Raw genomic sequence first — 69,230 nt, forward strand, 5'->3', positions numbered from 1 at the left:
TCTGAGGCAGCATTCTTTGTATCGATGGCGAAAATCCTGAAGAAATTCTCCGACGTCATCAAAATGAGGATAGAAATTAGAAACGTCATTCTTCATATCGTCAAATTTCTTTTTTATTATGATTTGATTAAAAAATAGCATCCCTAAAACGCAGTGGAGTATGCCATCAGCAAAAAAATAATTTAGTGTAATAAAAACGTTGCAAACTAATGCAACTTGATGATTGACAGATTTCATCAGCATTGGAAAAAAGACAAATAGATGTACCAAATAAACCAATATGCATATAATTATGTAAGCAGCAGAGACAAAACTTATGATAAATGTTTGCCATTTATTCAACGTAGAAATTTCATTCTCTTGAAAATACCCGTAACTGATCTTCTTCTTATTTGTTATTAATATTAAATACACAAACAATACTAAATTTTGGTACACAAGAAGATAGACTGCAGTAGTCAATTCATCAGTTCCTTGAATTTTTAAGTATGTAGAACAGAAAAAGACAGACTTACTTCTAGGAAGGATCAACATCAGAAACAGAAGTATATTATGCTTGATAATGATTATCAATATTAATATTTGATGAAGTTTACGAATGAAAGATGGGCGCGACCCTCTTTGATGTATACAACTGTATAAGCTATCAATTCCAAATATCTTCATAAAATTGGTTGCAGGAGAAAGAACTTTGCATGAACAATTATTTTGTTCAAGAAATTCGAAATTTAGATTTCTATTCATCTCTGTTAACTTATTGGTGATTATTAATTAGTTAATACATTAACTGCTTTTCACTATAAATTATATGAGGTCTGTACTTTTCTATCCGATTTCAAGGTAACCGTTATTTTTATCAAATTTATCGCAAATAATTATACTTATTATAAGCTGATATTCAGTAGGAAGAATGAAAAAGAAAGATTTTCGTCCATACTTCTATGATTATGATTCTATTGCATCTATCACATCAGGTATAAACTATAGTAAGTGCTGACTTAATGTTCTCTTTCGAAGATGCTATTTTAGATAATATGAGTAAGCTATTACCAAAGTAAACAATGATAATAGGCTTAAAACATATTTCCATACTAATTAAGTGCCTTTTACAATTTCACCGAACTTTACATCGTTTTGACAAATTATATGAAGGTCCATTATAAAGAATGGCGATAAACTAATCAATGAAAGTTGTAACGTGGTTCTATTATCTGAAAATTTGATAAATGAAATCTCTTCTTATGAGAAAATGAAATGTTTACGCAGATTTCGGGTGATGGGATTCTGCAACGCAATCCATAGCGATCTTCCAATGGAAAATGCTTTATATGGAAAACCGGCCCCTACTCAGATATTAGACACATGATGAAATTCCGAAAACTCCACTAGTTTAGTCGGTTTATTGAGCGCAAACCTGAAACCAATTACCATGCAAAATATTTATAGAAATTAATGAGATTAATGTATTTGCTTTGCAGCATAAGTTAAATGTCTTTTTATTTGTACAATATCTCTTGCATTCTTATTATTTTGTTGATGTTTATTCTTCTGTGTGTTATCACTTAAGTGATTTCCATATCTCAGTACAAATAATAAACAAACTGTTAATAGAAATTTTCCTTATAGCCCATATATTATGAGTATCAATCATTATATGAGATTGCTTTTATATACAATTCCTAGAAATAAAACGAGCAATTATTTCTTGTGACATTATCACAATGCCGGGATGCGATTTTAATCATATTTTTAATTTATTAAATATAAAATATATGCTTTCCACCTCAAGTTAGTAGTCGCGTCTTGCGCCTGTACATCATACTTTTCCGTTAGCAATGAAGTCATGTCGATCATCTGTTAACTGCTTTGAGGGGAATATTTTGAATTGAAATAACGTGACTTCCGGTTTTCATCGGAAGGTCGTATATAGTTCATCGGGCCTCATGACCCCAAGGTTTCCGTATCTCGTCTCGTCTTTTATCTATCTGATTCCGTACTAGAGATTAAGGAAAGACATTCGAACGGTCGACAGTAGATTATAGGTTTACAATTTTTTTCAAGTTGAAGCCCAATTATAATTATCGACTAAAATATCATAACTAATAAGCGGTTAAAAGAAAACTGTAGTTTATAAACTAGCCAAACTCCAACTGTAACTGAAGATTTTAATACAAATAATAACAATATATTACAAATTTAATAATTGTAATAATAACAGAACTGCTGTTTCTGCTACTAAATTTTGCCAGGTGCTTTAAAACATTAGTAACATTACTATAGACAATATGACGCGCACATTGTCCATAGCAATGTTAACGTTCATAGAAATATGGACAATTTATTTATTTATTTATTTGTTTTCAAAAGAAAAAAAAGCGATGTATAATATGTTATAACTGTTGTATAACAGACAGTTGTAAGTCTGCCAATTATGTTACTCGTTGCTACTCAACAATGAACTTTGGAACTCAATCATTTTCTTGCTATTTGCAAGAAAATTTTCGATTCTGACAGAATTATTTACTAGTTATATATACCGGGATAGCCAGCCGATGCAGTTAGACATCAGCCTAATGTTTAATATCTAATATATTTAATATTTAATACGCTCTGGGGATAAGAGTTTGAATCCGAGTGGTTAAAAACACTAGTAGGGGAGAGCGGGGCTACAAGTTCCGTTTTTTAATCAACCTTATATTTTGTTAAGGAAACATAATTCTAGCATAAGTATTAAGAGATTAAAATTTAGTAATATATCTAACTTTGCTATAAATACAGTTTTTGGAGTTGATTTTTTGTAAGTTTTTTATAATTAATAATACAATACCTAAAGTCGGAAAGTAACAACTTACCCAGGTTCGGGGCTAGTTGTTAACAGGGTGGGGCAAGTTGTTACAAGGTCTATGGAAGGTGTAATATGTAAAAAAAATAATAATTTATTTAACTAAGTATGTATTTAAAGACTAATCAATAATATCTTATCAATAATTAGTTGTTTTTCTTAAATTTATTATAAATAAAACATTTCTACGTTTCAACATTTATAACTTTTACTTAAAGAAAAGAGGAGAAAGGAACATCCTTTCCAAGTTCTTGTATAACACCAGAAGTTGCAGGCAAATTTACAACTCCTGATGACCCTGGCTGATCCAAGATTTGTCTTTCGTCAGTAAAGCTTACATTTAACAAATACTCTGCTAACTTGTTTTCCTGGTCTTCAATAAAGACCAATCTTACTTTTTTGTAGCCAATCGCAGCGTTTTCTACTCCAGATTTCAACTTCTTTACAAATCTATATAACGTCATATGACAAATATCTAATTCTCTGGCAACAGTTTTTATTTTTTAACCATCTTTAATAACTGCATCTGCAGCTCTTTGCATCAACTCCTGAGATACAGAACCCCGTGTTGTTTTTCGAATATAAGTCCGCATACTGCAAAAGGAAAAAAAAACCATTATTTTTACTGCATTATTGTACAGATGAACTGGGGCAAGTTGTTCCAAGGTCACAACATGCCCCCAAAGAAGGGAACATCTAGCCCCGATAACACATGGGTTCAAAACAGCAACTACTAGATTAGGTTACGAGACATATACAGTTTTAGCGTAGTATATCAAGATACTCGATATATTTTTGAATAAAAATACCAAACAACTAATCGCTAATTATTTAAATTCGCCAGATATACCAAAAATATCAAACACGAAAATATTTACTTATGTGGATCAGCGACGTACAGGCTCTCTTTCCAATGTACCGGACGTCACAGGCCTGATTAAGATAGCTGCCGTCGGTGCGCAAAAACGTTCGATTTCATGACATATTTACTAATTATATATATATTTTTTTCTTGTGGAGCTATTTCAATCGGAACAACTTACCCCGGGAACTTTTAGCCCCGCTCTCCCCTAATTTTTCGAAAAATATGTCGGAAAATTCGGTGCCTCATTACTTGGCTGCCTGATTGTGAGTCTGGCCGAACCCACAATGGACTCGGTAAAACAGTTATGATAGTGACCTCAGGACAAAAACAGTTAAAATAAAAATAAAAAAAACAAAAGTGTAATGAATAGTTAAGGATATAATTAATTAATTCATAATTAAATAAATTATTTTTGATACTTCTATCCATTTCTCTTTATTGGCTTTAATTTTTTTAATTACAGTTTTACATATTTTGTGTAAATAAATTATGGACTAATACTTACAGTATAACTTATGAAAATTATAAACACTGAATAATTGATCTTAGATGTTCGTATTAACTTATTTTTTTAGTAACTCGATGTGGGGCTTATCACATGTGATACTTTTTACTTTTTCACTGATTCATAAAATATACAATATATTAGATACTAAGCATTAAAACCTAAATGCATTTCGGCTAATGTCCTCATCAGTTGACTTTTTACAAATTATATTTCCATTATATATTTCTTACATTGACATTTATAACATATTGGGGATTTGTATTTATTAAATGTAAAAGTTCTCAATATAAGTAAAATTAGAAAACGGGATGAAAGAAAGTGTTATAGGTTATGTTTTAATGACGACTTGTTGAGTGTGGTGTCTATGTTGTTCGCCGATAAGCGTAGTTGAAATATCAAATAAGTTGTCTGTTTCATTCAATTTCTTATAATATTTTGATTCCATTTATATAGAATTGGTATGTTTTGTTATAATTTCATAATGACGAAAGTTATTTTTCCTGTTAGAAGGATAAAAAATTAACTTATTCACGTATTGTGACGTCGTCGCAATGCTGGATTGCAATTTTTGAACTGTGTGAGGTTGCAGACAAGGTCCGTAGATCATGAAATTCTTGCATTTAAATTATAACAATAGATTATATAGAAAAGAGAGAGAGAGAAAAAGAAAAAACTCTTGATCTAGACATCGCGACGCAAAATGTAAACAACGAGTGTCGGAACACGTGTCGGAACACGTGCCCATCTATGTCAAACGGAAGAGTAGAACTCTGACACGAAAGTCCATAAATAGATAGAATTATGACATAAAGACTCATAAATAGGTGAAATTCTGACTCGAGTGCTCATAAATAGTCGATCTAAGAAGACAACTTCGAAAGGGGGAACAGTTTAACAGATAGAAAACCATCGCGCTTGAATCGTAAAAGTTCCTAGATGACAGAAATCGCAATTAACGGGCTAAATTATGAGTTCGAGTCTTGTAAATTTATCAACAGTCTCCGAACACAATGGTCTAAAAGGCGCCAGATAGACACTCCGAATCGGACCTTTCCCATGACCCGGGTCGTCCCGAGTTTCGCCTAGAAACGAAGGAAAGACCAATCGGAAAACGGGAAAGGGGACGAGGGGCCAATCGGAAATCGGAATAGCGAGCGAAAAACTATAAAAATCGGAATCTCCAAGGTCGGGCAGAGTCTCCTCCGCATCCAGCAAAGAGATCTGTGTTGTGTTGTGTCGCCGCCAACAACGTAGGACGCCTCAGCACCTCTGCGAGCAGTTGTCCAGCGATCTCATCTCGTCCGCCCCGGGGCTTCGACGGAAGGGAAATCCTCGCCACTCCGAAGGACTGTAGAGAAGTGGATTGTCAAATGCGGATGTAAGCATATATGTTATCCAATAAACGGGTTTTCTTATGTAAAACACTTGACATCATTTGCCTCCTCCGCCACACCCACATGCAAACGTCCCCTTAGGCTCATCCTGACACGGGATTAACTTATCCCCACCAGTCGGCGATTTTACAGCTGCAATTTAAAAAAAAAAAACTGTAGCTCTATAAATTTCCACTGTCATCGAATTTTGTCTTCTTTTTACTCTCTAGAACGTTGTTAGATAAATAAAATTCAATCCCAGATGTGGAAACCTTAGGGCAGGAGGCCATATTTAAGTATATACGAACTTCCGATGCAAACCGGAAGTAAGGTTTTCAATTCAAATTGTTTAGTTATTTAAGTTACAACAACGCAACACTTTGGCGATCTGCCTAGGGGGATGCCTTCCGTAGGGACTTTTTAAGGGTAGTTGGCCCCTATTCAGGCGTTACAGACGTGGAGAAAACCCGGAAACCGCCAACATGGCCCGCCTGTCCTAGCGAAGTGCGAACCCACCACCGAACTCCCAGTGTTCAGGAAACGGAACCGATTGGCCACTGGTGGGCCTTTGTCTCATAAGTGAAAACGGATGTTGGAAAAACAAACACTTTATTTCAGTTAACTAAGTTAACATTATTTCAGTTAGTTAAACTATATGTTACATATGCAAAATATTAGTTAACTAAACTAAAAAAAATAAACTAATTTAATTTAAAAATACATGCGCGGCATCCAATGCTAATGTGCTATGGATTGTTGGACATTAGCTATTTCAAGCTCTTGTTCCGTTCTATCGTGTTGACACATTGTTATTTGTAAGAGAGGTGTATGTGGATTTTAGTACTGATAAATTTTTCTACGCGCTATTAAAAATTCATTAAGGATATTTATGCAGATGGTAAGAAGCTCCAAAGTTAGAGAGTTGCTGATTTTACGTAGATACGGTCAAATTTCGGAGAAGGGTGCTACGATTAATTTTACAAGTATGCTAGTTCAGCAATATTGTTACTTAATAACCTAGAAATGAAGCAAATTAAATGTAGAATATTCTAAATTTTAAAAACAGTAATCCAAAAAATCATCTAAACGATAAATTAAGTACATTGAACCATGTTTATTATTATTTCTATTGCATTTTTTGGTTTTTCAAAAGAATAGACAAATATCTTGTATTGACATCGGCGTTGCAAGTTTCAGAAGAACATGGCTGACAGCGATTGGATAGTTACCCACTGCCAACTCTGACGCTCCCAATTGTTGTTATGATTAACGATTGTTTAATAAATAGGATAAACAAGCTAATTGTACATCAAGGAATTAACTATCAAACTTTTAAATTTAGTTATTTTTACTTGATTTGTAAAGCATAGAAGCCAGACATGTCTATAGAGTTTTGTATGAGCAAAGCGCAACTTTGATATATCTACCAAACGGCTTAAATGAACCAAAAATGACTTATATATTCGTAATAAGTGCAAAAATATGTGCAAAAAGTAATTTTCTCGATGTTTTGGCCGAGGTACATAGTCTAAATTCCAAGCTAGATCTTTACATAGTGCAAGGGCGTCGTCCTGCTTTTTTTTAAAGTATCAGGGCGCCGCTTTGGTACCCCCTGGCTTTAGCGCTGATAATTTAAAACGTAAAAACCTATTTACATTATATATTCCTTACATTAATATTTATAGAATATTGAAGGCCTTTACATTTATTATTTTGATATACAGTATTAGTATTATTTGTATTATCATACGTTTTTACCATTCCACACACCTTTGGCGATTCTGGATTTGATTTTATTTTTTATTATTATTTGTTTTAATTTTTTCCATTTTCTTTCTCAGATCCTAAAATATAATTACTTTATTTTATCCATTACTATTTTCTATGACAATTCACGGCGTAATAATATTATAATTATCATAAATTAATATGTGTATTATTTAACAATCTAATTTACAACATTTATGTTACTTGCATTTCTTTTAAGGTAGGTTTTCAGGACTGGGATGTGTCTCCTTAGAAACAGACGACCGGTAGTCTTGTAGTTAGAATTTATGCTAGAATTTAGTATGAAGTTGATGCAAAGAATAATACAAACTTCAAAACGAGCCTGATCCTAGTAAGGGCAAGTGAGATAAAAATGCTTTGATAGTTTCAATATCACTGCAATGAAGACAAGAAGAAAATTCAGGATTGTAGAAATTAATGCAATGGAGCAGTTTCCTGTGCGGAAGCGACACAGAATTGAAACTCTTAAAGGTCACCTACTTTCAGACGTAGTGATAAAACGATGGAATGTAATTAGGGTCTTTGTTGCCCAGATTAATTGTTACCTCAAAGGGTAGATGTATTGTGAGAGGTCACGACAGTAGTCCGCCAAAATGAGCCCATGTTATCACTTGAGATGGGTAGTTTTCGGTCGGAACCCGTTTCGGACTAGGAACCACCGGGATGTTCCACACCAAATATCGAGACAGTTCCGATCGGAACTACTAACTCGTTCTTCATTTTGTACTTTTATGAATACACGAACACGGAACAATAAACTCTAAAATGAAAGCTATATTAGAAATTTAGTTATTTTAGTCTATCGTTGTCATGTTTACCAAAAAGTGTGGAGGACATCAAGTCAGGGGAAAAGTCGGGTGTCTATATTTCATGGTAGTCTATATTTTCCTCAGAGTCCCAGAGACAAAGAATGAAAAATTTGGTGCAAATAGGACAAACAGTTTAGCAATTAATAAGGAGGATGAAATGAAGAGAGGGTGTTGCTCAGGTTTCGTGTGTATATTTTCCTTAGAGTCCGAGTAAACCTAGAATAATTTGGAGGTGATCGACCAAAAAGCTGTGAGCAGAGATGTACATACATTCTCTTACGTATATCCGAATATATATATTATATTATATATAATATATATATAATCTTACAAAATATATCTTATATATAAAATATCTTATATATATTTTTATATAAATTATATATAAAATATCTATATATATAATAAATATTCTTATATATTAGTTATATATATTATATATATATATATATGTATATAATTTATATATATATATAACATATTTTAAATTTTGTATATATTTTTGTATATTTTTCTGTAATTTACTTTGTTAATCTCGCCCCTTTTGGAATGAGGTTAACAACACCAATAAAGAATAAAGGAGAGTTCGAGTGAGGACCTGAAAGTGAACGGACGTGTTTTTATGGTCTCCAATTTTCTTTTGTCTTGCTAACCCTACACTCGACCCCACGACTACGACTGCAAAATAATACGACAATTTATAAGAGTCGACAGGATTACCTTATCCAGCAATGAGTAAATCTAGAGACAAATCCATCCCAGAAACAGGTAGTTCTACCTCTCCTCCTAAACTAAATCTTATTCCGTTTAACCCACGCGGAAAGCTAAGTCTAACTTCGTGGATGAGACTGTTTGAGAAGCAAGCGGCGAGACAAAGGATTGACGAACAAGAGCTCCACTTTTACATACCAGAGTATTTACAGCATGAAGCTTTCGACTATTTTTGTGAAAATTTAGTGGAGGAAACGGATTGGAACAAAATTAAACAAAAATTACTCGAGTACTTTCCACAGGAAGAAGAAGATTACTTCACCGATTTTGTAAATCGACAACACCAGCGAGATGAAGACGTCTTAACTTACTATAGGGAAAAAACCTCCTTGGCGGAAAAAGCTAAGTTAAACATGCAACAGACCATTACAGGTCTCAATGCCGGCATAAATGCGGAAATTAGAAAATATATGATAGCCGCACCGCCAGCCACCGCTGTCGAATGGCTTCAGAAGGCTACTAAGTTAATAAAAATTCAAGAAGAAGCAGATCATCCGCCGAAGACCCAGAAAGAAAATCATCCGGCAACTAAACCGAATCGAGAAAATTACACAGGATCCCAACACTTTGCCAAAAACCAGATACTGTCATGGCCGCACACAAAGAAAACGACGCCATCTTGGATTCCACCACGGGGTCAACCCCAGTACAGAAATTTGGTACATCACATGAGCAGACCGCCATCCCCTTGCCGTTTTTGCTATCAGCAGGGATTACCAGCACAGCACTGGAGAAGAGACTGTCCCCAAAGATATTCAGCTCCTATTCACAGAGACGTCCACAAGGTATCTGAAGCAAATGAGGCAGAACCAACTTCACCATCTTGACTACTACTAACTGTTTCAATGGAGAACAAGACGATGCCTGCGCTCATCGATACAGGAAGTTCCATCAGCCTTATATCCCAAAAACTATTAGATACTTTATCCAAATACTTTCAATACCAATCGGATGTGAAGATTATCACTACAGCTGCAGGATCTACCACAAGCATGGCTAATGTATCAATCCCTCTTAAGATTGGAAACCTGACAAAAAACATTACTTTACATGTAGTATCCAGGTATTTCCCTTATTTAATTTTATCTTATCCAGACATTAGAAAATTTAGTCTTGTCATAGATTCTAGTCTTAATCAGATCTCCCAAAATCAGACTATCCTAGCATTAGATCCTAATACTTTTGAAGTACGTTCAAATCACTCTAGTTCCACAAATAGTTACTATAGTAGAGACATTAATCATTTTTGTAATAGAATAAGTAAAAATAGTAATAGCTTATATAAGATAGATCAGAAGGAGACCCCTCAGGCTCCTAACCTTGTCTTCCCACCTCCTTTGGCTCAAAATGCAGCAGGAACTTGTAGGGGTAGGAATAGTTCTACTTCCTTAAAGGAATCTCTGTTAAATATTTTTAACATTAGGGATGTTGTTAACCCTAATCTGAAGGATGATCAGAAGCAGAAGCTAAAGAGCATTGTTTTAGGATTTCGGGAAGTTTTTTCTGCTGAGAAGTTTTCAGTGCCAGCCCTAAAAATAGCTTCCCCTAGAATATTACTTAAAGACGAAAGACCCATAACTTTAAAACCTTACAGAGCATCTTACCGTGATAGGGAAGAGATTGATAGACAGGTGGAACTATTGCTAAAGTCGGGATTGATTGAACCATCGTCGTCCCCTTACGCTGCCCCAGTCACATTAGCCAAGAAAAGAGATGAGGGAAAAACTAGATTATGTATGGACTATAGGAAATTAAACGAGAGGATTAAAGTTAACAATGAACCTATTCCCAGAATAGATGAGCTACTGGATAGACTTATAGGTGCGAAAATATTTTCTACGGTAGATATTCTGTCAGCCTATTGGCAGGTTCCTCTCCATTCTGAAGACAAAGAACTAACTGCCTTTGTAACGAATTCTGGTCATTTCCAGTGGAATCGTTTACCATTTGGCCTAAAGACTTCACCCCAGATTTTTCAGCTAGTTCTAAAAAATATCCTAAATAAATATAGATTTCCTTTTCTCATCAATTATTTTGATGACTTGTTAATTTTTAGTCAGAACGTGGACGAACACCTAAAACATTTAACACAAGTATTTGAATTATGTTCAAGGGAGGGTCTCTACTTAAATCTTAAAAAATGTCAGTTTGTTAGATCTGAAATTAATTATCTTGGGTTCAACATCAAACCAGAAAGTTACTCCCCCTCATTACCAAATATAGAAACAATACAAAAGTTAAAATGTCCAACCAATATCAAACAATTACAGGGCTTTTTAGGGTCCATAAACCATTACCATCGATTTATTCCAAATTATGCAAATTTAAGAGCTCCTCTAAATAAGCTCCTAAAGAAAAATCAAAACTGGGTTTGGACGACTAAATGTCAAGAATCTTTTGAGAAATTAAAAAGAGCACTTATCTCCAGACCCATCTTAAACATGTATAACCCTTTGCTTCCTACACATCTTTATACAGATGCTAGCGGAGATGGTATAGGGAGTATCTTGAAACAGGAACACCCTGTTAAAGGATTACTTCCTATTGCCTATTTCTCCAGGTCCTTACGTGAATATGAAAAAAGCTACACCATTAGTGAGAGAGAATGCCTTGCAATTGTAGCATCTATTGAAAAGTTTCACTTTTATCTTCATGATATCTATTTCACCATACACACTGATCATCAGGCTTTACAGTGGCTGAAAGGTATAAAAAACCCATCTGGAAGGTTATTTAGATGGTCTTTGAAACTAAGCATGTATCAGTATGATATTAAACATCAGAAGGGAAGCCAGAATGTAGAAGCTGATTATTTATCCAGAGCCCCCGTGAGCCATTTTGTTACCACTGAGGAAGTCCTTTCCAACCAGGATACCTCATTACTCACCTCACCCAAATTCTTCCGAGATCGTGAAGATGTAATCTGTATCAGAAAGAAGGGATTTACAAAGAAAGTCATACCTCCATCGCTTCAATACAAGGTGCTATCCAGGGCACATGCACACTATGGTCACCCAGGTATAACACAGATGCTGAAACTAATTAGTCCACGTTACTATTGGCCGAATGTCATCAACGATGTTGTAGAGTTTGTTAAACATTGTGATGCTTGTCAGAAAGCAAAGACATACAACCATAAAAGGTTTGGCTTGTTAGGTGATTTACCTTCATCAAAAGCTCCATTTGACATGTTATCTATGGACACTGTCTCTGGAATGCAAAGATACGGATCTACTAAAGGCTACCTTCATGTTGCCATCGATCACTTTTCTAGGTTTGCTTGGTGTTTTCCATCCAAATCTACTTCTATAAACGCCTACATAGATTGTCTAGGCAAAATATTACAGACAGGCAGCCCGAAACGTCTACTAACAGATAGAGCACCTTCATTTACCTCCTCTAGATTCAGAAGATATTTAGAAAAGAATGGAATCAAACAACATCTAACAAGTACTCAGCGACCTCAGCACAACGGGATAGTTGAGAGACTAAACGCCACACTTGTCTCTAGACTAAGAATAAAATATTCAGAGAATCCAAAACGATCCTGGACTCAAATGTTACGTGACGTTGTGAAAGAATACAATCAAACGCCTCATACTATAACAGGATTCCCTCCAATGTTTTTAATGTACGGAGAAATCCCCGATTCACCTGACAACTTGAATTATCCCCCTCTCAGTGAAGCACGTAAGATTGCCACTGAAAGAACCGAAATAGCTCATGAAAGAAACAGAGATAAATATAATAGTCAACACCAAACTCCAAACTTCAAAGTAGGAGACCAAATACTACTACAAACCTTTTTCCATCCCGACCAAGGAAAACTTGCTCCAAAGTATCATGGACCTTTCACCATATTAAAGATAGTATCTCCTTGTAACGTAGAAATAGACAGACCTGTCCAATCATTAAATAAATTAACTGATATTGTAAATGTAGATAAAATTATACCGTATTATAATCCAACCAACTTTAGAGTTCAAGCCGATAAATTGTATAACACCCAGCCCAACCTCCCTGAGGCTCCATGATGTCGCCTTTTCAGGAGGGGGGCATTTAACATATTTTAAATTTTGTATATATTTTTGTATATTTTTCTGTAATTTACTTTGTTAATCTCGCCCCTTTTGGAATGAGGTTAACAACACCAATAAAGAATAAAGGAGAGTTCGAGTGAGGACCTGAAAGTGAACGGACGTGTTTTTATGGTCTCCAATTTTCTTTTGTCTTGCTAACCCTACACTCGACCCCACGACTACGACTGCAAAATAATACGACATATATATATATATAAAACCTCGAAATACTGTTTATTCCAATGATTCTCAAACTTTTTTGAGCCACTGCCTATTCCATAAACTTATTCCCAACGCCCCTAACCAATTTTTCTTTTGTGTAAGAAAGGCTTGGAAATATTTTTAGAAAAATTTTTTATGAACCTCACACTTTGTGTCCTTCCGTACATTTTTCTCCATCTGTAGAAGCCATTAAACGTAATGTTCTTCTTATCAATTTTAACAGAGGAAAGTGGATGGTTGTCCGTGACCCCAACCCTCGCCTATAGCCACCTTGCTTCCAACGATCCCCTGACGCCCACTTGCTTCTTTTCATTTCCCCCAAATTTACTCACCACTTACAGGGCGGTAGAACCCACTTTGACTAGTCCAATAGTCTAAACTTCTGAGGAACCGTTTAGTCCTGTTTTTCTCAACCTTTTTTGACCTTTTGTCCTTTTGAGCTTAATATTTTTCTGTGGCCCACATAATAGTAGCTTGTGGAAAAGTTTAAAAATAAACATTAAAAATTCTGCTGCCATTTTAAATATTACAAAATGAAGTTTTAATTAACATATCTCTTAATTACTACAAACATACGTGCTTATAAATTCATTTTCAAAAATAAAACATGCAATAAATTGACATCTACTTTATTCACTCAGTTTCTGCCAACATCAGTGTTGTAAGACATGACAACTACAATCGTTAAATGTAAGCATAAATTTTCGGTATATTTTACATAAATTCAGTAGACTTGAATCGATTGAAACATAAACCCTTAAACATGGACATCTAAAATGGGGAGCAAACAAAGACTTGCCTCCACTGGAATTGAGTAAAAAATTATACAAATTATAATCATAAAAGTGATTGAGATATATAACTTTACATAATCTTACATGACTATATTTTATAATCTGCTTGCGAAAAAACCCAAAAACTTTAAGTATTAAAAGTGGTTACATACTGTATTTACTATATATAATCGTCACTTTTATAAAATACTTAAGTTTAGATCTATACTCGATTTCATGCCAGTTCCAGAGGCAAGCAAATCGTGGTGCTAAACTGAAGTTTCACAATATATACACTCTATATATTTATATGCAATAAGCCCATATTTAATGAAATTTAATTTAAAAACGAATATAAACATTAAATTTGATCAATTACATCAGATATCTTGAGTGATAGAACCCGATTTTAATATAAAAGCAAACAATGACAGAGCGTTTTATTTAAAACGGACAATTGGTCCATTGCTTGATTTGCTTGTCGACGTGTCATTTGGTTTGCTTACCCATCTGTTCCAGACAACGTGCTCATTACAACTATTGATATTACGTTCATTAGAAAATAAAAAATAAAAAATAAATCTTAATTGATTTTCTTCTTTCTCGAATAATCTTTTATATATAACTCATAGAACAATTTACAGAATAAAATCAAATATGACGAAATAATTAAAAACAAGTTATCCAACGCTTCTTTAGATATATCGCATTCGTAATTATTAATAATTAGCCAATATACCAAACAAGCCGTTAAAAATGCCCAAGCCATTTGAAATATTTGAATTGTTGTTATAAACATGGCGAACTTTTTAGGCACTTTTATATTCATAGTTTTCAAAGCGAAATAACTATACATAAGAGAATGAACAAAAACGTTTACGAAACAAAAAAAATATCCGAAAGTAATTTCTTTATAAGCTCCGTACCACATAAGAATTAGAGTAACCGCATGATGATACCAATGAAGAAACATCAAGTTCCGTTTGCGCAAAACAATGAGTATAGTATCTCCAAGTTCCACAACTTTCGATATGAGGTATAAGACAGTCCAAAACATAAATCCTTTCTGTTGGGTATACATTTCGTTATCGCAGATAATATTGTAAACAGGAATGTATTTTATGGCATAAATTAGTATAGGAATTCCTCTTACAAAGTTGCAAATACTGAAGAGTGCCATACCACAATTCCAGTAAACTGTAGCTCGTCTCAGATCGAATGCCGGTCGGTACTTCATATAATGCTGGAGATAATGAATAACAACTACGTACATAATAGAAATGTAGATAGAATAATGCCAATATTTGGCTGCATAAGATCTTAAATCTTCGACATCAATTAATGTTTCAAATTCATAGACTTGTGGATGTGGTCCAGTAGGAACAAAGCGCTTCATCTTTATAAAAACATTGTTGAAATTAAAAAATAACATTATATTATTAATTTATTATTTTTAAAAATAGATATACTGTAAGTTTTAAGAGATCAAACAAACAATAATAAATTATTTACTTACATTTCGTTGTTTTCTGCTGCAATGCAAACTAATCTACAAAGTTCTGAAGACAATAACTGTTTTGAAACATCACCAATATAGAGAAGTACATGCGAAGATAGGCGTATTTATTTCTTATCTGTAGACAGAAAACAAATTGGGATTTCTTAAAAATACTTATTTTCTCCGGTTTTCTCTGTTATTTACGTTTGTTTGTCTATTTATTATTATACACAAGTCACTAATAAATACGAAATCACCTATATAATTAGAATCAGATTCAAGTTCATAAATCTTATTGATGAAATTATAAGGGAGAATATTAAAACTATTAAAATTAACTTATGAAAAATAGTTTCTTTCGAAGACTAAGTTACGAAAACAGTGTAAATTGATAGGCAAAGTGAATGATTGGCTGTCTTCGTGTAGAAATTAATCATTATTATGAATTCAATTGATGAAAAATTTTCCTTGCATATTATAATATATTGTAATTTTCCTTGTAATAATATATTTTAATTTATTCCTGAAAACAGTAATTTATATCACTTATACTTTTGTATTTCATTATAATTACATATTCATTAATTAATTCATATAATGAGTAAAAAAAACAAGTAATATTTTACGTTCTTAAGGAAATCAGTCATTCAATGACAATAAAATAATGTAAGTAAGCCGACTTTTAGGGGGGATCAATTAATCCTTCGTCAGGGGGAATCTAAGGGATGTTCGCATGGAGGAAACAAATGATGATAAGTATCTTACAAAACAAAAACATTTATTTTAACATAAAATAAACTTACACTATGAAACAAAAAATTTTCTTTAACACAATCAGCTGTACGGAAGTCCTAAGCGTCGATGTTGTTTTATTGTTCGTCCATCGAAGGCAGTGGCGTTAATCAGTTTGTAAGGCAGATGGGGAGACTCTGTTGGTTGGCATCGGCGCACGGCTCTCAGGATGGACACGAAGACTGAAAACTGCGTCTTACGTGCGTGGACTAACCGTGTGCAGGTGCACAGTTTTCACAGTATACGAAAAATAAATCTATCCTTGAAGATCGGGGATTATATCAATCTCCGTTTTTTCCTTTTGACCATTCTGATTGGCTCCACGTCCCTTTTTTCCGCTCCCCGATTGGACCCTCGTCTGTCCCTAAGCGAAAGACAAGACCTGTTTGGGTCACAAGAAAGGTCCGCTTCGGGAGAATCTATCCGACACCATTCGTTAACTCTAGACAGAAGGTGCTTATGGAACTTTGAAACCTGTGCTCATATTTTACCTCGTTGTCTAGTCTATGACGTTTTAGAATTTTAACGACCTTACGCGATGTCCCTTTTTATCATTAGCCTTTCCTCTTTTCAAAACTTTTCTACATTCTAATTGTTTGTTTACGAGAGATGGACATTTGACGTCTCGTCAAATGTCCATCTCTACTGGTGGACATTTGTTTACATCTATCGAGTCGTGTTTGACATTAATAAATTTTATTTCGTCTCTGTCTCATATGACTTGCACAACTAATCCGACCTTTAATCGGTTTTAACAATGGAAGTTTTTCTAGTTTCGTTTTAATAAGTTTTTAATTCCAACCCGTTTTTGGAACCTCACAGTAAACACAAATAACTTCTACTCAAACTTGTTAACGAAAGTGGTCTGAAAATATATTTAATGATTTTATAAATGGTAAAATTATTGGACAAATTAACTAATAACATATCTATATCTATATATATAATCGAGACGAGTTGATGATAATATTAATGATAGTAATGATAATAATAATCAGTGCAGAGCCAAAACGGTAAGGAGTTGAAAGTTGAAATTTGGTACACAGTTAGGGTACGTCACGAGGACGCACACGAAGAAGAGATTTTTCGAAATACCTCCCCACGGGGGAGAGGGACAGGATTAAGGCTTAACACTTCCATCAGCAATGAAAGTGTTAAGTAACAATGGAAGTGTTAAGTAACAACGGAAGGGTCAAGTAACAACGGAAGGGTCAAGTAACAATGGAAGTGTCAAGTAACAATGGAAGTGTCAAGTAACAATGGAAGTGTCAAGTAACAATGGAAGTGTCAACAATGGAAGTGTCAACAATGGAAGTGTCAACAATGGAAGTGTTACGTAACAGTGGAATTATTAAGAAAAAGCGACGTGCAAGACGCAGATGCAGTTTTTTCGTTTTTGCGAGAAATCGAACATATTTTTAGACCCATCTAAAAATTCTGTAATTAGTCTGGAAACAGGGAGGACCCAATTCTTGCATTCTGTGAAAACGGGTAAGGTTGACTGTAACGTAATAATCTTAATTTTCGCTAAAACGGTTAGAAGTTGAAAGTTGAAATTTGGTACACAATTAGGGTACCAAATTTAAGTACCGAAGTGTTAAGTAACAATGATAGTGTTGAGTAGCAATAGAAGTGTCAACAATGGAAGTGTTAAGTAACAATGGAGAACAAGAGAAAGCAACGTGCAAGATTTACGGGCTCTGGAAGAAAAAAGAAAAAAGAAAAAGAGTAATATGTTAGAACACATCCGATTTTCAAATTTAAACTGATTAGTTCGGTTTTTCTCGACTTTTCTTTTTTAGAACATTCGATGAAAATCGAACGATAAAATCAAAACACGTCGTGAAAATCGAACAATATTAGAACATTCGATTTTCAAATTCGACCTTTCTTTAGAAATACTTAGTTCGTTGATGAAATTACTCTTTTTCTCTTGTGACTATAACGTAATAATCTTAATCTTCGCTATCGTTACTTTTGCCCGAGCAACGCCGAGCCTACCTGCTAGTTAAGATATAACTCTTTAAAATGCGTTAAAATTAGTTTAACATGGTACACAAATAATTACTTAGTTTTGTTTTGTTTTATTGGTATACCGCATCACAATACCTGAGCGATGTGCCGAGAGGGTAGTCTTTTTATGGGAAACTTGCCTGTTTAGGTGTTACTAACGTAAAGAAAACCCTAAAAACAAGTAATTATTTAGATTTATTGGGCTGAAATTTAATAAAATTGTAGACCTATAAATTCCCACTGTCGTCTGCTCGACTGTCTGTCTTTCCTTAATCTCTAGAACGGAGTAAGATAAACGACGAGACTAGATATGGACACCTTATTATAGTCTACTTGGGATAATGTTAGTGTTCAGAATATTTCACGCTTGAATAAAAAATTATTCAAGCATGAAAGATTCTGTATACTACATTTGAAAAACCACTGGTTTAAGTCATTTCAGTGCCCACGTTTTTCTTTTCTGTAACCATACACAAAACAGCTTTTTAAAGGTACAGTAAGACCCGCTTAAAGCGAGGGATGCGTTCCTAGAGGACAAAGCGCTAAGTGAAACAGAGTTAAACGAGGTCATTTTTAACATACAGTAAATAGGGAAGGGGGAACATATGATCAAATATAAACAAATTTTACTATAATTTTAAGTTATTTTTATATTCATTTGCATAATAATATATGTTAAATAACACATAAACATATGCACACGGAAATCTAAAGTTTATTTTTTGTGATGAAGGTCCTGGCTTTTCTGAAATTCATTCTTGCTGTTGCACCCTTTTCAAAATCTGGATCATTCGCTACAATTTGATCAACGATTTCGATTATCGTTACAAAACTTTTACTAAGAAAATCTGTAGCAAGTTCTTTGGGTTCTTCGTTTTCAAAATCACTATTTTACAGTTCTACATGAATTGCTTGTTCTGCCATTTCTTGAAGGTCGTCGTTGGTAAGACTCTCACCAGAAACCTGTAGCAACTCCTCAATATCCGTCTATATTTCTTAGTCCTGCTATTCCTTAAGTTGACAATTTGGTTAACCTAACGATACAGCGATAGGCTCTTCTCGTTAAGAATTCTTGGATACCTTCAGCCATAACTTCTTCCACACTTCGTTCGTGCATTTATCAGTTAATTCTTACAAAGCGAAGTCGATATTTCCTATGGCATGCATGATGTTATATTATTTCCAAAATTGCACAAAACAAACACAGATTTAAGGGAAGTACAGCACTACGACGAATTGCCACCTTTTGCTGATTGGTTCGTGTTCGTAAATACTGTAATTGTGTTATATATGAATCAATGAAATGCCGCGATAATTTGAATCAGTGCAAATTTTGAGCTTTTTTTTAGGCTTCGAGCAGACCGCGTTATATCGAATTAGCGTTATGCGAGGCAGCGTTAAGTGGGGTCTTACTGTAATTTAATGGTGGATATGTAAGTGTAGCCGGATGAGGGTGAAAACCGTCGTGACGGTCTCGTGGTACGTCCCGTCGTGTGGGTGTGGCAAAACTCACAGAGACAGGTTTCCCATTTTACCCGTTTAATGACATCAAAACGTTTCTTACAAAATTTGAAGAGGAAAATGTCCCGGGGAACAATATTTAAAGTCCAACAATGGATGATCCGTCGATTCTTGATTTCCGGCACTGGACGTCTCATATGGGCGGATGATCGCTCGGCGACCCCGGGGTGTGCTCCTGCGTCCCAACTAGAATTTCGTTGCTAGCTGTCTCCACGGAGATGAAGTGAAGTCCCTTTTCCTGGCCGTCACGTCGGCTCGTTGGGTCTTTTCCTAATCCTATGGAAGCACTCACGACCACAGTAGGAGAGTCACTCACTCCGTATCCAAGAACAAGAACTAAGAAGATCTTTTTTTGACTCCCGAGGGTGTTTTTTCTCTCTCGGTTCGTCCTATCATTGGTCTCTCCTTGTCACGCGGTGACAATTTGAAACTGATCGGAGGGCGCAGGAGAGGTCAGTTGCCCGGCCAAACACGATTCCTCTCTCGCTACCTCTCCCTCGACTTTGGTCCGATTTACCACATTTTCTTTCTTATTTTACACCTCCAACAAAAACAACCGTTATTGTTCCTTTGCGGTTTATGGTTCTTTCGACATTTGTAACCAGAACTCTAACGAATTCCTTTGTCCTTTGTTCCTTTATTTAGGTCGCGATTCGGACCTCGATCGGGTTCTCACAGATATTTAAAATGTTGAAAATTTGTGGTGATAAAATAAATTGTCGCATGGTCACTGTGAGTAAATTATGACTGAGACAGATGGTTTCTCCTGTATGTTGGTTATGATAGAATGAGCCCACTAGTGGACGAAGTGAATAAAACCCACTAAACACTAACAGTTGCTGGCAGATTTGCAGCAGACCAACGGGCAAGTCACGCGGAGTTTCCCGGGGTGTTCTTCACTTGTCTAACACTTAAATAGGACCAAGTTTCTCATAAAAAATTACTTCTTGGAGACACATTCCCCCTGACAGATCGCTCAAGTGTTGCACTGTCTTGTTTTATTAATCCGACTCTCATAGAATGAAAAACCGAGGTCGGATTTTTGTTGATAAGTATCTGTTATTCCTGTTAAATGTGAAATAAATTAAAAACTAGTTTCATTTACATATCCAAACTTTACAAATTTCGATAAATATTTTTCTCAAGTTTTTATATGGCAGCTTAGCGCAATGAAATCGCTCACATAAGCTCAACCGCAATATAATATAGAATCTGCTTCCTAAAGGGTTAATTGTTTAAACGTGTTCCAATCAAAACCTAGACTTAAGGAGAAACCAGCTATACACTCGGTCTACTTAGCTTCAAATCAAATTTGCTTTATCTTAGTTTGTTTATTCCTACGTTGTTCCAGTTATAATAGTAATTCCCCGATATTGTCCAATCAGGTGAAAGAACGATTTCGTAGATGAGTACGTCGCACGTTCTTAGCCACCGTAATAATGACGGAAAAAACAAAAACGACAGGTAAATTTCTCAGAAGTGAAAAATGTACATTTTTCAGAAGTGAAAAATCTCAGAAAGTGAAAAATGTACAAAAACGACAGGTACATTTCTCAGAAGTGAAAAATGTACCAAAGAAAATTATAATAAATCATTTTTCTTAGATAAGATAAAGGTTTCACTTCCCAGATGTTATAAAATAAAAAAACACTTAAAAAAATTGCTTACCAACAATTTTTATTCTTTTTTCCAGGCAAGCAGACCCTACGATAAAACAATTGAGAGGCATGCATTAGTACTTTGATATTAAAGCACATCAATTATTCTACATTTATTTTCTAATACAGTGGGTGATCAGTTAACGAATATAATCCGTTCCAAGACTTTGTTCACTAACCGAATTGTTCGTTAACAAATTATCGATTTACAATAGGTTTTCATGGGAATTTGATTAATTTGTTACTCTTGCATGTTTATTAGTCATGTTTGTTTCCGTTTGTGGAGGTTAAAGAATATGTCGAATGTCGATTGCTTTTCTCTCTTCTTCAGGATTTTTCGGAAGTATAAGCATCGTAATCGTAGAGATCCTCAAGCCTATTAACCACATTCTGGTTTGGATGTCATTTGGGTGATCGTTGTCCTGACATCCTCTCACTTCTTCTAAAATCTTTAATAGCAGATGTCGGCATTGGTCCTCTTTCGTCTTCCTCTTTAAAAAAAAAAAAAAAAAAAAAAACACATTTTGCTGCGTTTCTTGGTTTTCTTCATTCAAGAGTTTTTAGAGTTCTGTCGTCACATGAGTTTCAGGTTCCGTTATAAGCTCTTCAATGAGCTTTATTTCTCAAATGTAATTTTTATTACTTCTTTAGCTGCTTGAGACTTCTTGATATATGTTTCATAGCTAAGATTATGTTTACTGTAGACCTGTTCAAGCCATACTGCCTAACGACACCAGACATCATCTGCCCACTCTCTACCTTGGATATTATCTCTTGTTTGGTTTCTACGGTGAACACAGTTCTTGACACTCCACTCTTTTCAGACTTCATAATATTATCAGTTTCTTTTTTAAATAAAATGTTCAGAAAAGCACTTATAAAAATTCAGAGAACAGAAATCAACTAGCGCACAAAAAATTATTTAAGTGCAAGGCCCGGATGAAATACGAAATTTGGTATTAAAACGTTAACGAATACCCGTTGGGACAGTTAAACTCTCGCCTTTCGTAAATATAAACCGACGTAAAACTTAACGAGTCTTGCGACAGTCTCGCGAAGACTATAAAAATTATTTGTCTGAAAGGTAAACAAAAAGCTGAAATTACGAGGGAGAGTTTCAAAATTCGGAGGAACACTATCCGATCGGTATCGGGTTGAGCGTCGATGTCGAAGTCTTCAGAACTCCGAAAGGTTTTGAATTGTCACCTGGAGACAAGGGAAAACCAATTGGTATTCACTATTTTATGTCGCTTCTTTTTCTGTTTGTTCTGTGAAGTGTTCGTTGCCCGAACATAAAAATCTTTCGCGAAAGTATTCGTTATCCGATTTGTTCGTTGTCCGAACTGTTCGTTAACCGATCACCCACTGTATTTAAATAGTTATCCTTTTACATATAAATAACACAATTCTAAATTTTTGTTTTACATAAGAATTTTTTTTACTTTCTTGCAAATATGTTGCAGAATCGTATCATTTTAAAAACTATTGGTTTAAGAAATTGAAGCTATTAATTTATAATTATTTTATTGGCTAATTAATTTATAATTTAGCCAAGTAAGATTGTACTTATGCCGTAAGGCTTCACTTTGATGATTTATATAAACCACTTTTAAAAAGTAATCACAAAGCTTAAAATAATTGAATGAAAACAAATGAAGTAAGTAACTAAATATAATTAGAAATAAAACGTCTCTTTTTCTTCCTCGTAAAATAACCTCGGAAGTAAATCAGAATTTATATTACTTGTTTAACTAATCGTGTTTTAATTTAGCCACATTCAGTTTCAAGAATGTGCCAGCCATTTACAGTGAACTTTTTTTTGTACTTACTGTTCCTCCTCTTTTATCTTCCAAGAGCTGCTACGCTTCCAACTCTGTTGCCTTTCCTTCGATTCCTGCCGCTTCCTGCAGATGAAATTATGCTCTTTTTTGTACTACGGAGTAAAGAGTAAAGTTTAAATTTATAAACGAAATATAGTCTTGGAGCCTGGTATAATAACTAGTAACAGACTGCGAGAACGAGACTGGGACTGAGAAAAGGGATTTCGGATCTCTAATCCATTATATATCACAAGTTCTTTTTGTAGTTTACCATCATGTACAAAAAGTCACAATCCTATTGTGAAATTTTTTAAAAATACAGCAAGCAGTTGCTTAACTTTTCGGGCCGTTAAGAGAGTTTCTTTAAAAATAACTTTTATATTATTAATCACAAATAAAATCGTGTCTAAATGCTACATGTTATGAGATTTTATTTTAAAAGTTTTTATATTGATTATTATAAAATGATAGAAAGCTTAATTTTTGAAGATAGAAAAGTGTTTAATGTAAAAAGTGTTGTAAATACCAACGAGTAATTACAGTGTAACCTCACTTAACGAGCATAATTCGTAATGCGAAACACTCGTTAAGCGAAGCAATTGTTTCCATAGAAATTAATGTAAAATATGATAATGCGTTTCATGCCGGAAAATACTCACCGTATTTACTTGCGTATAAGACGAGGTTTTTATTCATTTTTCACTGCTTCAGAAACCTAGGTCGTCCTACAGGCGCAAGCGAAGGATCCTATCCGTTTTTACAATAATTTTTGTGAACCGTGTATAGTTCATGCTGCCATTATAGCAGAGTGCTATCGAGGTCAAGGTGAATGTCAGCTTTTAAAGAGATGATCCGAAAATAGCTGGTCACTTAGCAATGGTTATAAATGTAGTTATTTCATATTTGTTAAATTGGTGTTTTAATGAATATTTGTACATTCTGAATCATTAAAAGTAAACTTTTTCCTGTCACGTGCATTATAATCTTTTGGTTTTGCTACATGGGTATCGGGTGCGTGGAAACGCATTCTTCAAAAACTGATAGCAGTCATTCAGGAAATACTGCATTTTAAATTCACCCGACGGATCAGAGGATGATGCTTTGTGGAGTAAGAATGAAAAACAGGAGAATTGTATCGAAGCTTCAGAGAGTGAGTCCGAGTAGAAAAAAAATGATAGCGTCAAGAAAACATGGCTGTTTGTCTTAATATGTGCATTCGATGATAATTTATTTGTGATTAAACGAAATAAAATTAGAATTGTATTAATAAATCTAATTTTCTTTATTTTGATCTTTAAAGTCACACCTCGTCTTATATGCGAGATCGTCTTATATTCGAGTAAATACGGTATTTTATGTATAACGTTTATTCAAAGAAAATTATACAATAAACATTGTTCAGGAGCGGGAATCATCATCATCTTTTCTTCTAGCACGAAGTGAACCAATCTAAAATGCGAATTCGATTTGCAGAAAACAAAAAAATCCGCAGATAATATATGATGGAGCATGCGCACAATTCCCCTCTCCTCGTCACTCGTTATGCGAAACGTTGCTCGTTAAGCGAGTCATTTTTAAAATTTTGATTTTCTAGTTATGCGAATCACTCGTTATACAAGGTGATCGTTAAGCGAGGTTCCACTGTATTTATTCTCGCATCGTCACAATGCTGGGCTGCAACTTTTAATCATATTTTTAATTTATCTCATTTCAAATATATGCCTTCCACCTCAAATTAGTACAAGTGATTAGTAGTGTCTTTCACCTGTACATCATAGTTTTTCGTTAGCAATTGAGTCGTGCCGGTTATCTATTTAATTCTTTTCAGAGGAAAGATTTGAATTGAAATACGCGACTTTCAGTCTACACTGGAAGTTCTATATAGTTAATCGGGGCCTCTTGTTCCGAATGTTCACACCTCTGGTCTCGGCATTTATATATATAACTTCTTTCTCGAAATTAAGGAAGGACAGACGGTCAACAGTGGAAATTTATGTCTACAATTTTTTCAAATTGCAGTCCAACAAGCTGTAACGTCTCTTATACACAAGCTACAATGCCAAATTTCGATTATTAATCATTAACCCATTCTGATATATTAAATGAAATGGACGTCTATACAAACACACGCACGAAATACATATCCATAAATTTTTTCCCGTTTTTTTTTTTTTTTTTTTTTTGTTTTTTTGGGTTCAGGGGTCTCAAATCGTGGAGATTTGCAAAAACCTGGAGAATCAAATCTCACCTGATTTCAATACCTTTCCTTGTTATGTATCAGCCGAGAAAGTAAACTGTGCGGTCCTATCGCCTCTGCTGCAGTAACTGCGCATATTTAGCATTAACGTTACTAATCTTTTAAATCACCTTGTAAAATTTCTTTGCAAAAACAGCAGATCTGTTATTATTAATTTAATAAATTTATAATGTAATATCATTATTTATATTAAAATCGTCAATTATAATTGCAGTTTGGCTAGTTTATAAAATACAGTTCTCTTTTAATATTTTACTGTCTGCAGTATTTTAATCACAATACTTATAATTTTATTTCTAGGAATTATGGATAAAGCGAATATAATATAACGAATGATACTCGTTAAAAGGAAACTTTTTAATATTTTTACTGAATACTTTGTTCATTATTTCTGCTGTGAGATATTGGAAATCAATAAAGTAATAACTCACAGAAGAATAAAAATAAAAAAAAAATAATAATAATAAGAATTCAGAATTATTGTACAATTAAAAAGACATTTAACTTATGATACAAAATGAATACATACAACTTTTCAATTTATATAAATATTTTGCATGGTAATCGTTCAAGAGTTTGCGCATGACCAACCGAACGGCCACGTAGAGTTTTTCGGAATATATTCACGTGTCTAATATCAAAACAGCAACTGGCGTCCCATATAAAGTACTCTCAGGAGGTACCTTGCCAAAGGCAAGGTACCTCCTGAGAGTACTTTATATGGGTACCCATGGGTTGCGTTCCCTTATTCCATCAACCGAAACCATCACAAATATTTCATTTTTTCACAAGAGATGGCAGTTATTAAATTCCTAGCTAATATGAACACGATACAGCATTCATTAAATAGTCTTTCGCAATTCTTTGTAGACAATGTTTACATTATGTCTATAAAGTACGGTAGAAAATGAAGGGTACTTAACCAATTTTATGAAAATATGTTTTAAAGCTTCTTAGTATTGTTTACTTTGGTAATAGCTTAATCATATTAACTAAAAATCCGTCTATGTACGAAAACATTAATTTAGAATTTATCAATCAATAAACTATGGAAAACTGAAATTTATATAAAAGGTAGATTATATCTGTTGCGATAGATGGAAAAATTCAGGTAAAAGACAGGAAGAAACTTTATGTCGTTTATCTTTCGTTTTAGTTATTCTTAGTGAATATCATCTGTAATAATAATGAGATTTATTTGCTATAAATCGAAATTAAAATAGTGGAATGAAGTCGGATAGATAAGAACAGACTTCATAAAATTCATAGTAGTAAAGCAGTTAGTATATTAACTAATTGACTAATTAATAATCGTACATAAGTTAAAAGAAATGAAGAGCAATATAAATAATTGTTCATGCAAAGTTTTTTCTCCTGCTGTACATTTTACGAATATATTCGGAATTGGTAGCTTATACAGATGTAAACATCAAAGAAAGTCGTGCTCATCTTCTATTCGTAAACTTCAAATATTAATATTGACAATTATTATCATCCATGATTTACTTCTGTTTCTGATGTTGATCCTTCCTAGAAGTCAGTCTGTGTTTTTCTGTTCTGCATTCTTAAAAACTCAAGGAACTGATGAACTGACTACTGCAGTCTATCTTATTGTGTCCCAAAATTATTTTCTGTTTATATATTTAACATTAATAACAAATAAGAAGAAGATCAATTATGGGTATTTTTCAGAAAAAGAAATTTATACATTGAATAAATAGCAAACATTTATAATAAATTTTGTTTCTGTTATTTATCTAATTATTTGCATATTGATTTATTTGGTACATCTATTTGTCTTTTTTCCAATGTCGATCAAATCTGTCAATTCTCAAGTTGCATGAGTGTACCACTTTTTCATTACAGTAAACTATTTACTCGTGGATGGCGTTGTGCTCTATATTATATCTATGCTGATATTTAACCAATTCATAATTAAAAAGAAATTTGACCAAATGAAGAATGAATTGATAATCATTATCAAGCATAATATACTTCTGTTTCTGATGTTGATCCTTCCTAGAAGTAAGTCTGTCTTTTTCTGTTCTACATACTTAAAAATTCAAGGAACTGATGAATTGACTATTGCAGTCTATCTTCTTGTGTACCAAAATTTAGTATTGTTTGTGTATTTAATATTAATAACAAATAAGAAGAAGATCAGTTACGGGTATTTTCAAGAGAATGAAATTTCTACGTTGAATAAATGGCAAACATTTATCATAAGTTTTGTCTCTGCTGCTTACATAATTATATGCATATTGGTTTATTTGGTACATCTATTTGTCTTTTTTCCAATGCTGATGAAATCTGTCAATCATCAAGTTGCATTAGTTTGCAACGTTTTTATTACACTAAATTATTTTTTTGCTGATGGCATACTCCACTGCGTTTTAGGGATGCTATTTTTTAATCAAATCATAATAAAAAAGAAATTTGACGAAATGAAGAATGACGTTTCTAATTTCCATCCTCATTTTGATGACGTCGGAGAATTTCTTCAGGATTTTCGCCATCGATACAAAGAATGCTGCCTCAGATTAGACGAATTTAATGAAGTGTTTATAAATATTACTTCCTCGTGTTACTGTGTCATTATTTTGGAATTTTCCCTTATGCTATATAATTTGCTATACTTTTCTCGAGATGCAAAAAATACATTTGTAGTATTAGTTCATATTATTGTTGTTTTCATTGCTACTAGAATGGTAATAGATGTAGCAGCGGATCTATCCGTTTCGGTAAGTTATTGAAAATTAACTAATTGTATTAGATGTAAGATTCTTCTCTGTTCTGAAAAAAAAAATCAAAACGAATGCATTATATTGTTATTGGTTTTGGTTTTGAAAAATCATTAAAAGAAACTTGAATTCAATTTTTTTCTTTTTTTTTAGTTTTGAATAGTTCACGTGTCTTCAATTTTTTTCTTATTATTATTTTTTAATAAAATTGGTATAAAACAATTTAATTATATTTTTTTATATTTTATTGTATAATTCCATAAACGTTGTGAAAAATTCTGTATTTTATTAGGCATTCTGAATTTTTTGAACAACAGCCATTTTTAAACTCTTACTATTAGTCCACACTCTCCCTATATCTTGTTCATTCAAATTTTCAATCGTTAATAAAATAGTTTCTATTCATCCACTCAAGTTCAAATACATTTTTTAAAACTTGTAGTGGATGACACTTGATGTTAATATAGTTTTTTCAAATATTAATTTATTAATTAATTAAATTTAAACTGTAACGCCCCTCAGCAATATGCCGATTCGGACCGATAGAGGGCGCAAGGAAAAAAGCGAACTTGAATTACTCATTCACTTTTCGGACCAACAACGACAGGAGATGGACAAAAATTTCTCTTATATAAGATATTTATGTATATACATATTTATATTAATTGTAATTATTTAATAAAAAGTAACTAAAATAAAATTTTTCTTTGTTGACCTAAGTAGGAATTTACTTTAAAAAATTTCTTTTTATATTACTTGTTTAGGTTTACAATGGCCATTACTGAGAAGTTTGGAGGCATTTTATTATTTTCTACATTTATATTTTATAATACTTAATACTTTGTTTCCAGAAATTAATTTAATATATAACTTTAGCGAATTACTCAATTTTTATACACTTACTTGTATTTATTATAAACTTAAGTATGTATTTTACGAATTGTCTTATTCTTATAGCCATTATTTAAATTTTATAAATGTTATTATAAATAGAGATTTTATGTATTTTACTTATTATACGGATATTTTCGAAATTTTCAACAAGTATTCAAAATTATTTAAAATTAGAATCAAGGAATAAAATAATGAAATATTGTTTAGAGATATTAACAAGAATTTCATTATTACCTGTTTAATATACTGTTTGTACATCAAAAGTTGGTTAACCGAGATGTAGTTTTATTTTATAAATTTACTGTTTTAACATACTGTTTCATATAAAGCATCTTAAAAGGTTATTTTAACTACAGTTTGGAATAGTTTAGCTACCCACCAGTGGATCAGTGGAAACTACTGAATACTGAGTGATAGTCGCGAATTCGAGCTTTATCAACGAGCTGGCCGCATAGAGAATTATGGGATTTTCACGTGTCTAACACATAGAGCTAAATTTCCAATATAAAATCGTCCCTTTGGCGAATCGCCCATGTTTTGCGTTTAATTTACTCAGGTCAATTCACCCGTCAATCGAATTCAATTTTTAGTTTGGTGTATATCATATAATTTAACATTATTTTCAATATAGTTTTAAAAAGATAATCGATTTTTATAAGCAATCATTTACTATATTATATATATAATTATATTTCTAGGCAATTTCTCCTTTGACCGAACTTAAGAAATTCTCTTTCTATCACATGACAACATCAGACAGACTAAAAGTACGTGTGTAAATATCCAAAATATTCAATTATTAAATATTAAATATATTCTGATAATTAAATTATAAAAATTATTACGAAAATTTTTGATTTTTCATATTTGCACTAGTTACAAATTAAAGATCAGTTTAAAGTAAGTATATGCAATCATCTAAAATCGATGGCCGGATGGCCGAGTGGCTACGGTGTCAGCCTACCGTTCTGGTGGACCGGCAAACGAGTTCGGCGGGTGTAATATCCACAGGAATTTTTCGGGAGGGTCATTCCGGATATATCGAGTTTTCGTCCCTCACCATCAGCTCGCCCATTATGGCCGGATAGAACACACGATGGGCTTGATAAAACAGTATTCTTAATATCCAAAGAGAGACCTCAAAATTCACACATCGTCGCTAATATGCTGGTGTATATCTATGACGAATTTAATCAAATCCGATAAATTAAGCTTAAAATGTTAGCAAAATTATATCTTTCATTTATATAATATTTCATTTTTTCTAATTATTAAAGACGTTCTATACTATTAAGCTAAACTTAAATATATTAAATGTATTTTAGTTAATTTGTTCGTTAAAATTATTGAATGGACCACGTCGAGGAATGAAATGTCTGGATTTTGTCTTCACGAAAACTAGTATATTTCAGATGAGATTTTGTATTGAATCTGTAAAATTCTGAATTCAAACAATTGTCTTTTGCAGATGATGGAGAGCTTGATTTCTATATTTTCAAGTGTTAAAGAACTGCAAGATTCGAGGAAACCTAGAACTTGCACTAAAAAACTATTTACTTTAGATTAATATTGATCCGGAAAATTGCGAAATACGCGAAATTGCCTCAACGGAGCCCGTAAACTCGAGTTCATAAATTGTTCGATCATATATCTTGGGACACCATAGAAATGAGTTGCATTTCTATGTCATTTTACTCACAATTAATGGCGTATTTCGCTTTTTCATATGCAGATGACAGTCCTAGTAAGAAATGTTTTGGATCAGACAAAATCATTATAAAAAGTAAAAGTTAATTGAACTTTTACTTAAAATAACACAATTTTTGTTGTTTTAAGATCTGATTACTGTATTGTATATAGTGTACATAGTTGATGTGATAAAATGATGGATATAGAATCGATCATTTTATCAAATTAAATTAATTAAAGTAAGTGAGCAAAGTAATGAAATTCTGGGTAAATAATTGTGCGCCAATTTTTAATAATTTTATTCCATAATTTAATATACAATATAACTTTATATATGATGAAATAAAATATTCATATATAAATTTGAAAAAGAAACTGTAAAATACTGTTGGTCAATATACTTGAATTATATGCTAATAATACAATATACATAAGATATACTTTATATGTTTTCACAAATTGGTCTAGGGCAAAATATACATTTTTCCGTCCATGATAATTATTGTGGGGCCACTGCTCTCCCGTTTCAATATCACTGTCGAAAAGTTAAATCTTTCAACGGGAGATGTTTCACGCAGTTTTGGAGAAAATTAATCCTATATTCGATTCAAATTTTTTTGTGATTATTGTTATTAAATTCAAAATGAAAACTACATATAGTTTTTAGTGAGATTTTTTGTTCACAAGTTGTAGCCAGTAGCGCTGTGGATGTAAATTGTAAATGCTCCAATATTGTATATGTGTATGTAAATGCGTATGTCATATTAAAGTTTTTTTTTCTTATTTTTTATATTTATTTGTTTACAAGAATAATATGGTGGAGCCGAGCTCATGGGATCTTCCTTCGTGAACCGAACCCATCTCTTCATTTACTGGTTATCTCCTTCTCCGCTGTGGTCAGTAAGAGGGTCTCTTTTAGCAAGCCCATGATGGGTTCGGCCAGGCACAATGGGGCGGCTGGGTGGTGAGGGACGGGGACCGACAGAGGAAAAGTATGGCGATCTGGCAAAAATGACCTTCCAGATTTTTACATTTTTGGACTTAGGACACTCTTGAAACGTCGAAAAATGGAAAAAAAATACAGGGAGACTTTGTTTATTAAGGGAAATTAATGTTATTAAAGTTTGGTGGTTAAAGGCCGAGAGGATGGAGAGATAATGGGGATCGTGTGTGGGGTTAGGGTTGGACTTGATTAATTACGATGAAAAAAAAGCTCATCCCTACCCTCAAAATTAAGGTTTTTGCCGTTTTATAATAGTTTAAAATTTAAAAAGCTTTTATGATAACAGATGGCACCACCAAAACTTTAAATGTTGCCGGGAAAGTTCAATAACTCCTTGCTGATTTATTTAATTTATTTGTTAACGATCTTCAGAATTTCTGCAATATAATATTACACACTCTTATCCACTTTGGGGTGGTCAACTGATTGATAAAATGGAGAAAGTGCAGCTTTGGTTTATCAAACAAACCTACCATCTAAATCGTTCAGTTTCCGGACCAGTAATCAGATACAAAATAGACAACCACATGCAATAAAAGTGACTAAACCTAGTACAGTTTTGAAGAAAAATAATCCTATTATCTGATAGCAATCATAAGTGATTAAATATATTTAAAAATTCGGGAACGTGTTGCATAACTTCCCAGCAAAGCAATTTAAAATTGTGGCGGCGCAATCTGTTATGATATTTTATTTTTAAAATGTTTATATTATTAATTATTATGAAATGGCAAAGCTTAATTTTGAGAATAAAAATGAGTTTTATTTAAAAGAAAAAAAGCGTAAATTCTAATAACAAGTAAAATATTAAATCCGACCCTACTCGAGATATGACACACGATCACTTCTATCTCTCCCTTCCCTCGACTTTTAACCACCAAAATTTAATATCATCAATCGCACTAATATACAAACCTCCCTGCAAAATTTCAGAAATTTTCGACAAAAAACACAGGAGTTAATAAGCTTTGAAAGGGGTGAACAAAATCGTGTCCACACACTCCATACATACAGAAAAATTTTTTTTTACTTTTTTGCATTTCTCGATAATTCAAGATTTCCTGAGTTCAAAACTGTAAAAATTTAGGGGAGGAAGTAATTACAATTAAAATTTTATATGCAAATCGAACTTACAATATACGTATGTACAGTACTGTAGAGGTGACGGCCGGATGGCCGAGCGGTAAAGGTGGCAGCCTACCGCTCTGGGGGACCCGGGATCGAATCCGAACGGGTCGAATAATCCCCAGGAATTTTTCGGGGGGTGGTCCGTTCGGATATGTCGGGCCCCGTCCCTCACCACCCGGTCGCCCCATTGTGGGTCTGGCCGAACCCATAATGGGCCTACTAAAAGAAGCCCTCTTAGTGCCCACAGGGCGGAAAGAGTTAAAAAGAAAAGTACTGTAGAGGTAAAATATGGCGATTGGTAAAAAAATGACCACTCTAAGATTTTTTAAATATATAAAAATTAATTTTATAGTCGAATAAAACATAAAAATTATGATCTGTACAATTACACAGGTGGCAGCCTACCGCTCTGGGGGACCCGGGATCGAATCCGAACGGGTCGAATAATCCCCAGGAATTTTTCGGGGGTGGTCCGTTCGGATATGTCGGGCCCCGTCCCTCACCACCCGGTTGCCCCATTGTGGGCCTGGCCGAACCCATAATGGGCCTACTAAAAGAGGCCCTCTTAGTGCCCACAGGGCGGAAAGAGTTAAAAAAAAAAAAAAAAAGGACAAACGATATCATTTAAAATTCTGTATTTAACTTTAGTGAAAAACGATGATGACAGCGCCTCTAGTGAGTATTTTTTTATTAAAATGGCTGCTTCCTTGATAACGTGGTTCTGATAATTTCGTCTGTATAGTGTAGATAATGACAGTGTAAAATGAGTTTTAAGATGAGCAAGTTGTTTTCTGTTGTACGTAATGTTCGAATTACGTGTACGCAAAAGTATTTTATTTCGTGGCATCAGAAATTAAGATATAGTAGCCAGAATAAAGATTCGCCATTCTACTTTGAAGGACAGAATGTTTTCAGTTATAAGAAAGCTCGTATCCCAAAGGCTTCTGATATTGTCATAATAGGAGGAGGAATATATGGATCGTCTATAGCCTACTGGTTAAAGGAGAGAGCTCCTGACAGCTTCAGTGTAATGGTGATCGAGAAAGACCCAACAGTACGGATCATGAGTTGTTAAGTATTGTTATTGTTTAATTTATGAATTTTATATTTTTATCAATGTTATAGTTACTCATCCACATTTAACGAATTAAATACTACTATATTTTATCACGCTTCTTAGCCGAAATATACAAAGTGATCTATAAGTCCCATAGAATTATGTTGATGTTTGTTTATTTTTTTACAGATACGATGTTGAGTAAGGAGGAAATAAGACTGTACTATAGATTACCACCTGTGGAATTTCGGGACTTTGAGTATATATTTGAACTGAGGGGATCGAGATGAGTTCAACGATACCCTACTTTTGGACTGGAGACCAAAAATAAGAAAGTTATAATATTTACGATTTCTTGCCTTTCACAGTGCATTCCACGCCATTTCAGATTTTTCCACCGCCTAGCGGTGACAGTCATCTCTTTGAGGGATAGGTTAGGTTTGTTGGACAAGCCGTGATAGCAGCACGTAGTACTAGTCGACTGCGAGTGTGTCGGTGGCTGTGAGGCCATAGTCCCTGAGGTCGAGGAGCACGAGGATGTACGAAAAGGACTTAACTCTAACTGCAGACAATCAGTATGCTCGTGGATCAACATCTGCCTCTGTTGAAGGTATATATAGCTGACTTGCTGGACTGCCTGTTAAACATGTGATAGGCTTAGAGGAAAGAGCAACGCAACTTCCGATCATCATGCAATTGCCTGAAGAAAGTATGATAACTTTCTTATTTTTCATCTCCAGTCCAAAAGTAGGGTATCGTTGAACTCATCTCGGTCCCCTCAGTTCAGAAATATACTCAAAGTCACAAAATTCCATAGATGGTAATCTATAGTATCCCCCGAAAATAATTTGAGTTATCTGGATGATAGGAACAAGCAGTCAGGAAAAGTCACCAATGATTGGTGGAAAGTTTGGATGCAGCTGTTAAACTTCAAAAACTTTTCACTGACTGTAGATTCCCACCATAAAAATTACTTGTGCAGCAAAATTCCTCCTTATGCAGCACCACGCTTTTACAATAAAAAATAAACAGATTGACGTAACATCTATACTTTCAAATTTATGAGATACCTGTAGGCGTATATACAGTATAGTTTAGTAAAAACACTGTTTTATCTAAATTAAAACTAATTTAACATGATCTTTTTCATTGATAATTTTAGCACTACTTTATAACCTAACTTTGCTGAAGGTAATTAAATAAATATTGTTTTATTAAATACTAGCAGACCCGGCCACGCGTTGTTGTGGCTAAAAATGTATCTATTATAAATGTATAACACTTCCCCCGTGGGGAAAATTTCAAAAAATCCCTTCTTAGTATACATTTTCTTGACATACCCTATTAAAACGCAATCAAAAATGCAAAAAACCGCATCTAAAATAGTATAATAGAAGCAGAGTTCTTCACGGTAAGCCTTAATCCTGTCCATCTCGCCCCAGTGGAGGGAACTTCGACACGTATATTATTTAAAACACGTGCGTATTCGAATGCAACGTTGTGCCAAAATTTCAAAGGAATCGGTAGGAACAAACGAACATTACATTTTTATTTATATAGATAGAAAATGATCTGCTTTAGTTCAACCTCACAGAAAAACATAATGCCTTACAGAAAAGCAAACTTAGGTTGTCGGAGTTAGCGCCATCTGTTGGACATAAAAGCCTTAATCCTAGATGTTATCTTTTAATTTATATGAATGTTTAACGGAATAATATATAGCCTATGTCCACCCTGAAGGTCCATTCTAAATATTGGTGAAAGAATTTTTGAAATCGAATGAGTAGTTTCGGAGATTACCTGTTACAACCAAACTTAGTTACCTCTTTATATATTAGTATAGATGAAACAAATATATTGGAGTTACATAAATAGCATTGATTTAATGAACTGTTTTTTTTTTCCATAGCTTTTTTAATAAAATTTCCAAAATTTAGAGTTATTAATTAAATGTATTAATGAGAAACTTATAAATCTCAAGTATTGTTTTAGTGGTACCTGAATGAGTGCTTTTTTTTCAAATATAAACATTTGCTTAGAGACTGAATTTAACCTGAATTTTAAACAAATATTACATTTTAATCTTTAGAAGTAAAAAATACCAATCCATATCAATCAAGTTTTTTCTAAACTTGATGACAGCTACAAAATATTTATTGATTTAAACAATTCTTTATGTATCTTTTCATTTGTTCTTCACATTTAAATGTTAAAACAACTTAATTAGAAATATTGTTTAATCTACAATGAGTTTCCAGACTCATTGTTATAGATCAGATAATATTTCTAATTAATTTATATTTAAACATACATGAGAAAATTTTTCAATAACTTTCAACACCAGCACTTATAATTAGATTCTAATGTTTTTTATTTGTAGAAAACAGCATAAATTTCAGACAAAACAGATTCAAATAATAATATTGATCTATCTTGAGGAAACCGTGTTTTGTATTTTCTTTTCTTTTCTTTCGAAGACACAATGTAGTGACGTAAACTTAAACACTGGGCGAATTTTTCATCCTTTTTATTTGGTTGGTGTCGGTATTTGTTGTCTTGATATTGGGCCATGTTCTTCTCTTAGGTGATGATATTCGCCGTTTCGATAATAATAATTTAGTTCTATCTTGAGGAAACCGTGAGGAATACAAAACACGGTTTCCTCAAGATAGAACTAAATTATTATTATCGAAACGGCGAATATCATCACCTAAGAGAAGAACATGGCCCAATATCAAGACAACAAATACCGACACCAACCAAATAAAAAGGATGAAAAATTCGCCCAGTGTTTAAGTTTACGTCACTACATTGTGTCTTCAAAAGAAAAGAAAAAAAAATAATATTGATGTTAATATTAATGATGCTGAATAAAAATAGTAGCAAATATATATTTTTTATAAATAAACTGTAACTGTAGGAACTTTTACTATTACAAATTGAATATTTGAATCAGAGAATTTTGTTGGTATATATTGCAAAGTCATATGCAAATATTTACCTTTATATTGTTTTCATTCATTAATATTATCTTATGATCATATTGGTTTTTTTCATTGATTCAGTCTAAAAATTTGAAATATTAAAAACAATATTATTATTATATAAAAAATATTCTTAAACACCGATTTTTATGTTATATAACTTTGTTTTCTCTATTACAATTCATTTTAATCTTATCAGAAGATAACATTAATAAGATTAAAACAATATATCAGGTCAGTCCATAAGTCCATGTGCATTTTTGTGACCTGAAAAAAATCTTGTTTTGCTGTTAAAAATGTCAGTCTAATGTGATAATTTTTACACTGAAGTGTTAAATTGTATCTCATTCATATAATACTGTTCAGAATTGTGAACATTTCAATTGTTTATTTTGGTTAAAATGGAAATAACCGATGAATATAAAAGACATGTTTTATACTTTTTATTTTTAAGCGGTGAGAATGCTACAAATGCAGCCAAAAAAATAAATACTGTACATAATCAAATTGTAATTAGTGCAAGGACTGCACAGAAGTGGTTTGAAAGATTTTGAAACAGTGATTTTAGTGTGGAGGATAAGGCTCGTACTGGAAGACCCGTTGACTTTGATGATGATGATGCTCTCTCTGCACTGGTTTAAGCAGAACCATCTTTAACAGTTGATGAAATTGTGGAATGTTTAAATTCATCCCATGGAACTGTTCATAGACACCTACAACAAATCGGAAAAGTTTCAAAGCTAGGAAAATGGATACCACATGAACTGTCTATAGCTAACCGACAACAACGTGTAAACATTTGCATGTCTCTTTTATCCCGCATTGCTTTAGAACTTTTTCTTGGTAGGCTGGTTACTGGAGATGAAAAATGGATCCTCTGTAATAATGTGACGAGAAAAAGACAATGGATGGATTGCGACAAGCAGCCAAAAGTGACTGCAAAAGGTGGGTTGCATCCAAAAAAAATTCTTTTGTCTGTTTGGTGGGATATGTCAGGTGTAATTCACTTTGAGCTGTTAGAACCTAATCAAACAATTACAGCTCAAATGTATTGTGAGCAATTAGAGTGTTTAAATGAAAAATTGAAAAAAATCAACCATTGTTAGTGAACAGAAAGTAGGTTCTCTTGCAGCACAACAATGCCAGACCACACGCTGCAAAAATAACTGTACAGAAACTTGAAAGCTACAACTGGGAAATTTTACCTCATCCACCATATTGCCAGATATTGCTCCCAGTGATTATCATCTTTTTTGCAGTTTGCAGAATTTTTTAAAAGGGAAAACTTTTGAGGATGAGAACAATGTAAAAAAGTCTATTTCTGAATATTTTGATTCAAAACCGAAATCATTTTACGAAGACGGGATTAAAAAGCTACCATCAAGATGGCAAGAAATTGTACAAAATAATGGTGAATACATTATAGATTGAAATAAAATTTAATTAAAATTTTTTGCTGCTTTTTTTGAAGATAAAAATATGCATGAACTTATGGACTGACCTGATATTTAAAAGGTAATTGAATGATAAATATTTGCACATGACTTTCCAATATATATACAGGTAACCCCTGTATAGCACAGATTCACTCTAACACGGTTCGGGAATTAGGTATAACCCTCATACAACATGAAATGTATTAAAAACTGTTACCAGTTGATGATTTTCGTGCTGAGATCATCATACAGGATGAATAATCTCTGGTAAAATATTTACTTAAATAAGTATTTTACCCATAAAAAACTCTACTATATAAAGCTGAAAAACTAGATTCTATCACTGTATGCCAAAAATGGCCACTAGGGGCATTTTTGGCATACAGTGATACATTACATTATTTATATATATTTTATATTTTTACAGTATAATATTCAGTATATTATTATTTTTATTTGTAATTTTCTATGCCCCGATGCCTGCATCGGCCTTTTGTGAATCGTAAATCCGATTTAAAGAAGGATTTAACAGCATGTTTTTTTAATTTTTGGAACCTAACCCCCCCTTTTCGCACTAGTTCTTTGTTTCATATAAGATGGATTCGCATAACATGGCAATTTTTTGGAAGTAACTCCCGTGTTATACGGGGGTTACCTGTATTAATTATCATTAACACACACACTCACACTGTGTGTAACATTATAAGTGTTGTGATGTTAAAGTTAAAAGAACACAAAAACCAAAGAACATTAAATTCAGAATAATAGTTGTTTGCATTATTTATGATACATACATGTACAAAATTTAAGGAAGAACACAATTGTTAGCAGAGATAGCTAGAAAAAATCACTTGGTGACAAGTCTGCTATAATATTGAGTGCTGCATCATATTTCAAGATGGACATATTCCATACTGACAGCTTACCAAAAGTGCTTACCAATTGCCAGACAGCAATTGGTGAGCACTTCACCTATGTCAAACTACTGTATCTTTTTTTCCCCAAAGACTTGCTTTTATTGCTTTGATTTGTAAAATCTTTCAAACTACTGTATATTACCCTGTGTTAAATGTCAAGTAATACAGTTCTTGCAATACTTGTCTGCATTCATCTACAGTTCTCTAATCAAGTACAAATATCATCTATCCTTAAGTTTTGAACATGTGTTGCTTAAAGATTATAAAGTTTGTTTCAGTAATTATAGTCAATTCTGAAGTTATTTAAATTACATCTTTTTTATTTTAATTTGATTATTGAAAAATACAAAAAGCTATAGTTTTACAGTAGAGCGTCGTTTATCTGAAAGCTGGTCAACTGAAACGTCGGTTAACCGAAACCTTTCCAGTCGGACTGTGTCATGCTGAATCGAATGTTTTTGATTAACTTCTAAAGTATAATTTTTTTGTTTTTATAGTTTTCAATATATTTATTTTGTTTGTACTAAATAAAGAAATAATTTTTAACGATACAATAGCCTCGATTATTATTGTAAAAATTTTCGTTGGGCTTAAAATCGACGAAAATTTAACACAAAACGACATGCAGCGGAGTAAAAATTTCAACATCGGATAGGTTAATATATTGTTTTGTACATAATCGGTTATCCAAAAAATCAGTTATCTGAACATCCCCAGTCCCCAATTGATTCGGATAAACGATGCTCTGCTGTATTTAAAAATTTGTATCAGTTTATATTATTACAGTTTATTGCCTTAGTATCTAATCAATACACTGTTAAGAAAAATTTTAAGAAACTTTCTAATCAATGGTTAATTAGCATATAAAATTTTTATTTTTAGTTTTGTCAGTCTTGTACCACATTATCAGTTGGAGGAATTCGTCAACAGTTTTCTTTACCTGAAAATATTGAATTATCAATGGCCTCTGCAGAATTTCTACGAAATGTAAAATCAAATCTTAGTCTACCAGGTATGTTTTATAAAAATTTAAATATTTATTATAAAAATATAACCTCTGTACATTGTATATCTGTTTTTCACAGAAATAATCTGTAAGATTAATGATATTGACAAAATATAATAACTTGTAAATTAAGAAAACAACATTTCTTTTCTCTACTGCACAATAAGTTGATTGTGATACACAAATATCAAAGGAACTTTTACTATTACAAATTGAATGAAAGTCAGTAATTGATTGAGTTATCAATATTTGAATCAGAGAATTTAATATAATTCAGCAATAATTACACTGAATGATCAAAACATTAGACAGTGGTAAATGATGGAAAATGTATGCTGGCACCCCCCAGCAGAGTGTAACATACCCAAACTAAAATCATGATCTTTGGAAGTATTAATAAGCACAGAATTGCTATGAAGACTTTATTATATGAAAGGAAATGCATTTAATGCTATTCATCTCTTCAGTCCTTATACATATCTGATGAAAGTGAAATGATATATTTATTAGTGACAGCTGGTTAATTTTTTAAAACAAGGGGATAAAATTAATAAAACTATAAAACATAAAAGTTAAAACTTGCTATAAAAAATTAGCAAATAGAAAAATTAACACACAAAAACACTAAAATGAACAAGTAAAATTTACTACAATAAAAGGTTGCTTCAAACAGAATGAAGTGTTTTAATTTATAACACTTCATTGTGTTTGAAGCAACAAAGTTTAAAGAACGGTTTCAGATTATTAAAAGAATACAATAAAAGGTGTAAAATACTTCTCTGTACATTTATCATGTAGACTGACTGTTATATGATACAGTGAATTCATTGTTTCTGAGAAGGATCCAAGTTTCCTCTACACTGCACTCAATCTCCTTCCATTTCTTTAAAAACATTACTATGGTTGACTGAGCAAAGCCATACTTTCTTGCAACTTCTGTTTATTTCATTTCACTATCAGTATCTTTGAAAGCATCTAATTTCATTTCCAAACTTATCTATTTCTGTGATTTCACCATTTTTTCCACTACATGCTAGTACATCTATCTTCTTGGCCACAAGCTGGAACTCTACTCTGGTGGTAAAAGGAAACCCCTCATAATTGTTGGGCTCTTGCAAAAAGATATATACTGTCGGATGTTTTTGATCAACACTGATCTTCATCAGATCATTTATGTCCTATAAATGGATAGAATTCCATTTATAAAACATAAATGACCTGATGAAGATCAGTATTGATGAAAAACATTAGTCAGTATATATTATTTTTTAAATTAAGGTTTCATTCTGGATCTACAAAGGTTGTTTAAGCTCTGCTTACAATATAAATCAAATGTTGGTTGCATTCAAATATAACAAAAACTTTTAAAACATTGTAGAATAAATATTTCACATGATGATGGACCTTTGAAGTTATGAATAAATGAAAATATAAAGATACATGTGTAAAATATATATAAAAAAAATTAATAAAAATATAAGAACATACTATAATAACTGACTATAAGCATTACCTCCCATGTGCACATGATATGAATTCATATAGTGTCAGTTTGGCTTATATTTCAAAAAAGGCTCTCCATGCTATGGGTTACGGCATCAGCTCTCACCTTATTCCTTGGATCCGAGGTTCAAGTCCAAGATGATACAAGGTTTATATCAAAGGGAAAGCTATAAAACAAAATATGCAGAGGTATTACACATTCATAAAACACTACCATTATCTGTTACAGAGTCAAGTTTAAAACATAAGATGTGTACACAATTGGCGACCAGCCTGGTGCGCCAACGACATTTGATAAAGTTTTGAAAGCTCAATTAGAAGTAACCGCTGATCGGGTTTGTCAGAAAGACACCTTGCGATGATTTAGATGGTTTGTAGCTGGTAGGTATCTTCTGATGCCGAACAAACAGAGCCCTGGGTTCCGTCTCGATTCAAGCTTTGATGCATTGACTTCTGTCCAAGCCAAATTCGATGAATCTTTTCTGCTGCTAACGAACTGTCCGGATAGCATAACATTCCTGGGCGAATTTCCTGAACCCCGTCTGTCTGTTCTTTTTCACATTCTGAGAGTCAACCCCCTTTTCTCCGCCTCAACCTTTACCCTCTACACTCGTCGATGGCGGGTCGAATGACCAACCGGTGTTTATCCATCCAAATTCCAACAGTCACTCCCTCAACCCTCTTCTTGTAATGGCAACCGTTGCCAGTCCAGAAAAAAAAGTGGGAATCGTGTCTACTCAATTCCACCCTGACATACAGTATCTGTTCTTTATAAATTTTAAGTAGTAAGTGACCCAATGGATCACGAATGATCTATTTCATTTACTATTCACCATTATATATTTCAGCCTTGGTTAGAACGAAACATTTTGTATTAATGTTTGCACACATTTTATCTACTATAGTTTGAGGTGGGCTGTACAGATGGATGGCTGAAACATGTAAAGTAAATAGTAGATGAAATAGAATTTTTCTAAAAAACCTTGCAAGTTTTTATGATTGGTGGAAAACAAGGAATGATGTGGTCATATTCCTCACAAGTTCAAATAAAGACTACTGGAAATATTTGAGAAATTAAATAGCATTCATTACTACAGCAAGACCCCACTTAACGCTAATTCGATATAACGTGGTCTGCTCAAAGCCTTAAAAAAGCTCAAAATTTACGCTGATTTAAATTATCATGGCATCTCATTGATTCATATATATTCGATTATTTACGAACACGAACCAGTCAGCAAAAGGTGGCAAAAAGGTGTACTTTCTTTAAATCTGTTTGTTTGGTGAAATTTTGAAAAAAATATAACAACATAGATGCCATAGGAAATATCAGCTTTGCTTGGCAAGAATTAACTGATAAATGCATGAACGAAGTGTGGAAGAAGTTACAGCTGAAGGTATCCAAGAATTCTGAACGAGGAGAGCCTATTGCTGTATCGTTAGGTTAACCAAGGGTGCATATACTTTTCGTTTTGTATGGATCGATCTGTAAAATCGGATCAGTCCTTGTCACGTGATACAGATAGCTTCTGTCATGGAGAAAGTATACAAGTAGGATTGAAGATGGCAGCAAACATTTGTTAGTTAATAATAGTCTTTCCTTGTTAGTTAACATATACCGTGTTTTAAAAATATTATATGAATAGTATCTTTGAAACTCTGTATATGTCAACTAACAAGGGTCAATTAATTAAATTAAAATAATACATTTTATCTCTCGATATTAAAACTGTAGTTAGTACTAAAAGACATACGCTGTTATGAATTATTGTTTATTTGACAAAATTGTTTGTGCTCATTCATACAAATTTTTAAATCGTATTACTCTGTGAATAAAATCGTTTTCCACAAAATAAAATTTAAATAACAATTTCACAAAATTAAAAAATAAAACTTGCAGAAAAGATGAAAGTGCACGTCATACATTCTTGCTGTACAACCTCGCAAAATTGTCTCTAAATACCTATTTCTTCATCTCAGTTTATTGGATATTTCAATAATGATGTTTTTACTTGCCATTTGTAAGTTTTAAATAAGTTTCCTTGTTAACAATTAAATGTGTTTCTTTGTTATTTACTGTAAGCTTAACTTCAACCATGAAAGCCACCATTTTTAATCTCTTTTATCCGATCCAAACGATCCTACCCTCGGCTCGGATTAGTTTGATCGCGATCCAGTTGATCCTAGATGGCATTTGTATACACAAATAGAGATTGTTCGGATAGCAGTAGTTCCTTTGTATACATGATTTGAATGATCAAAATGATCTTGGATCAGTTTGATTCCAAAAGTATATGCACCCCAAATTGTCAACTTAACAATACAGCATGACTAGGAGATATAGACGAGCAGGATATTGAGGAGTTACTGCAGGATTCTGGTGAGAGTCTTACCAATGACGACTTTCAAAAATTGGCAGAACAAGGAATTTGTGTAGAATTGGAAAATAGTGATTCTGAAAATGAAGAACCCAAAGAACTTGCTACAGATTTCCTTAGTAAAAGTTTGGTAACGATAACCAAAATCATTGATCAAATTGTAGTAAATGATCCAGATTTTGAAAGGGATGCAACATCAAAACGAGGCGCTTTGGATGTGATCTTCTACTACCAACATTTGCTTAAGGAAAGAAAAAAAGAACAAATGAAACTTCACGACTTTATCGCAAAAAAAAAACAAAAAAGAATTTCAGAAAAGTCAGGACCTTTGTCACAAAAAATGAACTTTACATTTCTGTCTGCATATGTTTGTGTTATTTAACATATATTATTATACAAATGAATATAAAAATAACTTAAAATTAAAGTAAAATTTGTTTATTTTTGGTTACGTGTTTTCCTTTCCCTGTTTACTCTATGTTAAAATGATCTCGTTTAACACTGTTTTGTTTAGCACTTTGTCGTCTAGGAATGCAACCCCCGTGTTAAATGGTGTCTTACTGTACTAATATTTACAAGAATTAAAGTAATTTTACAGTCTGTAATAATTATTTTAATTGTGAAATTACAAGAGAAAAAACAATTACTTCATAAAGCAACAGAAAAACTATTAATAAAATTTAACCTTGAAATTTTCAAATTGTTTTTATTAAATTTAAATATTTTATAATTAAATATGATGCTATATATTTTTAGGTGAAGATCCACCTGAAATTCAGTATCAACCAAACAGCTATCTCTTTCTGGCAACTGAAGATAGAGTTGAACAAATAAAAGAAAATAACAGATTACAGAAGTAAATTACAAATATTATTTATTCAATTTATTCATTTTTAATTATATGTATGCATGTGTGTATACTAAATTGTCTTAATTTTTTAAGATATTTGTTTGTCTACCTTTAATGTGCTATAATTAAGAAAACTTCACACAAATTGCAGTATGAAATGTTTAATGTGAACTAAGTGCTGAGTACAACTGCAAAAGAAAATCACTGTTACACCAACAAACTCGGGAACATACTTTAAAATTCTAAATCTTGACTATTACAGACTTATGGCAGGGCTTGGGCACATACAATATTACTATGAGTTTTTTCAATTTAATACACTGATGTTTTATAATAAAGTTTCAAATAAATGTAAGATTTCTATATGGAATATTTCCTTGATTCTGAGATGCAATTTTTGCTCATTTTTACTTGTCTGAAGTAGAGGTATGTTTCAGATCCTGTGGCATCTTAAATTCACCATTGAAAACTAATCATTTAAGGTGATCGCATAGTGCATTAAGCACTAATAATAATTGTTTTTGCTATACTACAGGATATAACAACACACAACTAAATCATCTTAAACAAGTTGCCATAATGTTTTGTGAATAAAATTCTCAGTGTTTTTTCTTTAATTGTATTGTCTCATTTGTCTCTCTTTTTTCTACATGGAGAATACAGTCAATTGGTCTACTCAATTGGTGAGTGATGCTGGTTTTACATGTAACCTTGTATTTGTCACATCAGTTTAAGTGAGCCCTGCTATTGCAAATGTTTAAATTAAACGATCTTTTAATATTTAAAAGGATGGAATTATGATGCAATATTAAAACAAATAGTATTGTATATGCACAAGAGAATAGGAATAGAACTGCCAAACATTATGTTTTATGGCATTTCTATTGTTTTTTTAACTTTTTCTTCACAAAACAATAAAATTTATTATTTAAAAGTTTTTTTCTTTGTAAAAACACTTTAAAATATGGTTTCAAGTCATATTGTGTCTCAGAATTGAGGAAATGCAGTATATAAAGTTACAACAACTTAAATTTATACAGGTACTCCTCACTTTACGACCTATCTGCTTAATGACCACTCACACTTATGATCAATCGAGTTTCGACCAGCAATTTGGGGAATTCCCTTTCTCAGCTTGAGTGTCGGTCAGTGGCAAATGGTGACACGTGCACTAAGTGTACTATAATAGGCTTGTGCTTACTATAATAGGCTAATAGTGTACCATAATAGTCTTTTTATGAATAAATTTGAAGTTTGTTGCATAATTTGTATAATTTTACAATGATCCTATATTCCTGGCTCAAGTTCCTCGCTTATCAACCAATTCGCTTAACGACATAGTCGTCGGAACGGAACTCGGTTGTAAAGTGAGGAGTACCTGTATATGCATTGGAATAGTTGCAAAATAATAGATCTTAGTTGATTAGAAAGAATTGTATTAATACATTGTTGTCCACAATTTATAAAATGCAAGAGCATACTCACTTGAAATACTGTACAAGTTTATACATATATTTATTTATTACAGGTAGCTTAATAAAGAGTCTGTTTTCTCTAAAAACATTTCCTCATTCTTGTGTAAATGCTTAACACCAGTATAATTGTTTTGTTAATGATTAATGTCCATGTTGACAAATATATAATAAATAAATTAATTATACATATATTTGTTGTGACATATTTTACAGTAAATTAGAATTTAATGTAGGTAGATTAAAAATGTGGCTGAAAGAGGAACAAAAAATATTCCAATGCATTCCATAGGAGTGTAATCCAGTAAAGAATTTTCAAGTTTACATCTAAATTTCTGGACTATGTATATGTGAAGAAATATTTTAAAAAAATTATTTAAATTCTTAGATTCAGATATGCAGAATTTTTAATACTAATTTAGACTTGTAGGCTTTCATATTAATTTATTTTTGTACATTATCATAGAGATTTAGGAGCAAAAGTTGAATTATTAACAGCAAAACAGTTAAAAGAAAATTTTCCTTGGTTAAATACTGATGGAATAGCAATAGGATCACTTGGTGAGTAAAGAATGAAGATTATCTGAAAATACCTTAGGAGTAATAATAAATTAATTAATGACAAAAACCTGTTTATTTTCTTAGGTTTAGAAAATGAGGGAAGGTTTGATCCTCATTCACTTTTGAGTGCATTTCAGAAAAAAGCTATAGCAAATGGAACTGCATTTGTTAATGGTGAAGTAGTTGGATTTAAATTTAAAAACTATCATGAAGGGGAAGAACCATTGGTAACTGTTAATTATTTATTAGTAAGTATAGTCTCTTTGTTAACAAATAGACAAAATTTTAATTTAACTTTTATCTATAGAATACATTATTTCCATTATTTTGTCTTTTTATCCTAAAATTTTCACATCTACTATGATTAGTAATGGCTCTATATAAGAGCTAATAGGGTTGGACCCTGTGGCCCCAATGTCTAGAGGCCACAAGACATAATGCAACATAGAAGTGTAAAACAATACCAATTTAGAAATTTCTTAGTTACAAAATAATTGCAATATGGCCACTTAAGATTTTCAAAATATGAAACTCATAAAACACATCTGATTGCAATCTAATTTATAATTGGTTTTTCAGAGAATTTTTTAAACAAGGAGAGATCAGTATGACTTCTTTTGGCTAAATCGCTACAGTATTTAGAGAAAAGCTACAAGGGATAAAAATATTAACTTTTTAAAAATTTATTGTTTAAAAATGTTACAGAAAGGCCCGAAAATAATTGAATTTTAAGACCTCTAGAAAGTTAGACCTGCCCTGACTATTATGAAACTACCTAAACTTTACTAAATTAAAAAATATATCTTGTAAATATATAGATTTTATTAACATTTTTTCTTAGATATTACTTATTAAGTAAGTTGCAAAAAAGATTTGTAACAGAAAAATTTTGAAAACAATTGTAATTATTAACAACTTATTGTTTTTATTTACAAATTAAACATTTTTTGGAATATTAGTTTCCATTAATTCCACCATTATACAGAATAAAACAGTGTTTTTCTAGAATTATTTTTTAAAATTTCAATAATAGGTTCAATCATTAGAACGGCTTGTCTACTTAAATAGAAATAAAATAAGCAATATATTTTTAGGATTAAAAAATAAAACTAAATAAAAGGATAAATATACAGTACAACGACTACATGTGGAAACATCCATGTCTGATCTTAATTCCCACATGCTGATACCTTTGTCATTTTCAAGTGTTCATGTGTGATCCATTTAACTGTTGCAGGCAACAAGTCCAGCTTCTCTGCTATTTTTTGGATGGTAACTCATTGGTCCTGCTTAATGATATTGTAGACTTTGCCCATTTTATCTTGGCTTGTGACTTCAACAGAACAACCAGGACAAGGTTCATCTTCAACACTGTCTCCCAACTTTCCCAGTCTCCCCTTTATTGGCTGTATTTATTTGAAGGGGCGTCCTCCCCCATATTTGAACATTCTATGTGAATGTTCATTAGGCTTAACTCTCTTCTTCTGGATTCTTCTGCTTCTATATTTCACTGCTTAGACTACTATGTTTACTTCAGGTGCCTGTAACACAAAAACAAAAGATTAAGAGAGAGAAATTGGTATGCAACTATACAAGTTTTTATGACTAACCTTTCTGGGTCAGGCTGAGGACTTGGACTGACCGTTGTTCAGTGCTGAGATCTGAGACAGTTTATGTAAACAAAGATGAATGAAATACCAATGAGAAGCTTGTAGTCACAATCTTGTCATGCATGGTTCATTATTATTATTATTATTATTTATTTGTTGATGAATATTTATAAGGTACATGCCCGGTGCCATTAAGTACAAAACCGGGTGAGAACATGAGATACATTAAGCAGTTTTCTGAAGAACAAGAATTATCTATAGTGGTATTAATAGGTTTAAATATTATAAAATACATAAAATACATCAATAATAAAGACATTAACAATTCGGCATTATATAGACATTTAGAGCAACAGCACATTCATGACATCGAACATCATAACATAAAGAAATAAAATATAAATAAATATCATGTATAAGTAACAACAAACATATTAACTATCATCAAATAAAATATTAACAGCAAATAATAACACATATATATATAATATAGTAACCTGAATTTAAATAACAAAACTTAAAATAACACCTAAATGTAACAAGTGATCAACTTTTTGTACAAGTTAAGCTGTACAGTCCACCACTCTTCAGTAAAGATGGGTCGGCACAGGTAGAATTCTGTGGAAGGTTGTAAAGCAGAAAAGAACAGCCAGTGTGCAACTGCGCCGTCCAAATTGAGTAGTAGGTTCTGTGTTCACGTAGATCTGAACAGTTCTAAAGTTGCATAATGATGGATCATCATCTGTCGGAGTCTGAAGAGTTCCTGTATGAGTGAGTCAGCACATGTCAATCTGTGCAGTCCAAGTTGTTCTTTGTACAAGAAATCTGTACAGTCCGTGAACAAACTAAAGCGTGTATCTTGTTCACTCAAACCAATCTGCAGTGCTGTCAATGAGGCGGTATTGAAGTTGGAATCAGCACTAATGTGCAGACAAGCCAGCACGGTCCCTTGATGTTGCCTTGTAGAGTTGCAAAGATGATCGGTACAGACGAGGTGCGAAGCCAAAATTTCTTCTTCTTCTTGCTTGTATTCTGAGTTATCTGCTGATGTAGGCTGGGACAGTAGTTCTTTTGAAGTACATGTTGACAAGCCGGATAAATGCGTCGTATGTGTCTTTAAAGATAAATAAACTTTCCAAGTTAGGGGGTGGCCAAACAAGGTTATGCGCTGCAGCGAGAGTTTTAAGCACAAATCTCTCAGGCTCAAGCATGGGGCATTGTAGAATGTAGTGTTTGCTTCCATCCAGGCACTCGCAAATAGTGCACATGGTAGTGGTGGTGCCCATAAATCGAGATTGGTATGTAAAAAATCTACCATGGTTAGTTAACATTTGTGTCAGATTGTGATTTGGGTAATACCATTTAATAGCGAGAAATTTTGGAATATCAGGAATAAAATGATTGGTAATTGAATTATTATCCTCCCATTTTAATTGCCACTTGTCGATCACTTCCATCCATAATCTAGATTTGATTGTTTGTATGCTAATGTTTTTGTACGCAATTGGAAGATCAGTGTTAGTCGAAGCCAGACGTGCAAGATTATCAGCCCGCTCATTACCAAAATGACCCTGATGACTTCTAATCCAATTTATGAAGTATTGGCAGGTCGAAGAATTCATGATATTTTGGATTTCATTCACAAGTGGATGAAAGCTTCTTGTCTTAAGAGAAGCTATAGCAGAGGCACAGTCAGTTATAATGTTAATTTTTTGCTGCGAAAAATGATCTCTACACCAGGATGCAGCCATGCGTATTGCATATAGCTCAGCCTGAAAGCTAGAGCAACTCTCACCTAGTCTGAATTGTTGATGTTCAATTTCCGTGCCTTCACGGAAAGCCACGAAGCTGCATCCTACCAATGCTTCTGACTTAGATCCATCAGTAAATATTTCAATATCCATATTATCGTTAGAATCAAATTGGATGTTGTTTATCATAGCAGGGTGACTAGAGCGAGAGAACAGAACGGGTCTTTCAAAATCTGCTGCATATACGATTTGGTCGTTGATGTTAATATTCCGTCCCCATCTGATGTACCAAAGTTTTGTATAATATTCTACCACATTCGTGATCGGAGGTGTTCTAGCCAAGACCTGAATGGAGGCATTCGGTGAAGTGCGATACGCTTTAGTAATTTGAATAAGAGCTCTCCGTTGAGCAGCAATAAGTTTTTTGTAAATGTGTACCTTGTGAATGTCGTGACCCCAGCTACCACATGCGTAGGTGACGATAGGTATGAAAATCTGTTTATATATAGTACTGACTGCCTCTGAGGCTAAGCCCCATCTTCTTTTCGCCATGCTAGCGAAGGTATTGAAGATTCTGCCAGTGCGTTCATTGAGATATGACACATGTTCCTGCCAGAGCAGTCGGTGTTCTAGTATTACCCCAAGGTATCTGATGGTTTTTTCAACCTTCACAGTGTTTCCGCCCATTTTTATAGTCGGAACCCTCCTATATAGGTGCTGGTGTCGTGGCTTATTGAAAATTATGCATTTAGTTTTCTTGGCGTTAAAACTGAGTTTATACTCTTTCCCCCAGAGTAAAATGTTTTGTAAGATATGATTGCCATTTTGTTCAAGTGCAGATCTTGAGCGTCCCCCATACAAAACAAGCGCGTCATCCGCATAAGCAATAATATGATGTTGTCCAAAGTCTTGTCTCAGAAAGTTATCAAACACTACATTCCATAAGATTGGGCCGCATACCGACCCTTGCGGGCATCCACGTTCGACTTTCCTGTGAATGGTGTGTGCCCCGCAACAAAGATCTGCGTATCTGTGATCTAAGTAGTCAGTTAATAAACGATATAAGTTTCTAGGGCATTGTCGGCTCCTTAGGCTATTCAGTATCGACGGCCACCAAGCGCTGTCAAAGGCCTTGGCAATATCAAGGCTAATTGCTAAAACGTATCGGTTATCTTCAAGTAATGAGTTAATACATTTGATTACACTCTCAATAGCAGCTGGGGCCGAGCGTTGTGGTCGGAACCCAAACTGACAGCTATGTAAGTATTGATTGGTCTCGAGGTGCCAATGTAGTCTGTTGGCTATTAATCGTTCTAATATTTTACCAAGTACCGGTAAAAGTGAAATTGGCCGGCATTCGTCTGTAGTTGCAGGTTTAGGTACAGGCACAATGCGCGCGTGTTTCCAAGAGTCAGGGAATATACCTTGATCGAGACATTTATTATAAATGTCTGTCAGTTTTTGTGGTATAATTAGCCATAAGTATTTAGCCAGTTCCGGCGAGATATCATCATGTCCTGCTGCTTTCCTGATGTTAAGATTAGCAAAAGCCGAGGCAATTTCCTCCGTTGTAAACTGAGGAGTATTTGGTGTATGTATTTCATTGTGAATATTTGCCCTAGTTTCCCGTTGATTGTCAGTGTCCTGCGACTCGGGATCCGGGATGCAGAAGGTGTCCATCTTTTTGTTGGCAGCCTCGGTAAAATTTTGACCAGCATGTGTCGAATGTAAGATTTGTCGATGTTTTAATTTATTAGTGCAATAGCGTGTAATAAATCCCCATGGATTGGAATTTGCTGCAGCACAAAACTCGTCCCAAGAGCGTAGCTTAGCCTGTTTTATTGCCAATTTATATTTCTGAAGATGATCTACAAATTGTTTCTTTAGATTAGTGCGGAGTGGCTCTGTATGACAATTCTGAAAATTTTTCCTTAACCGAACATTAGTAGCTCTCAAAGATGTCAGATCGCTATTCCACCATGGAACAGAAGTTTTGTTATTCCTATATTTAGGGATAAATTTCCTGCAGGCCTCTTCGATAACCCTAATAGAGTTATCCAGTTGTTGTCTAGTCATCTCAGTGTCAGTATGATCACCCAGCTGAAGATGTAAATCTAGATGTGTTTTCAAACCGTCCCAATCTGCTCTTTTTAAGTTGTATTTGAGGCGGGGTTGCCGTAAGTTAGTTGCATTATGGTGTTTGATCTTAAACGAGATCATAGCATGATCATCCAGAGAATCGTCCAGAATCCTCCAATCGCCCACAAACGAGAGACATCCCAATGAGCATGCAGTGATGTCAACCCAGCTTTCCCCGCGGCTGGACACAAATGTAGGAGGGGAGGACGGATCGTTAATTATTTGTATGTCATTCCGGGCAAAAAATTCCTCCCAACATCTCCCACGAGGATCAAGTCGGTCACCACCCCAACATGGAGAGTGTGCGTTAACATCCCCTGCCAATATGAAGAAAACATTAGAGAAAACGTCCATAATATTCTGTAGATTATGTAAATATTCGTCAAGATCACTATCATTTGGGCAGTATATATTTATAATAATATACCGGTGTCCATCAACAAGAATTTCAGTACAACAGACGTGTTCGTTACTGATATTACTGTGGTGTAGCATTGAAAGGTCTGTGTGTGGGGCAACAGAGGCAGCCCAAGGGTATTCCTCAGTACCAGTCAGCATTACACATGAGGAGGGAAGACAGGCTAGTTTAAATTTGATACAATATGGTTCTTGAAGAAGAACAAAGTCATGATCATTAACGACAGAGGCTAACAAGGAGGTTGCAGCTATTCTTCGTCCGTGTTATATTGCAGAATACTTATTTCGTGAATGTTATGTGCCATAGTCAGTTCTCTTAATCAAATTGGTCTTAATCCTTAGAAATACAGGGCATTGGTTATCTCTTGCATTGTGCGCTGTAGATGTATATCCTTCATGTTTACAGTTGCAACAAATTGCAAGTTTATCTATGTGACTGCACTCCTTAAAGGTATGCTGACCCGAACAATGGCTACAAGTAGATATCTCCTGGCTACACGATCTCGTGGAGTGTCCAAATCGACAGCACCGGAAGCATTGCAATACGGGACAAAAGTCCGCTACTTTGCATTTAGACCATTGCAACGAGACCTTTTCCATGCTTAAGAGAAGTTTCCGCAGGCCGGGCGCAACCTGTATGACCCAGTTGTAAAAGTGCTTATTTTTCCTGCCCATTTGAAACTTAATAGTGCAGGACGCATGAAATTCCTCAATACTGTAATTGTCACTTATGTAGTCATTTTGCCGGTACAAAAATGTAAGTAGCTCCTCCCGGGTAATCTGAGCAGGGACGGAAAAGATTGCGAGATGTGGGAGTCTCTTTTTGGGTTTTCTAAGCAATAGTTCAGGAACTTCCTTACGTATGCACTGCTCTAGCTTATGAACTTCCTCTGAGTTACTCATCTCGATAGCAACACCTCCACCACTGATGTTTCTGATTTTGTCAATTCCTATTCCGAGTTGGACAGGTTTAACTCTTTCATAAAGAGTTTGGCGCAGTTTGTTACAGCTTCTTTCCTCATCAGTGCTGTATAAGAGCAGAACTTCAGTGTTCGCGCCATTATCTTTACGGCGTTTATTAGTAGTGTTATGTAGCCCTGTCAGGAGTGCTTCACTATATGTTTTAGGTGGAGTGTTGTGAGCATGCATGCCCAGTTTGTCAATTGTGTTCAGTATATTTCTTTGATTGTTAACAATTTCCGTCATTGGCCCAGCAGTCAGTAAATGTTCCAAGCTTGTTGAAACCTTGTCCGTGACCCCTTGGACAATGTCAATGTGCGAGTCACTTGCTATCCGAGTGATCCCATCATCAATTCTGGTATTTACCCTAACCTCCATCTCTGTTAACTTTTTCATCACTGCATTATGTCCGTTTATGGTTGTGTTCAATTTATTTCCAATTTCACTAAGTGTTTTCGAAATATCCCTATGCATTTCAGCTGGATTTCCATCGGAGGCAATTCGAATAAGATTCCCTTCCATTTTGTCCAGCCTGTCCTGGATAGCATGTTGTGCCCTGTCAATTCTGTTCAGAATAGCACATTGTGTGTTATCAGAATCACCAGCCCCAATGCTTATTGTAGGGTCTTGCATATCCGTTTTTCCAAGTATAGATGCATTCAAATGCGCTGAATGGCACAGAGTGTCAAAGGCAGTTTCAGCAGAATCAATTATTGTATTAAATTGATCAAGTATGAAATTCATGTGCTTTGTCACATGGAATGTCCCATTTGGGTTGGCAGTAGCATATGCCTTTATTTTATTTAAAATCTCTTTAGCATTTGCACGGAATGTATCTCTGGCAGATTCCATAGTTTCCATGTAAACCAGTAATATACTTTAAAAAAAAAAGAAATAGGCCTTTCAACTATTTAAAATGCGTACGTGTGAATATAATACTCCAGGCGCCTAAAAATAATCAATTAATTATAATTAACGGGTTATATAATTATCCAATATTATTGTAATCCAGCTAAATGGAATCCTTGGGTCCTCCCGATTCCAAAGATATATAATATGTATAATGTTAATTAAAAACTAAAGCTAATATATGCCGTTTAATGATTTATGGGCGAAGAGAAGGTCAATGACCGTTGCCATGACGACCAAGTTCAGCAGAGATGTTGAAATAGAACACAATTTAAGAACGGCCATAATTCAAATTCTAATGGGTGGAAATTAATGAAAATTTACAGGGAGGGTGCATAAAGGGTGTAGAGAGAAATACTCAAGTATGATTTAAAAATATTTAACAGGGAGCGAGAAAACCGCGTTCCATGGCCGACCGGAAGTAGCCCCAATAAGCAGCGATATCTCGGTTAAAAATGGTCCAAACTCGGCGAATTTTGGGGATGATATTTACAATTACGATCCACATTTAGTGCCAACACTAAATCCGGTTATCCAGCAGCGAAAATCCCGGTTAAGCGATAAAGGTGCGTTTCGATCAGAATTTATAAGTTATTAGAAAAAAAAGTCATCCTACTTGACAGTATCTTGTCATCATATACTTCCCGACAGAAAATTCAACATAATTCACAGTGTAGAAATCAATTTTCCGCACAAATATCCAAATTTTTAAGAGCGCAAACACAACAAACCATATTAGACTCCCCTACGTAGTAATAGTATGCATGGTTCATTGTTAGATTGTGCCCATAAGTTCACTGAAGAAGAAAATTTGTCAGATTAGAAGTTACTATTTATTATTTTTGTATAATTAGTATATGCCAAAACACCAAAGGTTCAATATAGATGGAGATATGTTATATATTTTTACTTGCTATTAAATATTGACATCAGAAAAAAGTATTATTTTCATTTGTTTATATATATTATTAATTTCTTGAAATGCATCAATATTAATAAGACCCAGACTTTTGGAGATTATAGTCTTTCCTAGAATAAGAATGAAGCCAATGTTGATTAATCTGCACTTGCAAAAGAAAGTAGCTTTGCTTTCATTACAAATTAGAACATAATATATACATAACATATAGTAGACAATTATAAAGTAAGTTTACTCCTATAATTTATTTGAAATTTTGAATATATTTGCAAGAAATTTCAGATTATTAAAAAAAGAAAAACACTACATGACATCACATGGCATGATGTTTGCATTTTGAAAGTTTTCTTCTGTTCTGTTTCATTGCTTATTGCGCTTGAGCATTACACATTTAACGTCCAGCCCATTGATTCCATCCTTATTTTCGAAAATATTATAATAATGATTTATTTAATTTTTTTTAAAATATGACAGTCTACTATACTAACAGTTTTTAAGACATTTCAATAAGGTGTTGTTACAACTTTAAAGTTTATATACTTTTTAGTTTAAAATAGTAAATTTTTATATTTATTATATTGGAATGTGATACATTTTAGGTAAAAAACAATATCAGTGAATAAATGGACAGATTTTTTACTGATAAATTCTAGAATAATAAGTCAGAAATTAAATATATTAAAGAATTTATTTATTATAAATGTTTAAAAAGGCTAAATCTAGGTTCACATTGGCATACCAACTGCTATGAAGTGGATATGAAATTCCTTTCAACAAGTGTTTGACCAGTTTATTAGGAGTTGAGAATATCTAAACTTTTTGCTGAGCATTTCACTGCTAATACTTGAAACCTTTTCAACTAGTATGGTCTTAACATAAGTTTTGTTTCTCACAGTATGATGCAGACAATATTTTATTTTGGTTAGTGTTTATTTCATCCTCCAAACCCACAGTGGGAGCTGCTGGATAATAAAGGATAGAGCCTGACATATCCATCCATGAAAATATCCTGGAGTTTTGTGCCCAGATTTGATCTTGGATCCTCCAGAGCAGAAGGCTGATACCTCCACCATCTAAATTTATGGACTATGTATATGTGAAGGAATCCCCTTTCTCAGCTTGTGTTGGTCAGTGGCAAATGGGGACGTGCGCACTAAGCGTACTATAATAGGCTTGTGCTTACTATAATAGGCTAATAGCGTACCATAATAGTCTTTTTATGAATAAAGTATTATGGTACGCTAGTCCATAATCCACTGATTATAAGCAGTGATTTAACACATGAATATATTTAAAATTGATGTAATTTATTAAATTTTGGGCTTTGTTATTTATTAGAATTAAACTTAGATATTTTGTAAATAAAATGAATGTGATTAAATTGTTAAATGATTTACTTTTAGGTGAAAACTGATGATGGAGAAATCAGAGAGGTTGAATTTTCTATTTTAGTCATTGCAGCTGGACCAAGTTCTGGGGAAATAGCAAAAATGCTAGGAATTGGAACAGGTAAAGGAATCTTACAGTTTCCATTACCTGTTCAACCAAGGTAAACTAATGCATTAAATAATAAATTAGTAATATGTTAAATGATGAAAAAATTTTACATTTTAATGGGACGATACTTTAATAGGAAAAGATATGTGTATTTTTACCATTGTCCAGATGGTCCAACCCTTGACTTTCCAATGTTAATAGATTCCTCTGGAGCATATGCTACTAGAGAAGGGCTAGGTGGATATTATTTAGCAGGAAAATCACCCTCTGAAGTATGTAAATAAATTTTAAATAGTAATTCTGCTCTGTATGAATATTCACACTAATTAATTTATATTCAGTCAGAAGAACCAGATAACAACAATTTAGATGTAGATCATCAATATTTTGATAGGTGCGTGTGGCCATTAATAGCTAATCGTGTTCCTGCTTTTGAAGCTTTGAAGGTAAGTATTATCAGAGCATAAATTATATTTATGAAAACTGAAATTTCTAATATATATACTTTATAGGTCAAATCTGCATGGGCCGGTTATTATGATTATAATTATTTTGATGAAAATGGTATCGTCGGTTGCCATCCATATTATGGTAATGTCATTTTTGCTACCGGATTTAGCGGTCACGGTATTCAGATGGCACCGGCCGTAGGCAAAGCCGTTATGGAACTCATTTTAGACAGAGAATATACATCTATTAATCTCAGAAATTTTGGATTTCAAAGAATTATAGAAGGCATTCCACTAATAGAAAATCATTGTGTTTGATTTGTTAAAATGTAATTTATAATCATGCATATCTATTTTAAAATTAATTATATGTTTTTAATTCATAATTCTAATTGTACAAATTTTACACATTAGTTTGTATATAATGTAAAATAATTATAAATAAATAGCATTTTTGTCAAATGAAATTTAATTCACTTTTAAATAATAATCTAGAAATTTTTATCTTATTCTAGTATAAATACATATCTGAGAATTAATCCTTTGTTACTAGCATTATAGAATTCTAATAATAATATTATTTTGTTTTTTTGATTAAATTTAATTTTATCATCATCACGTTTTATGTAGGCATGAACAATTTAATAAGTACAAATTTAGATTTTTATTTAAGAATAAATAAAAGATAACTGGCATTTTAATTGGCAATAAACCATTATCAAATAAATCAATGTACATTAAATAATCAATCCAACTCTAAATACTTTGATAGAATTAAAGTTCAGTTCATACTCTCATGCAAAATGAATGAAATGAACATTAAACAAAATGTGATACGGCACAATTGGTTGAATACTATAAAAAGTTGGTCAAACAGTTAAATGGACAAACTGGCAGTTTGTATGGCTTGAAATATATTTAGTGGAAGAGGAATACATTATTGAAAGCAAGTCTGCTTCCATTGGATAGCATTTCAAATACAGTGGATTCAAAATCATCAGTTTATGCTCTAAGCAGTGTGTTACTGTTAAGACATTAGTCATTGAAATTATTGGAATGACCCCAGTAGATTTTTTGGGGAGATTTTAAAAGCTGAAAATATTTTTGATTTTACTATTTCTGTTAAAGAGAGATGGTGTTTTTCTAAAAAGAAATTATCATTTTGTTGAATTGTAGTTTGGCCAGAGGACTGAGCATTTATGATAGAAGTCTACTGCTCTGGGGCACTCGGGATGGAATTTAGATACATCAAAAAACTCCAGGAATTTTTTAGGAGTGGTCCAACCAGATACCTCATCACCTGGCTGAATTCAATAATAGGCTTGTTAAGAAAGGTTAACTGTCCCTATTTTAGGTTCCATTGAAGCATTAGTGCCCTCATGTTGCCAGTGAAGTTATTGATACAATAAGCTTGGGTAACAAAGTTCAGCTAGAAACACACTTTTACCAGAAGAGATTCGAAACAGTTTCAGAAAATGGTACTGCAAAGTGAAGAATCCCTTGAAGTCTGGGTTTTGGAGATCGAAGCATAGTCCATTCATATGTTTTGTGATGCCATCCGAAAGACCTATGCCACTGCAGTTTACCTATGTTGTGAGGAGAGTGGCAATGTCAATGTGCGGCTTCTGGCAACAAAATCTCGGCTCGAGCCCTTAGCAAGCATTACAGTTTTTTCCCAGATGAAATTATTAGAAAACAACTTGCAAAATTTATTGTAGAAGCTTTGAAGCTTTTCAAGGTTCCTATACAATTTGGACAGATAGGACTTGTCCTTGTATGGACAAGACAACAATCAATGGAGAACCTTGTTAGAAATTGAATTCGAGAAATTTTCATACTGACCCCAACCAATGAAAGTAATATGCTGGGAATACTGAATCCTGCTTCAGTATTCCGGGCATTCTTCCAATTTTTGATCGCTATTTTCAGAATTCTTGGAGGAAGACCAAGAAATGCAAGCTGAAGAACAGAAGATCGATTATAAATCTTCGGAAAGAGTATTGATTCACTGCTTCATCTAAATGAAGCAGCAAATCAGATCTAAATCAAATATAATATTATAGCAAAAACTTTCACGAAGTTTCACTACCACAATTGCAAAAGTCACGAATTTAAAATGCTTTTATCATCTATATATATATCAGTGGCATGCCGTCATTGGAAGCGATGGAAGCGCCGCTACCTTCCCTTGTATTTTATAAAATATAAATTTTCATATTTTAACGTACTTTGAATTAATTAAAATTAATATTTTATTATAATTGCATTATGTATCTTTTACAAATTTCTATACTACATGTGAAAAAAAACGATAAGATTGCTATTGTATATTCGAATAATTCGGTGGCGGAAGGAGTGTCGAAACCGGGTCAGTTTCCAATCAGCCAGATTATATAGGCATTAGCACATGCGGTTTACAGAGCACCAACCTCACCCGGTTTAGCTGGTAGAAGCGACACACGCGTAAAGCGTCTAATTTATATCCCGGACCGGTTGTGGGCTGTTAGCCGCCTGCCTGCTAGATATTCGGCCGCCCTCGCCCGATTATGTGAATCATGAGCAGACTAGATCAACGGCGGCAACCCCGGCCCGCGGCCAGCTACGGCTCGCGAAAAGTTTCTATCCGGCCCGCGAGATCTTTAATAGATTATTAAATTGGAAAAATAACTAATTAATAGTTATTTTTCCAATTCTTTGTAATTTTCGAAAACGATAAGAGAAATAAATGTAATAATTAACTTTTTATTTATTTATTTCATATTTGCAGACTAAAAAATTACAAGTCACAAGAAGGCGTCAATTGACTACTACGGCCCGCGGAAAAAACGCAAAATTTATTCTGGCCCATGTTATAAAAACGGTTGCTCACCCTAGACTAGATTTATAACTTAACCCAACCGATAGGAGTTTACTGGCATGTTTTTATGATAGTTCTGTATAGTTGACAGGAGTTTTAAAAAATCCATTAAAATATTTGATATATTTATTTTGCGTTTATTCCGCTCTCCCATCTTATATTACTTACGGATTTCAATGTTAAACCAGTGATATTACAATTTCGTATGTCCCATCTATAAGAGTATGTAGAAAAAATGTGTACAATTCTTGTACAATGTTAAAAAATTAACTGTTACTTCGGTAGCATCATTTACAACCAAATTTAATGAATGAAATTGAAATTTAATGAATGAAATGCACAAGGTACAAAAAAGCTCCATAATTTATTTTCCTTAAATTTACGATTTATGTATCCGTTGTCATAAAAATTTGTCTTTCCACTTTTTTCCCGACGACTACAAATATTCAGGTACAAAGTAACTGGTTTCGACTTATTTCTACTTAAGTAGTAGTTAAATAATTAAGCGATTAGGGAATTAGAAACATATATAAAACCCTGTTGAAAGAGCCGAAATTTTACTTAAACAGAAGCTTAACCGAACCAATCTCTTGCCGAGTACGGTGGGGTCTGATCTCTTCATAATATTAGATGTAATAAAGACAGAAATTTTTCCAGTTCAATGAGAGTGACCGAAAAGTTGTAAATTTTGGAAATTTCCGTGAACACTCGGTTCTAAAACGAATTAGTTAGAAAACGAACGACGGACAATCTGTTAAGTTTAACATATTTAGATTTTTACAGCTATGGTGAGAAACGTTTAAAATCTACAACAACCCTGTCGCGTCCTTTGATAAATACTAGTGACGCGACAAAAGAGGCATTTGACATTGACCGGTTTCGGCACCCTCGGGATTTGGCACGCACACACCTACCTGGACCGTCTCTGATTTCATTCATTAGTAGTGATGTAACGAATAGTATATTTGGCCTCAGCCGAATACCGAATATTCGGCCAAGAGCTATTTGGCTTGATTAGCGCACGTACGAAAATTGGCGCGCAAACCGCATTATGGCAAAAATAGCGCACTCTGCTCTCTATTGGCCCGCTGTCACTACGATTTTTTCTTCCAGTAGGTCTAAATTATTTAAATTAATTAATTAAATTATAATTATTAAAGTTAATATGAGATGGAGCCTAACGTCTACCTCTAGTGCCAAATTGGTTTATAATTTATGTAATAGCCGTAAATAGCCCGATATGATTCGGCAGTTGTTGGTATTTAGATGTAACTTATAACATACAAAGTTATTTTATTTGCAATCAATCTTTTTAACTCTAAAATTTTGTTTTTACTACGTATTTGTAGACTGAATAGTGCCCTAAGGATATACTTTAGTGGGGACATATGGTCTAGTTTCTGCCCAGTTGTGGAACAGTTCAAATATATTATTGGGGGTTTTCTATTTGTGAAATTTTGTGATATTTTGTTGCTATTGTTTTTGTCAATATTTTTAAAATTAACATGATTTCAAATGTTATCTTTTGTATATAATGAAAAATGCTCATTCTTTGCTTTATATATAAAATAAATTAGATATTAGTTACTCATCTTCTAGAAATAGATAAATAATTATTTCATTAAATACGATAAGTTTCAATAAAACGTTTCGTAAATCATTTTAAAATATCGTAAAAAATATAAAAATATACGCGAATACGAATATAACATAATTAACTAAACAATAATATTAATGCCCGATACATTCTAACCTACACGCCATCAATGTCATAAGATATCGGGCTATAGTATAAGATAAAGGCTATAATATTATTTAATTGTGAAATAATTTAATACTAGAGTTAGATGCTATTTCTTATTAACTTTAATAATTATAGTTTAATTTTCAGCATTAATAAAAGTTACCAAAAATGATTAATTTACTGTGTTTTTGTTATTTCTTACTCCTGTTTTTAGGTATTCGGTATTCGGCCGAATAGTGACTAAATATTCGGTATTCGGCCGAATAATGATTTAAATATTCGGTATTCGGCCGAATAGTGAAAAATAGGCCGAATACCGGGTAGTAACCGAATATTCGTTACATCACTATTCATTAGCCACTCGTAGGGAGCTATTTCACTAAGTGGATTGTTTTAAGATTTAAAAAATATTCTTTACTTTTTATTTTTATGTACGTTTCTTCACAAAGTTATATTTAATTATAAGTTTCATTAAAAGTATATTTATACAATTGAAGAATTTTTTTTTTACTAAGCATGTATATTCATCACACATTTTGTTTTACTAAGTAAGTTTTTTTTTATAATTTTAATTTTAGCCCTTATATCGTGGCTAGTGATTCAAAAATTTATTTTAAAAAAGTTTTGGTTCAAGACCATATAATGAAAAAGAAAACGTTATTAAAAGAGAAAGACCAATGTCTAAATTAAATATAAATACGTCAACAAAAAATTTCGACACTTTGACGATAAAATTTATGACGAATGACGATTCTTTCGTAAAATTGAAGCAATTTGGAAATCCAAATAGAATAGAATTTAACATTGGTAGACAATATAAAATAAATATTGAAAATTATAACAAAATAATTACGATTAATAGATATATCTAAATTAATAGATGTTATATGTTTTTTCTCAAAGCAAGAATTGGCATTTACAGGGCATGGGGAATTTATTGAATCTAATAACGGAGGTAATTATATTGAACTTTCTTATTTATTAAGTACGTCAGATAATCTATTAAAAATACATTTAAAGAAGTATACGGTTTTTACTGGCTTATCGAACAAACGAATACGAACGGGCCCTGACGCGCAATTAATCGATTGCCCCTGTAAGTCGGCTTCTTACAGAAACACAGTTTCCCTATTATCAAATGTCACGGCACGCCACTGATTTATATATATATATATATATATATATATATATATATATATATATGTGGATGTTTGTTTGTTTTCTTCGCTATGCACGCCTAAACCATTCGACCAACTGCTACGAAACTCGGCCAGTGCCGTAACTAGGGTTTTGGACACCTATGGCAAAGAATAAAAATGGTGCCTTTTTAATTTTTGTTATTAAATAAAAATAAAAATGGAACCACCATTTTTTTTTATTTAATAAAAAAATTAAAAAGGCCTTTTTATTTTTGAAATATGTTTGTAGAAATTACAGATCATAAATACTACATAAATATAGACTTTTTTTGTGTTATTAATTTCGAATACTTATTATTCTGAAACCTTCTCGTTGGCACCTTTATTAAATCGGCGCCTATAGCGGGGGCCACGTTGGCCATACCCTAGTTACGGCTCTGAACTCGGCAATTAGTTCAAATACTTCTAACTTGGATCGTGTCGTACATTCCACCCCAAATTATCGATTGGATTTCTCTATATCAATTAATTTCTGTCTACGTTTAACGTAGCGCCAATAATTAACTAAAATTAATTCTTACAAAAACAAGAACATAATTTTACAAAATACATATATTATATTCACTGTGACAATGATATAGCGCGAAATAGACGCGCCATTACACCATTACTGCGACAGATAGCGCATAGCACTTACCTGCGTGGAGTAGTGTTTTGCCCCCGTACATCATACTTTTCCCGCTAGTAAGAGTCGTGCCTGTTATGTATCTAACTCCGTAAAGGAGAAAATATTTGAATTTAAATATTATGACTCGCGTTGCAAACCGGAAGTTCGTATATAGTTAATCCTCCTGCTCTTAAACTTTCCCTATCTGATCTCGATTTTCATCTTTCTAACTCCGTTCTCGAGATTTAGGAAGGACAGACAAAATAGAAAAATATCTTAAAATTTGGGCTAAATCACTATAATATATATATTATTATAATATTTATAGTCTTATTCATTTCTAATAAGCAAAGATATATGAAGTGGGCCTAATTTAGATGATTGAATTGGGAATAAGCCAAGACAATTTGACATTACAGGCCTTTTTTTCATGAGGCTGGAACGAGTGTTCGTAGTTTTTCATTGATTAAAGGTAAAAAATATAAGAGAATTAGAACATATCTTCCATATTCCTACCTTAGAATAGAATTCGATTAGTTATAATTAAACTCAAGTTTGCTTCCTGCAATACTTTAAAAAGTGGGTCAGTCTATCGAGTCTGCTGCAGTGGCGCGTTATAGCTTGATGGAGCCCGGCAAATTTGAATTAGGGGGTTCCAGATACAGTGTTAACTCCAGACATTTTTGGGGAAATATTTTATTTCAGGACCCCAGTTGGTGGAGTGTCCTTTTTAACCGTAGGATAATGTGCCAATGGCTTTATTTTAACGTGTAGCAGATGTATACTATTTCTATCGTTTCTAGTGGGAAAGTATAAAATGACGTCAAAGGGACGTAATATTTTCAATTATTTACGAATACATAAATAATAATTTCCATTATTAAGCGAATAAATTTAAACAAAACATAAAAACCCATTTATTAATATATTTTACTAACAGTTAAAGCAATAAATTATAATTCTAATCCCAGCATTTATGTTTTATAAGTCGTTTTCACGCGAACTTTCTCTGAATGGATTTAAATCGTGACGGCCCACCAGTGGCCAAGCGGTTCGGTTACCAGAACACTGGGAATTCGGTCGTCGGTTCGCGCCTCGCTCGGACATGCTGACCGCGTGGAGTTTTCCGCGTTTTCTTTACGTGTCTATCATCTAAATAAGGGGTCAGTTTCCTTATAAGACCCTTCTCGGCAAATCCCTACGTGCAATGTTGCCCTATCTCATTAATTTCTCTATAAAAATTCATTTAAATTATCGTTTGAAATCTTAAACAAACATTGCATGAAAATGGATCATAAATATTCTTTTATTAATCTGACACAGAAATCGATTGCGAGTTCCTAACGTAAATAAATTTTAAATATCGGATGTAGAAAGAAAACTAAAATCAATCCATAGAATTGCCACCTGAGTTCTACAATAAAATGGCACTTTTAAGCATAAGGCAACTTACACATTTGTCTAGGGCCTCAGATACGAGCAATATACGTTTGGGGCAATATCTATACTCGGGTCTCAGCTGATATTAAACAGTAAATCTGTGGTGAGTGATAAAACATGGCAACACAATACATGGGCGATTTGCCGAAGGGAATACCTACCGGAAAGATTTTATAAAAGAAACAAAAAAAAACTAGTCCCTATTTAGGTGTTATTAAACACGTGAAGAACAATGATGGTGAGGCGCGAGCCCGCACCAACTACAGTGTTAGTGGTTTTATTACATAAATGGACTTTAAGCCCATGGTGTCTTCAAAGTCTCAGTCTTCTCTCTTAGAGGTAAATGAAATTTGTGTTGTAATATATAAATAAAAGCATTTTAAAATTCGTGAGACTTTTGCAACAGTGATAGTAAAAATGTTATAAGTTTTGCTGTGATAATATGAAAACTTGCGAAATTTTTTGCACTCTAATGGTAAAAATTCATAAAATTTTTTGCTGTAATATCACATTCTAAGACGAAAAAACAATAAATATAAATATATTCCTGCTGCATATTATCCATATATATTATTATATAATCAATTCATCGCGCTTTATAAAACAATGTAGACATTTATCTAGAAGAAAACTAACGATTTAGTTATCAATTTTAAAACTTAAATTAACAATAAATGAAGTTCTTACACTTTAAAATAATAAAAGTAAACTTAAGGTAACTTAAAACATGTAAACTTAACTTTTATTTCTAGAAAAAAAAATGCGGTTCTCCTAAGAGCTAAGTTACAAAAATAAACATTTAAGTTTCACGAAAATCTATTTTTACTATGTATATTTCATATGTCAATTAAAACAAATTCGTTCTCTTTGAATTTAAAACACGCAAACTGAATAAACCTTTTAAAAAATCAAAGAAAAATCACTTCTGCCATAGTTTTATCGTGAGTACGTACTGTTTGTCAGACTGTTAAATCATTGAAAATTCTCCAGAAACCTTTATCTATCATTAATTTGAGGCCGATGATTCCTGGTTACGCAACTCACAACAACTAGAAAATGCATAAACTGGCGTAACAAAACCGGGAATTTCTTCACTCGCATAGAAACTTGGATGACAATTCAAAATAAACAATAAATTCGCATTGTTTTAACAATATTTTATTAATATTTTGACATATTTATCGACCCTCTTAAACTCCATTCCGATGATCTTTAGTTACTCGAGTCATTAGAACAACCAGAAAATAGAACTAGTTGTGTAAGAAAACAGGGCATATTTTCACTTTCTCACATAAAAAGAATAAAGAAAAATTCAAATAAGACGATATTTAAACAATACCTTAATAATTTTTTATTGTTATTTTCGTATTTTTGTAACAATAAATCAATACAATGACGCAATTTTCTCGTGTTTAAAACAATTACGCATAACAAAGAACTAAGTGGCACTACGAAAACCTGTACAATTGTACAGTGTTCGTAATGACGTAAAATATAACAAACAACAAAGAATAATTTTTAATTATTTTTAAAAATATAATATTGTGTAAGTTGGATGTGCCCAGTCTTACAACTTGCTGACCTTGAATATAGAAAAGTTACTTTCATGATCATTGATATAATAACGTCTAGTTTCTTGACCCCGATACTTTCTACCTAACAAAAAGTGGTTCTAATCCTTTGCTAATATTATAAACTAGTGCTAAATGCTTAAATGTAAAAAAATTAGCAATTAATATGAATATTTATGAGTCTACACGAGGGCAGTCTGATGCAAAGTTTAGTGGTTAGACGAGAGTTTTCACCCCTAAAAACTACTAAAACAATATTAAAAATGGGTAAATTTGTATTATTATTAATTTAATAATTAATAATAGACTTATAAAATTGAATTTATTAAAGTTTTGTTACTAAAAAATGATAAATTTTGAATTTTTTTCTGTAAAATAATTGCAAGACACGAAACTATTCTTGCTAAAAATCAATATTTATTTTTAAAAATATTGTTTAAAAAATCAATTAAATTATTTTATATTTATAATTTATGAATTTTGTGTATAATTTATATATTTTATATAATTTTTAGTTAATCTCAAGACAAGTTTTATATTCATAAATTATAACAGGTGTTAAAGCGTTAAAATAGCCTTTGTTAATACCTGTTATAATTTGATTTGAAGATAAATTAAGTCATAAAAAATATATATCTTTTATTAAAAATATATGAAAGTATAAAGTTTCTTTTGACAGGTACTGAAGAAATTTAATTGATTTTATACCTGTACAGGGCGTTGAAAAGGGCACTTATATGATACACCAGCGGTTCACAGGGGTGACTTTCCACCCCTTCAAGGACTTACATACAGTTAATATAGTTAATAATTAATTAATTAATTTGGTGAGCCAAACCACATACTATTTTCATAGAAGAGATCTACTTGCTTGTGTTCAAATTTACATCCTGAATTGTCATATACATCACCAATTGGACTAATAATTTTTTATAAACCGTTTTCAATCGAACCCCCCCCCCGACTAATTTTCGATTACCAAAATGACTTAATTAACGACCTGCGGGGGTCTATCTGTAAGTTTTATAACCTGTCTCAAAAAATCTATCTCATAAAAGGAGAGATAGGTATGACTATATCTGTAATTAGGGCTTAGAAACGGAAAGATGAGATCTGTCGTGGTCCTAAAGTATACGAACGCATGGGCATACCTGGCTATGGACAGAGGCCTCATCTTAAGGAGCCTCATTAATACTTATTAATTAATTAATATATTTGTTCTATATCTGTATCTGTATAATGCCTTTAAATAAATTGGATCTGGGGCCTCAAAGGTGCTTTAGACTGAAGAGGCCCTTCTCTCTAATTTAAGAGTGAGGAATTAAAAAATAAATCTAAGCTAGACCTTGAGGCCCTTTATATAGTAAATAATAATATATTTATTTATTTATATTTAAAAATATAAAATTTAAAAAGTATACTGCCTTAAACCGAGTTTTAAACGTTAAAAATTCGAACCTAAATATACCATTTTGCACATATTTAAACTCGAAAAAAATCTATAAAAATTTCCAAATATATTTATCATATTTTTATGTATTTTAAGTTTATTCTCCGCTCGTCGATCATCGGTTAAAACGCCGCGGAAAGGGGGGGAGAAAATAGAATCATTATTATTAGAAGAAAAATATAAAAAATCATCCAGAGATGGCGCTAAAAACATAAGGTATAAGTTTTATAACCTGTCTGCTGATGTCATTAAGAGTCGACCAATGTAACAGGGTAAAACGTGAATAACTGGAATAAGGCATGCGAAAGTTAGCAGCAGCGTTATGCTGCGTGTCTGTCTTCGTAGTTTTGCTCGTTTACCAGCTTTATAAACCTCAGAATTACTTTTATTCCTTGGTCGACGAAGCTAACGACACTAAAGTGACTACTAAACCATCGAACGGGATCAAAATAATACTCACGTGGACCAAATTCTTTGCCAAAAAAGACTGGTTACCCTATAAC

At 33.1% G+C, this 69,230-nt stretch overlaps 2 protein-coding genes across 3 annotated transcripts in view; both read left to right on the top strand.

The window, feature by feature from the left end:
* Positions 1-33,713: 33,713 nt before the first annotated feature.
* Positions 33,714-58,349, top strand: LOC136986317 (FAD-dependent oxidoreductase domain-containing protein 1). Of its 2 annotated transcripts, none has more exons than XM_067283813.1 (9): positions 33,714-34,098; positions 40,321-40,450; positions 45,082-45,181; positions 47,114-47,208; positions 47,293-47,456; positions 57,317-57,462; positions 57,547-57,682; positions 57,752-57,856; positions 57,923-58,349. In XM_067283813.1, exons 1-9 carry the CDS (start codon positions 33,808-33,810, stop codon positions 58,175-58,177), a joined length of 1,422 nt encoding a protein of 473 aa, XP_067139914.1. In that variant the 5' UTR covers positions 33,714-33,807; the 3' UTR covers positions 58,178-58,349. The 2 variants fall into 2 exon arrangements, with proteins under 2 accessions (XP_067139914.1, XP_067139915.1); XM_067283814.1 differs by having other exon boundaries at positions 33,981-34,114.
* Positions 58,350-68,979: 10,630 nt separating this feature from the next.
* LOC136986319 (glycoprotein 3-alpha-L-fucosyltransferase A-like) overlaps positions 68,980-69,230 on the top strand; it is a 1,188-nt gene continuing 937 nt past the window's right edge. The window contains exon 1 of the mRNA XM_067283815.1: positions 68,980-69,230. This exon is cut by the window's right edge and continues 937 nt beyond it. Within this exon, the coding sequence (XP_067139916.1) occupies positions 69,027-69,230 (204 nt within the window). The 5' untranslated portion in view covers positions 68,980-69,026.

This window comes from Centruroides vittatus, unplaced genomic scaffold, assembly GCF_030686945.1.
Source record: "Centruroides vittatus isolate TY-2023 unplaced genomic scaffold, ASM3068694v2 scaffold_1015, whole genome shotgun sequence".
NCBI lineage: Eukaryota > Metazoa > Arthropoda > Arachnida > Scorpiones > Buthidae > Centruroides > Centruroides vittatus.

Coding starts and splice junctions, on each gene's coding strand:
- LOC136986317 (XM_067283813.1), top strand. CDS start 33,808: ATGAGTTTTAAGATGAGCAAGTTGTTTTCTGTTGTACGTAATGTTCGA. Junction 45,182..47,113: donor GAAAATAACAGATTACAGAA/GTAAATTACAAA, acceptor ACATTATCATAG/AGATTTAGGAGCAAAAGTTG. Junction 57,683..57,751: donor CAGGAAAATCACCCTCTGAA/GTATGTAAATAA, acceptor ATTTATATTCAG/TCAGAAGAACCAGATAACAA.